The following is a 72,089-nucleotide window of genomic DNA, read 5'->3' on the forward strand; positions in this document are numbered from 1 at the left end:
GTCCTGCCTGGGGGAGGGGGCATGCATTTTTTAAAACATAGGGCCAGAAAGGACAATAATTAAGACAGTGAATTAAATGGCTTCTATTGAAATTTCAAGCATTATAGAGGGGTAAGTATTTTTGGACTGGGAGCCTTTCCCTTACTCCTCAAATCCTTGTAAGACATATTAGGCAAATAGACACCCTCTCATATAATTAGAAGTCTCTGAAAGTAGAGAATAGTAAAAAATATATATGAACTTATTCTTTCCTTCTCTCCTGAAACCCAACCAAATGAATTGTTATTGTCTCAGTATACATTTTTCACCAGTTTTTTCCCAGCTCCACCCTCATTTCCCTTTCATGCCTATAACTCACCCAATAATGGAGGAATCATTTTTTATACTGAAATAAAAAATGTTTTAACATGTAAGCAAACCTGCTTACTTGGGAAAAAGAGGCATAAGCATGAAGAAGGAAGCATATAAAATCAAAGGGGTGGGGCGAACTTAGCTCCTAACATTATTTATAAATACTTGTAGAAATAGAAATAAAAGATATATAGAAAAAGTCAGCTTCTCAGGCATTTCCATAGGACCCTCTTATTTTTACCTTTTCCTGGGGTATTCTTGACCTTTCCTGTCAGGGTGATTGGAGTGAGAGAGCATGCTTTTTTCACCTTCTTACCCCTGCAGCAACTAAGTTCATGACTAGAAACTTAATAAATGTTTGATGAATGAACGAAAACAATGAATAGAATGGCAAACAACATGAAAAAAAGATAGAGAGATAGATGAGAAAGAAGTTAGAAGTTCCTATTGTTCTCACCAAGAACAAGACAAGCTTCCAGGAAAACACACCTCTTTTTTTCCTGGAAAAAGCAACTTTTCATGACACCTGCCCATAATACAGAGTTTCTATAGACAAAAAGATCAACCCTGCTTCCCTCTCTTCTCTACTCCTCCCGCCCTGCCCTTCTTTCCATACTAGGAAAGTTTGTAGAAGTATATTACTTCACAGACCACTGGGCAAATGGCCAGCTGTCCTCTGGGGAGAGGCCAACCTGATTCTCATTTTAAATGGGTATTTATTTTATGGCTGTAGGTTATTGTAATCAGAGAATATACATCGAACTTGAACTCTCTCAGACATGTCAACAATTTCTGCACTATAGACTGTGGATCTTTTCAACTAGAAATTTTCAAGTCAATATAATTAAACAAATCCTATTGTCAAAATGTTAAGATTGCAGAGACTGGTACAGTGGTGCCCTCTTCTGCAAAGCCTTCTCTGACTTCCCTCAGTGAGATTATAATCTCTCCCTCTGAACTCCAGTAGCACTTTATCTACATTCTCTTATAGCCTTCCCACTTTCTACTTGGTATTTTGTTAGATGTATGACTCATCTTTCCAACTAAAGTAAAAGAGCAGGGCACTTCCCCTGCAAATTCTTCAGAGCCCTTTATTCTCTTCCTCTTGCCTATGGAAAGTCTTTATAATTTTGGGGGACTAAAACAAGAGAGCAACACTTTTCTGATTGTAGTTCAGTTCAACTATTGGTCAAAAGAGCCCCTCAAAATATTTTACAGCCCAAGATGTTTAGAGTGAACCAGAAACTTAACTTTCATTGAGTCCTCATTTTGTGCCATGAAATATTCTTTGCATTTTCCCATTTTAACCCCCAATATAACCCTATCAGATAGTAGTATCCTCTTAACAATTGAGCAAACTGAGGTTTAGAGACATGAAGTAACTTGCCTAAATCCACCCTGCTAGGGAATTGACCCAAACTGAGTTTGAGCCTGGGTTATCTGATTCCACACTCCAAGTTGGTAGCCATTGTATAATCTCCCTTCTAGCAGAGCAAGGTCCTTATTCCAAGAATCTGTTCTTAGAAAGAACCCAGGCAGAATTTGTACATAAGAAGTCTGACTACAGTCTGAAAAAGAAAGATAATTCCTCACAAAAAAAGAAACAAGTTCTTTAAAGGTTCTCAAAATTCCCTCCACCCCCTAACCACAGAAGTGCCAGGACCATGGAAGGAGAGTGACAGTAAGTCAGGTTTGAACCCAGGGTGACCTGGAAGTGCACAGACTTCAGGCTCCTGTGATACCTGAAAGCCTATTGTATTATAAATTTATCATCTGGGAAGTTGCATTTTTGTTTTTGAATAGGAAGAGGACTTCAAAGCTTCTGCTCCTACTGGAATAAAGCTTTCCATAACTCAATTTACCCAGATTAACTTTTCATGAGATACATACTTTTTTTTTCCAGGGAGATTATTTTTCAACATTTCCTTATAAGTAATTTTCTTAAGGAAAAAATGCAATTAAATATTCTAGGCCTTGAGCTATTGCATAAAAGGAATTCATGCTTATGTGAGGATAGACTACATTTAGGTTCATGGTTAACACTGAAACACAACAGGTATGAATTATTACCCAATCTTTCATGCTCTAACATGTCTTCTTGCTTAATTGGAGCATTAAGTCCTAGGATTCGCTGGGGTTTTTTCCTGACTGATGTCACCCTTCATTTTGAAGCAAGATACTTATAAAGAAATCCTCAAAACAACAATGGAATATTCATTCATGTGCACCAATTTATCCCCCAGTGTTCTTAAGGAAATTTGCAACTTGGGGACTCTTCAGGACTTTACTGAAAATGCTCTGTTGGCTGCCATCTCTTTCTTGTTCTTTATTCAAAGCTTTGGGTGAATGGAATAACCAAAGCACAGGACGCTGGTAAAATTTTGAGGAAGTTCGAATTTGTTTCGGTAGCATAAGATGTGGTGTTTTTGCCTCTTCCCTCTCTAATTTCTTTCTTTTCTCTCACTCCCAGAAAATGCCTACACCCTTTGGCTGTGTAAGTATCAAAAATTTCTCTTTTCTTAAGTTCTTTTTGGCCTCTGTGAAAGCAATCTCACACTGGAAAATGCCGGGGTTGTCTCTTAGGCATTTGCAGAGTAAGTGGCGTTGCGTGTTAAAGGACTTCTGGGTATTGATGAGCTCATGGAGTAAGTATTTGGTTTTGGGGTTCCTTGGGAGACTCTATGAAAAAATTACCCAGGCAGCAACACAGTCTGCCGGTGTGTTAAGCAACCCTATCAGGGGTGGCATGGATACCATCAAAGGAAAACATTATCTCATAATAAATTGAATAATAGCTAATAATTTTTGAGAGTTCACTATGTGCCAGTCATCATTCCAAGGGTCTTACTTACATTACCTTGTTTAATCCCAGCAATAAAAGCTTGAAGGAAGGACTCCCATTATTCCCGTCTAGCGAACGGTTAAGTAATCTGCTAAGGCTGTCCAAGTAATAAATGGCAGATCTAGGAGTCAAAATTAAAAAGAAACTATGTTAGGGAAATCACAGACACCTGTTAAGCAGCCAGCTCCCAGACTTCCCCTACCCTGCCTCCTCCTCTAGGTAAGTCCCAAACACAAGCTAAGCTAAGCTAAGCACATTCTCAACCTTCTACTACCACCCACCTCCTTTTCTATCGTGTGCCATTCCACAACCTGGGGGACTTGTTAAGTCTGATAAAAAGGCCCTGCTACCAGACCTTCAACCAGGAAACCAGCAACAGACAGCCCCCAGATCCTAATCAGAACAGGCATTCTCAGTGGCAGGCCCCCCTCCCTGCCCAAGGTGAATAGAAACCACACCCAGACAGTGTAGACTGGTCTCTCTTCTCCTGTACGGAAGCGGGGTGTGGAGCTGCCATCTAGAGACCCTGACAGGAGCAGTTTTCAGCCACCAAAGAAGAGGGACCTTGATGGGACTTCTTCCCCTGCCCTTTTGGACTCTTTATGCTGTGTAAGTGACAAGGAGAATCTTTGTACTTTCTGGACTCTTTAATCTGTGCAAGCAATAAAGGGAGTATTTGCTGAAAGTTTCTACTGTGCCCTGAACCTGTGCTCCCAGGTCCCGCCATCGTAGCAACTCATTCCAAAAAATAGATGTTGTATAAGAAATATCTCTTTTAACCCTTTCATTCCCTGTTAAACTGACTCACTGAAGTAGGAAGGAACTATATGAAGTGTAACATGAAGCTTTCTCAGTTATTTATCTACTATCCTCCTTCCTTCCTTCCTTCCTTCCTCTCGTTCTCTTTCTTTCTGTCTTCTTAAATTTAGAAGCAGACTTTACCCCTCCCAAACAATGGTCTAAATGTGTGGGTTAACTTTTTGTTAAAGTGATCTTCATTTTGTTTTTATGAAGACTAGAAGTTGTTCAATAGCCAAGAAACAATAATACGTTACTTGTGCCTAGGACCTCACTTGATGAGGTGCAAAGTAATTGTCGGACAATATATAATGATTCTTCATAACATCAATAAGAGAACAGAAGTACTAGACAAGATTGTTCAGCACATCTTGCTAGGGAGGAAAATAAAAATTTCTTGAAAGGTTGGTCAGTTATTTAGCCACTTTCTTTGAAAAGCAAAGACTTAATCAATTAGCAAATATTTAGTGGAATGCTAGGGAGTTCAAACTACAGTGATAGACTTTAGGAGAAAAAGAAAAAAAATACACAAAGAATGAAAGAAAGAAAGAGAGGGAGGGGGAAGAGAAGAGGGAAAAGAAGGAAGAAAAGAAATAAGGAAGGAAGGAAAAAAAGAAAGAGTCCATTAGTAGCATCCATAGACAGTTGAAATCTACTTTTGAGTTCATTACTCCTCCCTCACTGAAAACAATTCTAAAGAATCCCTTTGTTATCTTTATAAACTCTGTTGTGATACTATAGATTTCATGTATTTCTTTGGCCTGTTAACAATGAAGACAGAGAAAATGGAAGACCACATATGCAGTTAGCCTTTAATATTTAAAGATCGCTGTGGGTTCTCTGTTGATTAAATAATTACAGTTAGTGGAAATTTTGTTTACTGAGTTTTCATAGTCCTTCACATCTTTTTAGTCCTCTCCTTAACATAAAATGGTTATTTCCTTTTGTGGACATTTTCAGTATTGACCTAAATCATATCCCAGGGAATATGACTGAGAGTAAATGACAAAATGTGACAGGATGAAACTTGGAAATCAAAAACTATTTTGTGCTCTTTTGCCCAATGCCTAAAAGTCAATATTCTTTCTATTTATGTTCCCTTACTGGAAAACTTTTCTCTAGGGCTCAGTTTAAAAATACTATTTATATTATTGAGGATGGTCTAAAAGTGAGACTGATTGGAAATTTCATATAGACCATCCTGTCTGATGAAACTTAAATTACATCAGGAGGACTCATGATACTGTTTGCCCAAGACAGCCCCAGTTAACCCCTGTGTATTCCTGGAGTAATTATTAATATGACCCCCTTTCACTCTTAAAAGTGTCCCAAATCAGATGATTAAATTGTATTGTCATCTAGAATTTATATCTGAATATATATGCACAGAAGAAACCACTTTATATTGTAGTAGAAAATATAGGCACCTGGGACTCAGTACTAGTTAAATGACCTTATGCAAGATATTACCTCTTTAAGATTCAGAGTCTGTGTTATATCTTGGGAATTTTAATTATCCCCTTAACATGTTGTATAAGGAAAAAGAAGACAAAGCCTATGAAAGTGCTTTATAGACCATAAAGCTCTCACAATTTTTGGCAGTCATTATTGTTCTAATTTAGCTTTCCATAAATTATGTGGAAGAAAAGACCAAGAAACTACAAAAACCACAGATCTAGGGAAATATGACTTCATAAGAAATAGATGAATCTGTTTTTAGACTAAAACAAGAACAAAACCCTTCCTGTTCAATTTCCAGGTCACCAACCTGGTCGCTCGGGGCCTAACAAACATGAATAAACACACACACACAAACATTTGTTGGATGTTGAACAGGCTATATATTTTATCTTATATGATTTACAAATCCTTGTTAAAAGAATAATATATTTCTATTTTACAGCTCAGGAAACCAAGTCTGAGGAAACCCAAGAGCTTTTTCTCCAAGATCATATCTCTAGAAAGAAGCAGAGCCATATCTTGGTCCCTTTCTGAATGCATATCTAGAGCTCATTTTTCTAAACAATGTTTCTATGTTATAGTAGAATTTAATTTCCTCATCTTCCCTGTACTCAGGTACATTCCAATTAATCTGAAAGAATAAAGTGAGGGGAAGCCCACTACTACTACCTTTTTGGTGTCTGTGCTAGGTCATGTTTGATAATAGAATTAATCGATTGTATCATTCAGGGTACTTTATGGAAGGATGTAACAACAGATTTTGATTTCTTCTCATCTGTCACAAAGATTTTAATAGTGTGGGGTATTTTTGCCATGTGTCCTAGTTGTTGATTTCACTAGTGCCAGAAAAATAAGACTATTTACTTAATTTAGCATTAGGAAGGCTTAATGTGCTTTAGTGTTTCTTTAGCTCTTCAAAGAGGTTAGCAGCTACTTGGCTTACCAGTTTTCTGAAAGGGTTGCTTATTTGTCACTGTCTAACAGCACAAGTCATCGTTATCCTCTTTTTATCTAATCAGTGCTGTTGGAGGACCGCTCAGCAGCAAATGAACCAAAACTATAAGGGTGCAACTTGTTTTATTTTGGTCAGCAGGCCAAAATCAAGTTAACTACTAAACTTGTTTTTTTAAAAGGCAAACAAATAAAACAAGCCAAAAAGATTTTAAGGTCATGAAAACAGTCTCCTTTCCAAGCTTTTAAAATTATTTATTATGAACTTGAAGGGTTTTTTTTGTGTGTGTGTTATTTTATTTTGATTATGAATTCTTCCTGCTCAAGAATAGGGCAGTAAATTTGGCTCACTATACCAGAAAAGAGAATTTCTGGCATAGAGTCAGTTTAAAAACATAATTTCCCAGCTTATGTCTACCTATTCTCTAGATTAAAGAAGCATTTATTTTTAAAGCAAATCTAGGTTCTTTATAGTAATATGTGGTAATGCTGAACGATAAATAATCAGTTTAAGGATTAACCCAGTAAGCAAGTGGCTTATAGTGAGTAAACCGCCAACTTGGAAACATATGAGAATCTTATCGTTTATGCATAAGTAGTGATTTCTCCTATCTTTGTTGAATGGACAGGAGTCAAAAAGTGGAAAAGTTACACAAATATATGTTCTAGGAACCTAAACCAGCAATGCCACTGGGAGTAATCACAGATACCCTATTTCCTCACTCCCTGCAGCCATTCTACAAATTCTATTATCCTACTTTAGAAATTGTTTTAATTCACCCTGCCTTTGCCAAATCTCCATTCCTTCCGGCATTTTTCACAGAAACTTAGAAATTGCTATTGCAGCTTTCCAAATAGTTTACTCAAGACCAATTTCACCTGTCTCTTGCCCCAAAGTTTCTTAAGCTACTTTCAGCTTTGGAAACCTTTGTGTGGATGATCAATAAGAAAAACTAAAAGGAAATCCTTTGTTTGAAGGAAAGAAGTCCAGGAGAACCTGGACTAGGGAACAGTTTGGAAACCAAAGCTCTACTCCAATTGGTTTTCAAACCTAGTAGGTATCAAAATCATTAGAAAAACGCAAAGTACATATCCCGCCTCACAATGAGTCTGTTCAGTAGGGCCTCGACTCCCAAATCTGCATTTTTAGCAAACATTTTTAACAAACCAGGTGATTCTGATGTATCTGGTTTCAAACCCCAATTTGAGAAATATTCCTAGTCCTATCCAATTTCTACATCTTGATCATGTCACTTCTCTACCTAACTCCACTGGCTCCCCAAATATTAACAAATAGACATGCAAAACTAGACCCATCAAAATCTGACCTTGACTTGCATCTTAAATTTTCTTTCTCTAAACACATCTACAGATTTTTCATTCTTCTTTGAGCATACCTTCGTTCCTTCATACGTTCACCTTTCATTACCTAGAAACATTTGTTACCTAAGATATTGCCACAGTTTCTTTAAGGTCCAGTGCCAATACTGACATCTCTGTAAAGTCTCCTCTGACCCTTCCTCTTCCAGAGTTAAATCACAGCCTCTTCAATAATATTCATTGTAGCACTTATCAATTTGTATCATGGTAACAGAATCTATTCATATGTCTCTCTCAACTGCTAGACTCTGGGATCTAAATATTACATGAATCATCTGTATTTCTATGTTATAGCAATAGAACAACTGTTTGCCTAATTAAGTAATGATTTGTATCATATGGTAAAATAATAGATAAAACACTGGACATGAAGTCAGAAGAGTTGGGTTGTATTATTACTCTGCCTCTTACCAGCTTTGGACAATTTAGATGAAAGAAATATTCCTTAAAAGTCACAATATTTCAAAACTGATTTAAAAATGAAGAGAAAAGAACTGGGATAGCATTCATTCAGTAAAGAAATTGAATTGGTAATTAAAAGAAAATCCTCACAAAGAAAATTCCAAGTCAGGGTGATTTTCCTAGAGAATTGTATCAAACATCTGAAGAAGAAATAATAACAATCTTACACAAATCTTTCAGAAAATAGAGTTGTTGGAATATTTCCTAGTTTATTTGAATTGACCTGCATTACCAATACCAAAACTTAACTAAAACATTATTTTAAAAAAAACACACACACAAAATTAAAGACCAATGAGACATATCCAATAATCCTTAACAAAATATTAGCAAATCAAACCCAGCAATATATAAAAATGATAATACTGTATGCCTAAATGGGGTTTATTCCAGGAATAGCAAGATAAGTTTAACCCTCAAAAACCAATCAATCTAATACACAATAGTAACAAACTAAAGGAGAAAAAAATTCTGATCACTCAATAGATATACAAAAGCATTTAAAAGAATTCAACACCCATTCATGATTTAAAAACCTCTCAGAAAACTAGGAATACAATGGAACTTTCTTATTCTGAAAAAAGGTATATGCAAATAACAAACAGCCAAAACCATAACTAATGATAAAATTTTGAATAATTTCCTTCTCTGATTGGAAAAAAGGCAAGTATATCTATCCTGACTGCTTCTATTCAACACTGTACTAGAGATCGAGCTAGTGAAATAAGATAAGAAAAAATTAAGAAGCAAAACTGTTTCTATTCCAGTCTGGGCCTTAGTTTCTTCAATTGTAAATTAAGGGGTTGAGTATTGAAGGGATAACATTTCAATATATTTTATACCTCAAAAAATAACACTCAATTCAGTTGTTAAAAGCAGTAATAATCAAAGCTGACATCTTGAAACAAAGCATTTTTCAATGATCTCTGATAAATAATAAGTATCCAATGAGAACCTACTATAATCTTACCTCTGTGCTAGGCATTATACAGGATAAAGAAGACAATCAAGATAACAACTCTATTTTGCTTGAGCTTACAACCAAATTATGGATTAAAAAATAAGACAATAGAGAAGCAGATGTGACTCAAGTGATTGGGCTCCTGTCTACCATATGGAAAGTCCAGGGTTCAATTCCCAGGGCTTCCTGGTGAATACAAGCTGGTCCACATGGCAAGCTGGCCCAAGTGGAGAGCTGACCCACACGGAATGCTGGCCTACACAGATGTGCTGGCTTGCGCAGGAGTGCTGACCCACAGGGTGAGTTGGCCTGAGTGGAGAGCTGGCCCTCACAGAGTACTGGTCTGCATAGAAAGCTGTAGCAGCAAGGTGACACAACAAAAAGAGACACAGAGGAGAGACAATAAGAGACACAGCAGACCAGGGAGCTGAGGTGGTACAAGTGATTGAGCACCTCTCTCCCACTCTGGAAGGTCCCAGGGTCTGTTCCTAGTGCTACCTAAAGAGAATACAAGGAGACACAGAAGAACACACAGTGAATGGACACAGAGAGCAGACAGCAAGTACAAACAACAAGGGGTTTAAGAAATAAATAAATTTTTAAAAAGACCAAAAAAAGGCAATAAAAATAATGGTCAAAATGCAACTATACTTATACACACACACTTAATGCAACACTATATATATAAATATATGTATTTATTTCTATATGTACTTAAGTACCAGATTTCAATCTCCCTTTAATAATTGTATTGGATTACATATCATATTGCACATTTCTTTGCATTAACTTTACCAGGTTGTTTTTATTTTATTTCTTCATTCCTATTTCCCTCTTGGCCCAAACTTAATGGATTGTTTCTCTATCTCCCCTTATGTTTATGTAGTTTTAGAATGTGGCAGCATATAATTTTTTTTTTAATTTTTATAAGAATTTAAAGAAGGGTTGTAAAACTTGAAATAATCCTACTTACCAGGTAGTAGAATCTTTTATGTGTATTATTTCATCTATGCCCCTTAGGAACACTACAAGTTATTTTTAACATTATTATTAGTATGATTACCATCACTGCCATTTTACAGAAGAGAAATATAGATTCAGAAAGATTCCTAAAAATTTCATCAAAGTCACACAGCTAATAAATGACAAAGTCAATTACAATTTCAGTGTACAATCCTTATCTTAAGAATATACAATAAAGCCATGGCTTGCTTTCAAATACCCCACTGGCAGGGTGAAAGGGAGAGTGGTGGTAGGAGCAAATAGATGAATCGAGATTTGCAAAATGTTTATAATTGCTAAAGCTAGATTGTAATTGTTGATGACAGTTCATTATATTATTCACTATACTTTTGTGCATTTGGAATTTTCCATAATTAAAAAGATATTTCACTACTGAGAAAATCACTTTTCCCTGTTCTTTTTTCTACTCCACATTGCCTTCATGAGTGATTGAGTTGAGCTTTGACAATGGGGGAGATTTGAATAGGAAGAAAGAAAGGGAGGATAAGAAGATCTAGGAGTAGAATAAAAATGAAAAATAGATTTTCTACAAGGTAAAGGTAGATGCCATTTTGAAGAAAAGGTCATGAGCTGTGGAAAAGAGGAGAAGTTGCAAAGTAGGTTTGGAAGTTGGGTTGAATCTGATTATTACCAACCCTGAAAGCCAAGCAAAAAATCAGAATAAAAATACCCATATCTCTTCCCCAAAAGAGAACAGAGTGTGGGGGGAAATTATTATCTCATTTGCCACAAATAATTCTTAAAATTTGACAATATTTTGGCATAATCAAAATGTGGCCTTCCTTTGGAGTTTTTTGTTTTGTTTTTTTTTTTTTGTAGAAGATCTAATAATGACAAATCCTTATAGTTTCTGAAATTACAAGAGTGCAATAGGAGAAAACATTTGGTGTCATGGAAAGAAGCATTGGGTCAAACAGAGTAGAGTATGAATTTCATGACTTACCTGCCATAAACCTGAACAGGTGTAAAATGGAATCCCCTCCTCAATGTTTGGTGCAGCTAGATTAAGTAGCATGTGGAAAGTTAATATAAGGGATTGAGCATAGTGCCTGGCACATAGAAATGTTTCCTTTCACTTCAATCCAGGGTCAAACATTCTGATCCGTTGTCATACTTGGGAAACTGCCTGATATGAGGCCATCCCCCACGAGGGCATTCCTATGACCCCCATTTGTTCAGGAAGTGGCTGCGCCCCAAAACTAAGCATCTTTTGAAATGTCCCCAAACTGCTCACTTGTCCCCTTGCAGCCAATCAAATGTGCCCAAAAAACAGTTAGGAAGTCCCCCAAACTTCCCAAAGCCCGTGTTAATGGTGGCAGTTTCAGCATTCCCACTTTTTACTCTGTAAAATTTACTCTTCTTTCTAATACATCTGAACCACTGCTGAAACAAAAGGCCCTCAGATGTGTTCTCTCGACACACGTTTAGGTATAAACAGCCTTCATTAATTTTGACTGGAACTTAGTTATGTTTTTGACACACTGTACGGCAGGCCAGTTTTCTGCTGGCTCTGAAAATACGGCCATCACACTAAGCTCTGTATCATAAAATGAGTTCTCAATGACATTGTCATTTCTACCAAAAGATGTTCTGAAGTCAAAAAAGTTTCCAACATTGTAAAATTGACTGAGATGATAACAGCACAATTCTGTGATGAAAACGAGAGCCACTGAGTGTACAACTTCGAACAGATTGTACAAAGCATGGGACTCTATAACACAGTAAACCCTGTGGTGGATGATGGACTATGGTTAACAGAACAAATATGAGAATGTTCCCTCATGAACTATAACAAATATATAATACTAATTCAAGGTGTTAATAATCAGATGGGCTGGGCAGAAAATACACTAAATGTCAGATATGGGCTATATTAGTAGTAATATTTTGACAATGCTTTTCCATAGTTTGTAACAAAATTTTCACAACTTTATGAAAGGTGTTGGTGATGGGGTGATGTATGGGAAGCCTGTATGATGATATGCATGTTTGTTTTGTAAGTTCATTATTTTTACTATACACTTATTGCTTTTGTATGTCCATGTATGAATGATGTATTTCAATAACATTTTATTATTTTTTTTTAATTTCCAAAGTTTGTTTGACCCTATCCACTATATGTGTACCCTGCTCCTTAAATAACCATAGTGATCATTAGTATATTGAAGTCCTCTGGTTTGAAAACCTTTTGTTTAACCCCACATATTCCAAACTCCTTCACCATGTCATCCTTTTGGTCTGCCACATAATGCTCTAATAGACTAATCACCAGCCTCTTCATTCCCAGGTCATTCTGACATGGTTATGTAAAGTGCCCAAAGACTACTGACTAGCTAGATGCAATAACACAATGCAGACAAAGGAAAGGAGAAGCTAATAGGGAAGGAGACAAAAAAGAAACGGGAGAAAAAACAAGACAACTGGAAGAATCAAACAGCTAGGACATACATATGAAACAATATTGAAAATAATTGCATAAATCTTGTAATTCAAAATCCTATTAGGTCAAGGAAGAGTGCATTGGAACCATTGAAAGATCAATTATTTTAGTCCAGCAAAAGTTGGGTCCCCTCCCGTAATCTTTCTTCTGAATTAGTTTTTGGTCAGCCTTTAGGCCTATGTGAAGGTAAATTTCAAATTAGGGCTTTAAAGTTGTCTGGCTTTGAAGAGCACTTAAGCTTACAGAGGAAATAAATTGGTGCACTGCTGTGTCAAGCTAAATAGATGATTTATTGACACTTTTTCATAACTACTCTAGGTTATTTTTTGTGGCACGTATCCAAATGGAATGGCACCAAAATATTTATATAGGCTCCAATTTCTATACTACTCCTGGCATGAAGTATTTTTATGGCATATAACCTTTTACTCTATACTAGCATTTGGTCATCCTTTAAGTTGAAAATTGGTAAATGGCTGAATATTTGAAGAAGGATACTTACAGCAAGCAATTTACAGGACTAGAGGCAAACCAGTCTGTCAATGACCTTGCACTGTTCTACTCTGGAAAATTCAGCAGGTTGAATGGATACCATGCAGAGTGTTGAGTTGCAAGTGAGAATGTTGCTAAGTTGCATGTGTGCGCAAAGTCTTGCCCAAGAAAACTGCTCACATTACTCCATTGAAGGTCACTGCATAATGATGAGCAAGTTGTGCCCTGCACAAGGGTGCCAGGCTAGGGGGCAAGAGGATGGTGAAATCCAGATCATCCTCTTCTTGCCAAGGCATTTTCCTATGGGACTGCATATGTCCAAATCAGTCATCTTTTCCAAATTTGCACAAATGTGACATGCAAATGAGCAGCAGTACAGATTCCTTTCATTTGTCCATTCATTTAAATCAATAAGTAATTTCCTTTTTTTTAACTAAAAAAAGTTTTTAAAGATACTTAGATTACATAAATGTTAGATAAAAAATATGGGGATTCCCATATGCCCTGCTCCCTATACCTCCCACACTTCCCCACATTAGCAACATCCTTCACTACTGTGGTACATTCATTGCAATTGATAAACACATTTTGGAATAAATAATTTCTGGGTACTCATTGCATGCAAGGAAATGTCCTAGATATTGTAGAAGATTAAAGAAAAAGGAACAATACAGTCTAGGAAGATTAAATATGCACACAAACATAATGTCAAAAGAGTAAAAGAAGCACAAATAAAGTATTAAGAATGGACTCTAGGTTCTGGGTCCCATCTCTGTATTCCTCCTGGTAAGTTGCTTTTTTTTCACTCTGTCTTGATCTCTTTTCCTTTCCTGGGTTGGATCTAACTATGATCATCTCCTTTTTTTCTTTGTCTCATTGTCATTATTGTCAGGGATCAAGAGGTTAGTTTCAACTTATCCCTTCTCTTCTACACTTTCACTTATTTGCAGCACAATTAAAGCTTGTTTTTCATATCTTACCATACTTATGTCCCACAACAGAGACTCCACCACTGTCTTGAGACCTAGAGCAGGGTGGTAAACTTTTCCTGTAAAGGGTCAAAGAGTAAATATTTCAGTGTTTATGGGTCATATGGTCTCTAACTCAAATACTCAACTCTGCCCATATAAGTGGAAGCAGCCATAGACAATACATAAACAAAGAATAATGGCTGTATTCCAATAAAACTGTTTTTACAGACACTGAAATTTGAATTCAACATAATTTTAATGTGTCATGATATCTTATTGCTTCTTTGATTTTTTTCCCCCAACCATTTAAAATAGAAAAAAACATTCTTAGCAGCAGGTCAGATTTGACCTATGGGTCCATAGTTTGCTAACCCCTAGCCAGAGGATACATAGGGTAGAGAGCGCCTAAAGCCACAGGGATGCAGGCAAGGTGGGAAAAAAAGGGAGAAAGATCAAAAGGAAGAGTGATGGATGGGTAGGTATATTTAAATCTGCTGGGAAGGTAAATCTTAAGAATGCCTTTGCACAGGGTTTACGGAATTTTCAGTGCAGAAAGCGTATGGTATAAGAGGCAAACTTTGAACGTCTAGGGGAAAGCATGTTTCCATTATCAATAATACATAGTTTTTTACATAATTGAGGAATTAATCCCCTAGTCTTCTCTTCATCAGGCTAAGTGACCCCAATTCCTATAGGAATTTGTTGCAAATATGTTTTAGTCCATTAATCTTCTTCATTTTCCCTCTAGTTGCTCATTCTTTCATAGGTTACTAGGTCCAAAAAGGGACATGAGATCTAAATAAAGACAACACCAAGGCCAACCAGGCAGGCCTATGTATAGACAGAGTTGAAACACCAGCCTGGTTTGATTTGAGATGCAGAAAGTGCCCTATTCTCCTTTTCTCCATCCCCACTCACCCCGCCAAAAATAGCTCCCCTATCTTGCCTGCCAAAGCTGATTTTCCCATCATTGGAGTGCCTTGAGGGAAGGGAACAGAGGAAAGGCAACTATTTCTTAAGAAAATGTGCTTGGTTCTATGATAGATACATTATTACGGTTGCATTTTACAAGTGTCGTAACAAGTTACTAGGGCATATAACATAAAAGGGGCAATAATTATTAAGTCGGAGATAAGAACCTCTAATGAGCTCTCTAGTCAGACAGACCTAGGTTTAAATTCCAACATGCACTGACTGTGTGGCATAACTAATTTGTTTATGCTCTCAAAGGCTCAGGTTCTTGACCTATACAGTTATTATAATTATACCTACATGATAGGATATTGTGATGATCAAATGAGATAATCCATGTGTCAAATCCAGTTCCTGCCTCATGACAGATATTCAATACTGGTGAACAACTATTATTATTATCCCCATTTTGCAGACAAGGAAATTTAGAGTGATGGCAGTGAAATGATCTGCCTCAGGGCACAGAGCTAGGAAGTTATAGAGACATCATCTGAACCTAACTCTGCCCCCAAAGCGTGTGTTCTTTCCACTATTGTTTTCAAAAGACTTCTCTAGCTATTTGATTTTGAGCAAATTGCTGTACTCTCTGTGTTCCAGTTTCCTTATTCATAAAATAGAGGTGATAATAGTATCCCCCTTATGGTTGAGACAGGATGCAATGAGTTAAAACATATAAGTAGTAAGCACTCAACAGATATTAGCTGTTATTATTCTCATTTAATCACCACAACCAGTCACAATCAGAGGAAGAAACAGACCATAGTTCAGTGATTTGTTCAAATTTTCCCCAGCTAATAATTAGAGGGATCCAAACCAAGAGGTCTTATGGCTCCAAAACAAGTCTTCTTCCACCTCACTGTACTGTTTTGGCTACCTGAATAGATGTGATGTATAAGGAAATCTCAGTAACTTATCAAATGGTGTGTAGCAGTTTGATACTAGTTATGAATTCCAAAAAAAATATATCAGATTATGTTTGTCAGCTGGTCTGTTCCTCTGGGTGTATTAGATTGTATTAGATTCAGAGTTTTCACTTTTACTTGATTGAATTAAGATTGGGGTTTTTATTCTGCCATGTCAGTAGGTCGTTGAGTCCCCTGCCACTTTGGTGAGTGGGAACTCACAAAGAAAACAACAGGGCAGAGGAGAGAGTTTGAGTTTTGTTTTGTTTTTTAAATATATATATATATATATATATATATATATATATAAAAGATATTTAGCTTGCATAAATGTTATATAAAAATATAGGGGATTCCCATATGCCCCTCTCCCTATACCTCCCATGTTTTCCCACCTTAACAACATCCTTCATTAGTGAGATACATTTGTTGCAATTGATGAAAACATTTTGGAGCAATGTCACTAAGCAGGGATTATAGTTCACATTGTAGTTTACACTCTCCCACACAATGTTGTAGGTTATGGCAAGATATGTAATGGCTTATATCTGTCATTATAATGTCATTCAGGACAATTCTCAAGTCCCGAAAATGCCCTGACATTTCACCTGTTTCTCCCCCTCCCTGAGTTTTGAGCCTGGAATCCCAGGACATAAATATGCAGGAGAACACAGAGGAATAGAGATGGTTTCCTAGACACGACAGAGGCCCTGGGAAGAGAAAGAGCTTGAGAGTCTATAGCTGACCTTGTGGAGAGAACAGAGCAGCTGAGCCTGGAAAGAAATGAGCCCCCTGGGAGAGAGACAAGCCTTATATCAACCTTCAGCTGAGACCAGAGGAAGCTGGGACCATGGAGCCTGAGACCAAGGCTTAACCCCCTAGAGATGAGCAGCTTGCTCCAAAACATGGCAACAGACTTTGGTGAGGGAAGTAATTTACTCTTTATGGCCTTGTGACTAGAAGCATCTATCCCAAATAAGTACCCTTTATAAAAACCAACCAGTTTCTGGTATTTTGTATCGGCACCCCATTGGCTGACTAATACATGGTGCTTTCCAAATAATTCGAGATTTCCTTATATTGCTTTATACTGAAGTCTGGGACTCGGCAACTTGTCAACTTGTCATCACCCAACCACAGAATGGTCATCTGCAAGTGGCCAAATGCTGTCATTAGTAACAAAAAGTCAAAACATCAACCCACTTCCTCAGAAGAGAGAAAGAACAGATAAAATAAATGGGGATGGGAAACACGCATCCCCCTAACTTTTTTCCTAGGCTGCACTTTACAAAATAATTTTTGCACTGCAACTGTCAAAAGCAGTTACCCATACTGAATTAATTAAGGCAGTTTTGCTCTGTCCTCATCCCCACAATCAAACAGGAATTAGGGTGCTGCATGGGCCCCTTCTGAAACAGCAATTGCTCCCCTTCAGATGTGCCAATTTCAAAACTTTGGTGGGCTCATCGTATAGCTACGGCAATGACTATGAAAGCTAGGAAATGAATGAACGTGACTAGCATAGCTCTACATAAAAATGTTAGGCTCTAATTTTATTGTGAAAGAAGTTGATTTTCCAATTACGGAGCATTTAGAAAAATGTTTTTCTTGCTCCCTATTGATAACTGAATTAACATTTGCCTTCAAAATGTGTTTGTGGGGTAGGGGTAATCCCAAAGCTATTGACTAGAGATAGATGATATATATAGGTATAAATAGTTGATAGGTAGGTAGACATTAAACTAGATAAGGTTAGATTAGATTAGATTTAGATAGAGAGGTAGATAGGTGGATGGGTGGGTGGATGGATGAATAAGCATGTCTAAAACTCACACTGCGCTCGGACACCCAAAGGTGGGCAGCGGGCGATGGGGGTGGACTCCGGACAGCTTGGCTGGCAGACCGGTCCCGTCCGCCTTCATGTTGCTCAGCAACTCTTCCAACTGGTACAGAACCTTGCGTAGGTCAGCGCTGGCAGGCTTGTTCTCGGCCAGCAACTCCTTGGAGAGTTGCTGGAGGCACTCCGTCTCAGCGAAGCAGGAGTGGAGGGCCACGGCAGGGTGCAGGGTGCGCCGCCGGTTCCTATAGCAGGTTCAGGTAGGCGGCCGGCTGCAGTTGCTTCTCAGTCACCAGCGCCTACTTCAGGAGCTTGAACCTCCCGGCCAGGAACTAATTCTTCATCTCCAGAAAGTTCTCCTTATTGGCTTCAGTTTTAAATGACTGGTTGATAATGGCAAACTGAGCGCTGTTCTGAATGTCCTGCCATCGTGCATAGCCATGGAGGAAAATCCAAACAAAAGCCAATAGTCATGTCTTAGGTGCCAGATCTCATTGAATTTCCCTGAGGAACTAGCTGGTCATTCCTCCTTCTGCCACAGTGTGTGAAGCTCTCCACTGTCAACGATACTGAACATGAATGGCGGCTTTTCCACCTTCTCCTGACATAGCCCGTTGGACTCGTCTCATGGCAGTCCTGGTCGAAGCTCCCAGTGCTCTTTCACATCTTCTCTCTTGTCCAAATCCTGTTTTCCCCTCTGGCCTCTCCCTGTGTTTCTGTCCATCAATGGCTCTTCCTTCCCCTTGTCTCCTGACATTGGCTCTGTGGCTGACTTCCCCCAGTACTCAGGTTCAGTGTTCATCTCTCCAGGTACTTCTGGCACCTCATCCTCTAGAGGCACTCCCCAAGCCAAGGGGCTGGGCTGGATGCATCAGTTCTATCTCCATCTTCTCCCCAATTTTGCTTTCCTTCCCAGGCTTCTTCTGGTTTTCAGCTTCATCCTATTCAGGAGTTGTCCTTATTCCATCCCCTTTCTCACTGCAAGCTGGAGTGGTAGGTTTGAAGGTGCAGGGACTATTTGCAGCAGAACTCTCAGGAGTGGTGGGCGACATTTTGGTAGGAAGGGAGGTTCTGGATGAGCACTTAGAGTCAGCCCTGGGGTCGGGCATCAGCTCAGGCATGGATCAGCACCCCCTGATGTGCTCAAATGCTGTATCTGCTTCTTGACAAGAGAGACAATTCCAATGTGGGTCAACACTTGCTGGCAACTCAATCCCTCCCAAGGGAACCCATTGGCAAATGTTTCAGAGCCATCTATCCCAGGCTCACAAAGATGGCACATGAATAAAGACACATAGGTCTTAAACTCCTCTTCAGTCTTGCCCCGCAGGTCCCTCACTGGCCACTGAGTGGTGAAGGCATCCTTAGGCAACATCCCCAGGTGCAGCACAGCACTGAGGAACACCGGCACTGAGGAACACTGCGGGGTGGTGAGTCCCAGCACCTCGATGTTGGCCCCAACTTGAGCCAGCAGAGGAGGCAGTGAGTTACCCATTTGTTTCTGGAGCTGCCTCTTGGACTGATCATATTCTTCAGGACATTCATCAAAGTCTTCATCTTCCTCTTCTGACCCCACTGAATAGTCTGACTGGTTTTCTTGATTCTCCTGAGCAGCATCATTGTAGTTGACTTCCTTTCAAACATTCTTGCCCTTGCCTGGATTCCAGGCCAGGTCCTCCCGCTGTTGCTTCTGGTGATACCCAAGGCCCCAGCTCAGGTGGAGAGGAGGAAGAAAAATCTTTGGGCCACAGGAGCATTGAACTAGTGGATGGCCTTCCTACCTCAGCGCACTGGTGATGTCCCTGTTGATGCTTTCATACTTGTAGCCTTTGTAGAAAAGAAGTCTTCTAGCAAGTCTAACATTTTGGTCATCTGCAAAAAGATAAGTACTCTGGAGAAGCAGCTGTGGCTCAATCAGCTGGGTTCCCGTCTACCATATGGGAGGCCCTGGGTTCATGTCCTGGGGCCTCCTTGTGAAAGCAGGCTTGCCCACATGCTGTGGAGAGCCACTGGCCTGGGCACCATAGAGTGCTGCCAGCCTGCAAGCGCCACAGGGTGCCGACTCAGCAAGGTGATGCAACAAAAAGGGAGAAGAATGTTCAGCGAATGGACACAGAGCAGACAGCAAGCAAGCCATCGGTGGGGGGGGGGGGGGTTGGAGGATAAATTAATAAAAATACAGATACAGAAGAACAAACAGTGAATGGACACAGAAAGCAGACAGAAAGCAAAAAAGCCAAAAGGGGTGAAGATTAAAAAAAAAATGATAAGTACTCTGTGTCCTTGCTCCTGCAGCTTCTGCAGCATTTTCTGCAGCAGCATAAGCTTCCCAGATGCCTTAAGATGTGCCCCACCCTCATAAGTCCCACTGGGGAGTTTTGGGGATTTCATAGCCACCAAAGGAAAGAAGTATGGATGGTTGCAGCACTTGTTAAAATCTATCATGATGGATTTGGTGACACATGGTTCCCACCACCTCATGAATTCAAGGCCTCAACATTCTGAGTCAAGATGTACTTGTAGAATTTCTTCTGCATAGGGCTCAACTCTGCTCAAGCAATGAGCTCTGTCTTGGCTGGCAAGATCTTGAAGACATTGGTCTTGAGCCTCCACAACATATGTGGCCCAGCAAATCCTGCAGTTTCTTAATCGATTCCTCTTCGGATATGTCAGTAAACTTCTCCAGGAAACTCTCTAGGTTGTTAAGCCTCTCTGGAGTAAGGAAGTTCAGCAGATAGAAGAGTTTCTCCACATTTTTCTCCAGTGGGGTCCCTGTCAGCAGCAACTTATGATCTATCTTGAAGCCACTGAGGGTCCTGAAAAACTTGGACTGGTTGTTCCTGAGCCAATGGGCCTCATCCACCTCAAGGCAGGCCCAGTAGATAGAGTCAAGTATACCTGATTGATGGTGATCAACTCATCTGATGTCAGGAGAACATGGAACTTCACCTGGGCTTCTTCCTAATATATTGAAATTGAATTTGTTTTTCCCAATCATCAAAGCCTTTGTACCCCTCAAAATGTACACCCTTTTCAGTCATTGTGGAAAGGATATGAACAAAAGATCCCTAATTCTTGCAACTATTCTAGACAAATAATTCTTAATGATAAGAGGAAATAAAATCAAATGAGTTAAAGCATATCTCTACTGACCAAAATAAATTATATAAATTATCAAATATCCCCCCTTCCCCCATTTTCCCTAGAACATCAGTGTTCATATAGGATCAGACCACTTAATAATGATACTTTCCTTCACTCTATTTGGCACTGGACCTTACTAAAGAGGGAAGAGGGAGAACCAGCAGAGTTTGTGGTGGAGGTAGAGTTTTATTAGTGGGTCCTCTTTATACAATTTAGAAATCAGATCAAACTTGATTATTCTTATCACTCCAAAAAATGAAGTAACCATTCAGCCTCTTGGATGAAGGAGCCAGCAATGGTGGTTCTAACTGCATGCGGTTAGATGGCTCAATATTTGAAAAACCCCACCATAAGAACTCAGAGAATGCTTATTTTTCTTTGGTACTGCTTTTCCCTGAAACACAAAAGGTTCATTCAACCCATAAGTCTGTGCATCTATAAAATTTCAATCCTTTTCCTAGAGGACCCTCAATATGAAGTTCTTGCTGAGTGAAAGCCAGGGCAGGAAGAGCAAGGATAGCAATCATCTGGCCTGATTGATGAGAAAGAAAAGAGAGTCACAAGCTTGTTAATGGAAGAAACTAGGCATTTGCAGCTACCATAACAGCCTCTGCAATGACCGATCATCCCCTTTGTGATCATCTGAAACCCTGAAATAAGGCTAACCCAACTGGGGTTTGCCTAAGGGCCACAGACCCATAATTCCAGCCAGGGTCAACAGAAGGCTGGTAAATGTGATTGCCACAGGCATGAGCAGGAATTAAAACATCCGCTGTCCAACACACACCCAATACCACAGACCTAATGCCCAAACCCCCTAATCTGTCTGGCTTTAGCTGAGGCATGAAAGAGTGGATTTAAAAGCTCATAAATCATCGTCCATGGATTGGAGTATGCACAGGGCAATTCCTAGATGAAACTATGAGTTGAGAATATTCCAGAAGTTTTCTAAAGAGTATGTGGGCAGGAATATGCTCCATAACAATTTACCACCCATGAATAAAGAATTCCATCTCATCTTGCTATAATAAACATTTCAGCTGCCCCAAAATGTGCTCCTGTATGGCTTCCCTTTTGAGGAAGAATGTAATAATTGATAGGAGGATAAGCAAGATCCTCAAAGAATCTAAAACTGCTCTCAGTAATACAAGATTTAACAGTCTTGAGAAGCTTCCTGACAGAGAAACAATAGATTCTCTCCTACTTTCCACACAACTCAATTCATTTTAGGGAGTCACTACTTTCTGAATATAATGAACACTTATGCCAAAGGAAAGAGAAAGCATTCAGGATAAACAAGCATCAGGAGTTCGGAGTCTATAATATATACAAATATGACAAGGACACCATGTGTATTAGTCAGCCAAAGGGGTGCTGATGCAATGTACCAGAAATCTGTTGGCTTTTATAAAGGGTATTTATTTGGGGTAGAAGCTTACAGTTACAAAGCCCTAAAGAGTCCAACTCAAGATGCCAGAATAGATACTCTCTCACCCAAAGTCTGTTGCCATGTTTTGATGCAAGATAGCAGGTGATATATACAAGGGGTCAGCCTTCCTCTTTCCTCTTAAAGGCTCCGTGGCCCCAGCTTCTTCCAGTCTCAGCTGTAGGCTAGCATAGGGCTCATCTCTCTTCCCTGGGGCTCATTTCTTTCTGAGCTCAGCTGCTCTGGTCTCTTCACAAGGTCAGCCCTAGACTCTCAGGATCATCTCTCTTCCCAGGGCCACAGGATCCTGTGTGTATCTTCTCTGTGTGAGAGTCTGTTTTATCAGCCCTCCATGGGGCCTGGGACTCAACCCTGAGTTGCACTCTAATGACATGGTTGAATCAAAACCCTAATCTAAACATAATCTAATCAGATGTCTCAGCTGAATTCTAATACAATAAAAAATCCTGCCCAGAGGAAAAAATAGTTTACAAACATAATCAATATCTCTTTCTGGAATTCATAAATAATATCAAATTGCTACACCAAGGAATAAGGCATATGGGACAATAGGGGTAAAAACCCACAGAAAATTATATGATAGAAAGAATGTTGTTTTCAGTTCAGAGCAGGTAAAATAGACAGAGTAAAAGTATAACACCAACATTGGTAATAAGAAATTCAGAAGAATGAATAAGCAGTTTGGAGATTCAGATTTGCTATTGAGAAAAGTTCAGAAATGCTAGCCAAGTAAAGATAAGAGACTGCCAAGGAAAAATAATACGCGGTAAAAGAAAGATGAAAAAGAAATATGGATTTTACTTTGCATCCTCTGATTGAGATTTTTGTAGAACCTTAAAAAGCAGATCAGAGGAAAATATTTTTTTTCTTAATTTACAACTTCAGAAAAAGAAATGTTTAGAGTAGAAAATTTGAAAGAAAGTTTTAAAAATGAGCTATGGATACAGAAATAACCAGTCATTTCAGCCCCCAATCTGAAGCATTCATTGAATGACAATGATATGGTCTGTGTTATCACTATAGTGTAAGTCAAATGTAGGAGTGATGTTTACATTTATTTGCTTGGTAAACTTTTCTAAGTATTTTGAAAAAAATACTGTAAGGATACTTCTTGATTTCTCCAATTCCTTCCTTAAAATATAATGGATTCGGGGTGCCAGTGTAGCTCAGTGATTGAGCTCCTGCTTCCCATGTACGAGGTCTAGAGGTCCAGGGTTCAATCCCTGGTACCTCCTAAAAAAAAAATGTAATGGATTCAATCAAATCATCTCCACTTCCTGCCTTCTCAAGTATGTAATTATCTATTTCTATGTGAACATGAAGTAGAGATTGATTGCTTTATTGTTTATAGCAACAATGCTAACCAAACGTTTCAAATGGTGGCCCTAATCTAAACACAAATTTCAACACATCCATATTAATCAAAGGCTGACTAAATGAATTATGTAAAATATAAAACTGAAATATGCTTTTAAATTAAAAAACTGAGGTTCACAGCCTGGCTTTTCTCAATGGTATCAGCTGAGTAATCTAAACAATAATCAGAGATATTTGGCTTGGTTTAAATCCTGGGAGAACCGAGAGAAATTTGCAATATGGCTATCATAAAATAAATTGCAACAATGTTAGGGCAACAAGAGACTAAGCCCATGTTATCTGCAATCCTCTTTGTTATAAGCAAGAATTAACCTGGGCTAATCTCTTGGGCTAGTGATAGTAAGAGCTGGTAAAAGCATGAGTGCAGAAAAGAAGAAAAATAGAAAAGTAGAAGAATGTAAATAAGAACAAATCAAGAGAGTCCCTGCAGAGAATGTGACTTAGAAGACTGATACTTTCTCAACAGCAAAAAAAGTTTAGAACATTGACTAATTGTTTCATTATATTTTTTTAGCCTCTTTGATGAGAAAACAATGTGGGAAATATTACCACTCCTCTTTCATAAAAGAAAAAATCTTATATATCAAGATTTCTAGGACCATCATCTAAATTTAACAAAAATGGTCACAGTCTTACTTAACCAAATTATTTTTTATTAAATGATTACATCAACATGTTTGATTTACTTTTTTATTGATAGCATCAAGGTAATGCCCTGCACATCTACTTTTAAAAATACCCTGTGATCTAAGAACAAATCTAGATAGTATTTGAAGCTAGTCTTATTTGAAATATCAGACATTCTTTTTTAGTTTCTGTGATTCTTCTTCATATACTGAACACACATTAGTAATGTCTCTGTCTTCAGGAGGCTGAATTTGAATGGAAAATTACTAGCTTTATTACCATCACTTACAGACTTTTAAATTAAGCTGTCAATATTTTCAATAATGTATTTCACTCTTCTTTTAAAATTTTAGTTAGATAAGCATTTCCTTTCTCCACTTGCTCCAGCTATTGCTAATTCAATATACTCATTGAATAGAGGATCATGCTTTCCCCAAATAAGCAAGAATGGAAGACACAATCCATAGGCAAAGTTTCATTATTGTTGGCTTGTTTAACCCTTGGAACTGATTATATTAATGCAGTAATTTCATATGATAACCCTCAACAATCTCATTGCCTCAATCATTCATTCTAAAACTATTCTTACCCACACACCACTCCAAATTTCTTAAAGAATTCAGAAATCTGACCCTATGATCCAAGTTCTGTCCTTGGGCTGCCACCCACTGCTCTTCCCATGCAAAGAAAAGTCCAAAGAATCATTATCCCAAAATGTGTACCTAGAGGGTTCCAGGATAAAAGCATCCTATGCCTGATACACATTAATACTGATGTCCTTTTCAAGGAAATTATGTATATTTTTCAAGTGTTAGTATAAGCTATAGTTTTCCACTTTGAATTCTCCATTCACGCATTTTTAAAAAATGGATTACGCTGGAGTTTCCATTGGTTATGGATCAAATTATGTCCCTCAGAAAGATCTGCTATATTCCTAACCCCCAGTACCGTGACTATGACCCTATTTGTGGCTAATGACTTTGAGGATGTTATTAGTTAAGGTGAGGGCAAACTGAACGAGGTGGGCCCTCATCCAATATGACTGGTGTCCTTATAAGAAGAGGAAATGTGGGCACAGGCAGACAGGCCAAGAAGTCAGCCTTGTGACAGAGACAGAGATTGCTTTAAGCCATAGGCCAAAGAGCAGTGGCTGCCAGCAAGCCACAACCAGAACCCTACAGACTTAAGGGAAAGTAGGACCCTGCTGACACCATGACTTTGGACTTGTAGACTCAAAAACCGTGAGAATAAAATTCTGCTGCTTGAAGCCACCCAGTTTGTACTGCTTTGTTACCCCAACCCTGGCAAATTAAGACACTACTGAACTGTACATTTCAGGCAACACATGTTGATATTATTAAGAAAAGTATAATTACTGCTAGAATTCTTATTATTTCAACTTATATGCTTTGGCAGAGAACACACTGGAACACTGGACTTAGGGCTGAGAGTCTTAAGTCTGAGTTCTTGGACACTAACAAAGGCCCATTCTGGGCCTCAATTTTTACATTTTAAAAATAAGTGTGCTGAACTAAATGGCCCTGAATTTCCCTCCATGCTCAATAGTCTATTATCATTGGAGACTCATGATAAGAGGGACTAATTGTTTTAGATGTAGATGATCATCAAGGTCTCCCTTCCTACACCTGCTTGTAGAAAGCTTGCTTGATTTATATAATTAAATCCCATCATTTGTTGGGAGAAAAGAGAGAAAGCATATATATAAAATAATTGATATCTAAAATATACAGGTACCTGATTTTGAAAAGCAGTTGGAGATATAACTCTCACTTAAAGATCTAGTTTGTAAAAAAAATCTACCTTGCAGCCTTATTAACATCATTTACAACTGTTGTTCACCTCTCAGACTGCACTATTCACAGCAAGGTGAACTCTAGCTAAGTACATGAGCACATGAGAATAAATAGCACAGGTAAATTAATTCCACTGCTTTTTAAAATCCGGTGTTCACCTACCTTCCTGGTCATCTTTATAAATACTTTGTAGTGGAATTCAGTGATAGATTAATTAAATTCCTGAAGTAACATTTAGTAAGAAAGTAAAGGGAGGTAAGGAGAGAAGGGAGGGAGGGAGAGTGGGAGGGAGGGAGGGGGGGAGACGAGAATTATTCACAGCAGTATCAAAGTTTTCTTAATATTCATTTTTATCCCTCTTATCTGAGAAAGTTGAACGCATGCTCTATTTCATCATTGCCCTATGCCAGGAATTGCTGGGAAATAAATATGTTCCAAGCAATTCCCCACGGTTCTAAAAAGAGATGAAGGAAAAGAAGCAGCTGGTTTAAAAACAGTCAAAGAATCCTCCACATGAGACCCCATGAACTGACACAGATAGTACACACATCAAGATGCAATAAAACCAAATACTAGAACCAAGCCAATGCTCATAGTAGAATGGGGGCATTCATTTTTAAGATTGTCAATTCCATGTGAATTCATGAGTTCAATATACTTGTTAGATTCAAAAAGAAAGAAAATCTCAGACCAGGATTAGAGTTGAAGGAGTGGAATGACAATGAGATAATGTGGAAATTGAAATGTGAAATTCTGATGAAAAATGGTCTTGTAAAGAATTTAAGCAATTATCCAGCTAAGCCAAAAGGAAAAAGAAAAAATTTCCACCATGCTATTAAGAATAAAGGCAATATTGAGATAAATTATAAAGATTGACTTTCATATTGACTAAATTGTCTTATCTAGTAAAATTTTGCTTAGTTTGGTCACAGCTAAAGACTAATAAAATCATAGGATATCAGATGAGAAGAAACTATACAGATCATCTTATTTCATCACCCTATTTTGGAGATAAGAGAACCAATGGTCAAAGAGTTTAAAGGATTTGCTTAAAGGTGCAGAGCAGAGTCCAAGTAAAACTTAAGCTAGTTCATTCTATATTTCACTACATTAATTAACTCTTTGCTCAGAAAGAGGAAAGACTATTATTGGAAGAATTAAAATCATGTAGAAAAGTGAAAAATGGAGAATGTGGTTGTTTCATTTCAGTTAGTTAGGTATCATCTCGAAACCCTATGTTAAGTATATTTAATGCAAAGTAGATAGTATTAAAATTATTATAATGCCACAAGAAGAAACTTCATAATGTTTTGTGTGCTCTATAAATGATGATCTCTAAATGTGGAATGTTTGAGGAGCAATTGTTTTTCTATGTTGATTGATATTTTAGATCCTTTGTTTCATTTTCAGGACTTGGAGTTGTCCTGAATGATACTGCAGGAACAGATGCAGGACATTATATATCCTGCCATAACCCACTGAATGGACTAGGGGAGAGTGTAAACTACAATGTAAACTATAATCCATGCAGTGCAGCAGTGCTCCAAAATGTATTCATCAAATGCAATGAATGTGCTACACTGATGAAAGAGGTGGTTAATGTGGAAGGAGTGGGGTATATGGGAACCTCTTATATTTTTTTAATGTAACATTTTGTGTGATCTATGTATCTTTTTTAAAAAGGCAGTAAAAATAAATAAGTTAAAAAATCAATTGGAAAGAAAAAACAAATTCTTTAATGTCTGAGATTCAGATGTTAAATTTTAATAACATTTACTGTAAATTTTAAAATACCTGCTTTAAAACAGCATATTTAGAATAGCTGTAAATTGGTAGGCAAATCAAGGTTCCTATTTCTAACTCATTCTTATTGAATTTCCCCATTTCTCTAACAAACTATGGGGAATGGATATGATTAAACAAATAAGTACGTGTGCATGTTACTGCTAAACTCTGGACAATGTATTTTGATGGTGCCTGTTAGTCATAAATTTACTTGAAAAGGAAACCAAGGCTCTAACCAGAAAATAATTGTTTTGCCCAAAATACTGGTTAAAAAAAAATAGAATTTCCAAGTTGCCCAGGATGTATCAAAGAGAACAGCATTCTAGCTGCCTTATTCCCAATATTGGTGTGATGGTTAACTTTATGTGTCAACTTGGCTAGGCTATGGGGTGCAGTTGTTTGGATGACACTAGCTAGGTGTTGCTGGAAAGGTACTTTTTAGATGTGATTAGCACTTACAAGATTGACCTCCACAATGTGAGTGGGCCTCCTTCAATCAGTTCAAGGTCTTCAGAGCAAAGAACTGAGGTTTCCAGAAGGAAATTCTGCCTCAAGACTAAAACTCCTCTCTGAGATTCCAGTCAGCTGGCCTCCCCTATGGATTTTAGACTCAAGACTGCAATGTCAACTTTTACCAGAATTTCCAGTCTGCCAGCCTGTTCTGCATATTACAGACAGGCCAACCCCTATGATTGCATGAGGCAATTCCATAAAAATACATCTCTTTACACACACATACACACACGTCCTGTTCATTCTGTTTCTCTGGACTAAAACAAATGATATGATTGTCAAATTTATCTATGGGTGCTCAGTGAGAGAGAGCACACACAATGATCCTTCACTCTCAAATCTGGAAGAGCCTTCAACGTCATAGCCATCACCCTTATTTTACAGAGGCGAGAACATTCACACTTGTCTAGTTAATTAGTAACAGCCCAAGAATGAGAATCTAGACCGTCTGACTCCCAAACCAGATTCAGATAATTTTCCAATACACCTCATTCATTCATTAAAAAATAATTAAAACAAAGTCTCACAAGTTGAGCAATATTTTTCTCTGTAAGAAAATCCTTTTTTTTTGTTTCATTTCATATAAAATCTAACAAAATCTGACGCAAAAATGTTATCTCTAAACTATATCTCCATGTCATAGAAAAGTTTAACATAAATCTAATCTAATGCTTGCTTTCTGGCACTATTTGTCATGTTGAAACTGAAGACTTTCACCTTACTTAGAAAAGCATGTTGTGAATGTGGATTTTTTTTTTGTACTGCTTCTTACCCTCAAATATCTTCTCTTAAGTAGAATTCAACCAAGGAAAAGCTTGAGTAGTTAAATTGGAATGTACTTATTTCCAGCATTAAAGCTCTCTTTTCTGAGAAGCTTCCATCTCTGTGTTCCTTTCCTTTGTTTCTATTCTATAGGTTATTGTACCCAATAACTCCCACCCACAGTTCTAAGACTTTTCCCTCTATCTACCACTACCTTTCTACCTCCATTTTTTCCCATTCTGCTGTTACTAACAAGATTACAAATGGACCCCTTAATCTCCCAAAGACATTTCTAAAGTTTAAATATCCCTCCTTTGTGGCACTGTCACCAAACCACTACCCAGTCTTACATGCTGCCCTTCAAGGTCCAGCTAAGGCCACTGCTCTTCATTCATAGGGTCACATTTTCTTCCCCAGGGCTATTCTTCCCACAAATCAGTGCTTCCCATCCAAGCTTCCTTCAGACTGAACAAGCAATGACTGGATTGACATACCAACCCAAACTTGTATCTATTGGTAGAGCTAAGATATCAGCCATGTCAGGAAATGCAGTAAGTCAGAAAATGGTCTGGATTATTGACCTACAGAGTGTGGTTGAGAATTGAGGGCCTAATAGGTACCAGGTACATTGTCCTGACAACACTCCCATAAATAGGTATGCTTTTCTCCATTTTACAGGTGAGGGTACTAAGGGTCAGAGGTCCTACGTGTCTGATTTTGGCCAATCTCTTCAAATGGAGCTAGCCCACCCTTGAAAATTACAAAAAGGTTGCTTAGCATTTCAGTTGAGGGGTAAGGGCCCCACAAGCAGCTATTCACAAGGACACCCTCTCTTTTTCCTTCACCTCTCCTGATTATCTGATCCCTCTTTTCCCTCATTCTTCTGCTCATGATATTCACTACAAGTCCACATGTCTGTTTGCCTGTTTTAGGCTCATTTTTCTGGCTAGATCATTGTAGATTATTCATATCCCACCTGTCAAAGACATGTTAGCTAAGAAATCATGAAACTAGCTTGTCAGCGAATAAGTGTTGGAAGCAGAATTAAAACCCATTAGGACCAATGGAAACAATTCAATCTAATACCAACCTCCATATACATTCAACAACTCCATGAACAGCTCTAAGTATCAGTCCCTTTTTATATAATTACATAAATAAGCATTTTAGTTTTTTTAATGAAATTGGCAACTGAAACAATTACTACATTAAAAATGAGAGTAATGGTAAATGTACCATTTTTTTCTGTACTTTCTGAGTAGCAACCACTGTGCTATATGCTTTACCAATATCTCATTTAAACCTTATAAAAATTGAGGTATGTACTATTCTTATAATTCACAATTCTTACTATTTTAGATAAGTATTTTTCCTTGAACTTTGTCTTTCTACTTTATATAACTCTCACTGTCAAAGAGATGAAACTTTAAGGAGATATCTTAAAAGACCTCATGCAGAAGCTGAAAAGGCCACAGGCAGAACCTTCAAAAAGTGCTTTATGAACGCTGAACCTTTAAATAACAGGAGAAAAAGATAAATAAAATTTAAACAAATCCATCCAATTTGAGGACAATCCTTCTGAACAATTATGCATAACACAATTTTTCTACTGTTATAAAAATAGAAAACGATTTTCATAAATGTACAGGTCAATTGACTAAAGGGGAAGAAGTTTGTATTCTGCATTTTTTCCAGATGATTTCAAATTATCTCTAACCTTCCTAAAATCTGTTATTGAATTTAAGCTTTAAAACTCTCTATGAAAAGAATATTTTTGAATGAGTAGTAAAAGCATTGCTCATATTTACCATCCACACTCACACCATCTTTTTTTTTTTTTTTTTTATTTTTTTTTTTTAATTAATTTTTTTTATTGACTTTGTAATAATGTTACATTAAAAATATATATGTGAGGTCCCATTCATCCCCACCCCCCCCACCCCCCCTCTCCCCCCCCAACAACACTCGTTTCCATCATCATGACACATCCATTGGATTTGGTAAGTACATCTTTGGGCACCTCTGCACCTTATAGACAATGGTCCACATCATGGCCCCCACTCTCCTCCATTCCATCCAGTGGGCCCTATGAGGATTTACAATGTCCGGTGATTACCTCTGAGGCACCATCCAGGGCAGCTCCATGTCCCAAAGACGCCTCCATCTCTCATCTCCTCCTGCCCTTCCCCATACCCATCGTCCACCATGTCCACTTTTCCCAATTCCATGCCACCTCTTCTATGTGGACATTGGATTGGTTGTGTCCATTGCACCTCTATGTCAAGAGGAGGCTCAGATTCCACATGGATGCTGGATGCAGTCCTCCCATTTTCAGTTGTAATCACTCTAGGCTCCACGGTGTGGTGATTGTCCTTCTTCAACTCCATCTTAGCTGAGTGTGGTAAGTCCAATAAATCAGATTGTAGGTGCTGGAGTCTGTTGAGGCTCAGGACCTGGCTATCACATTGTCGGTCCAGAGATTCAAATCCCCTAAATATATCTTAAACCCCAATGTTAACTGCACCTCCGGCACATTAGCATGAAAGACTTATGGAGGGAGATCCCATCTGAGTCCAGATTCATCACACATACACACCATTTCCAAAGAGGGGCCATCTGCCCTGATAGTTAACCCCATCGGCCATGACCATAACTCTCATGGGTCTCTTTAGCCTTCAAAGGAACCATTATCTGGGGGTTGTATCTGCTTTATCTGTCTCTCTGACTCTGCTCAGTTGTGCATGAGGGCAATCCTTCTGCCAGCCTCCAGACTCTTTTTTAGAAACTCGTAGCCATATAAACTCATTTCTCCTTTCCATTTCCCCCTTACTTTAGGTCAAACAGCATTTTAAAGTCATGGTATTTTATGTAGACATGGATATTCTGCTGATCCGCATTGAACCTTCCATATAAGGTCCTTTTCCAGTTGCATCATCAGTTGGTATTTGATAGTGGTCCCTCGTTGCCAGGGAGGCTCATCCCCGGGTGTCATGTCCCACGCTGGAGGGAAGGCATTGCATTTACATGCTGAGTTTGGCTTCGATCCTGGCCACATTTGAGTAACATGAAGGCTGACAGGAGGAAATTCCCAGGCACAATGTTGCTCTAGGCCTTGTTCTTATTTTAGGTTTATCAGCTCACAAGCATAGTCATTAGCATCAGGGGCTCACCGTTGAACCCTCACTCCCTCCTGGTCCCCGCCGCTGTACCTGGGAGACTGTCGCTGCTCCCCTAGGGACCACGACAGAGCACCACTGGCCAGGAACCCAGTACCCCCCCTGCTGTGGTTTCCAATTGTTGCCACCATGAGTATATCCAATCATTACCATGCACCCTGGACATATGTTCTGTATAGCTCCCTGTCAGCCATATATCACCTGTCATTGGTATCCCATACCAGTATTCCTCCTTTGCCATTGTTGAAACACTCTGTGATCCAGAACTCCCCGAAATTTGAGGCCCAATATAATGTCATGGTCCCTTACTAGGGAATGGCATATAGCGATGGGTTTAAAGGATAGATAAAGAACTTGGATAAAGTTAAATAAAGAACTTAGATAAAGAATGTTGACTTGAAAAAATTTCCACATCCTATCCTTTTTTTTTTTCCCCCCCCCCTAATTATTCAGCATTTCTTTATAGGAGTCCTAGACCACAGCAATGCATATATACAATATACAGCACTCCCATACATCCATCACAAAACCTTTTCCCTTCCACAGCGATACTCTTACACCCTATTCACATCATATTTACTTAAAGTGATGTACAGAGTCTGAGACATTAGCTTTCTAACAAGGTAATATCTGTGCTTACATTATGGTGCATACTTTAGGATACACAGTTCTTTACATTTTTAGTTATCCTATGTTTTACATTATGGTTTACATTATCAGTCTATCATCTCCTATATGTTATGGTGTAATATTACATGTTTTATATCCATCCTTGTGTACTCTCAAGAAACTCCTCTCTTGCCCCCCATTTACTTTGGTTCCACACATTTAGCGTCCATTTTCCCTTCCACCTTGGTGCCCACAGTGACAGCCAACCTCCGTTTCCTGAGGAGCCACTTCCAGAGATAGATGGAATAGTGTTCAAGGCCTAACCTGCTCAACTGCCCCAATGCCCTGGGGGCCACCCTTTCTCTCGAGGGATAGAGTTCCCTCTATTTGGTGGCATCAGTCCTCCCCAGGATGTGGGTCCACCCCCACTCTCACTACTTGGGATTCTACCCCATGGTGTCACCCACTCTGGCAGAATGAGCATTTAGACATTCCCCAGGAGCCCGTCCTGCTTCAGACCCTCCCCTCCGAGCATTCTAAACAGGTAACCCTCTTTATTATATTTTGTTATGATTTTCTCGGCATTTTACTCTCCACCACCTCCTGTCCCTCTCCTGTGTTTGTATGCTACCCCTCCCTCCCCCCACTTTTGGGCACCGTTACCCAACCGTCCCTCCCCAGCCACCCTCAAACCCGTAAAGCCCCAACAAAAGGTAACCCCTTGCCCCCATTTTATCTCTTCTTTGTGTTCATACTTACCACCCTCTCGTCTTAAATTGCACCCCTGCAGACATCGGCTCATATCCTTCCTCCACCCTCCGATTTCCTGTAAGCCTATCGTTCAGTCTCTTGCTATCTAGGGCAGCTTGGTTATTTCATATCATTGAGGTCATGTAGTATTTGTCCTTCAATGTCTGGGTTGCTTCACTCAACATAAGGTTCTCAAGATTCATCCACTCACACCATCTTCAGCAGAAAGACAAACTCATATTGAGAGCCATTCTATAAAACAACTGACCTGAACTATTAAAAAATGACAAAGTCAAGAGAGACAAAGAAACACTGAGCAACCATTTCAGATTAAAGGAGACTGAAGAGCCATAGATCTATAGAGTATGGTCCTCCAAGATTGGATCCTGAACTAGGAAAAATAATTTGTTATAAAGCATACTATTGACAACTGACAATTGACAACATATGAATTTGGACTGTAGATTAAATAATGTAACAATGTTAAATTTTCTGATTTTAATAACTGTGCTGTGGTTATGTAAGACAATGTGAGTTTCTTAGGAAATATACACTACAGTATTTAGAGGTAAAGGGCACCATACCCCCAACTTACTCTCTAAAGTTAAGAAAAATATGCAAATATATGAAAATATAAAGGGAAAATAATAAAGCAAATGGAGGAAAATATAATCAAACTATGATTACATATTAAAAATAAGTTACTAAGAAGTTTTTAAAAGTTTAACTATTCACAACATCATATGGTTCAGTCTAATAACTATATGTTTAATCAACTAGAAACCACAAATTAGAAACTAGAAACACCTTAGTGAAATAATACAATTAAAAGTATTCGAGGAGTGGATGTGACTCAAGCAGTTGAGCACCTGCTTCCTACATGGGAGGTTCTGGGTTCTGTTCCCAGTGCCTCTTAAAGAAAAGACAAACAGACAATGAGCAAAAACAATGAGCAGACAATGAGTAAAAACAACGAGCAGACAATGAGAAAAAAACAACAAGCAGACAATGAGCAAAACAATGGGCAAACAGACAAGGAAGCCAAAAAAGAAAAAAAGAAAAAAAAGTATCAAGATCTAAGTATCTATATATGGATGAAAATCAATTAATGTGTCAGATTCTGATGATGTGGTACATAGTTGATCTTCTCACTGTAGATATTGCATTTTAGAAAGTATATCCTTTCAATAGTTCTTTTGCTCTAAGATCCAACGTAGGAAATTATCTGAGGCAGTCAAGTGGGACATCTCAAAACGAGCAGTCACATAATTGCTTATATTGTATCTCACTTTTCACTAGGGTTCATAGCATGGAAAAGCAATTTATCTCTATAACTATGCTTCATAAGAAAAACAGAACTCTCATCATTCTTTGCCAAGTAGTCCTGGAGCATAAGTAAACTGCTGTATCCAAAATGTGAAAGAAACTTTTTAAAGCTTGAAATCCCACTGTCAAAATTATACCATGTGAATTCTTTTCATACAACTAAATGTAAAATGAATAATGTCAAAGACTTCAATTCTGGGTACATTCCTACACTAGTCAAGCAGCACCAGAATACTAAGCATTGTACCTATGGGTCTTCCTAATAAACTGATTCCCCGCGGAACCATGTGACATTTAAGATTAAGGATGGATAAACTGCAACTTCACTAAGGACTATCCAAAGTAATAACTCATCTCAAGGATGGATTTAATGCCTAAATACATTCATGAAAAAAAAAAATGGTAGTAGCAACACATTCTATTTCAATAAACCTAAAAAATTAAAAGGCTAAAAAGAAAAAGGCAAAATTAAAACCATCCATACCTTAATATGCAAAGATAATGTCACTTAAATTTTGTGTATATTTCGTACCAGTATAAATCCATATATCTGTCTATCCATCCATTTATTTATTTTTAAAATAAGTTATTCTAATGAAATTTTATTTGAAATTTTTTAAATATATAATTTAGAGTGTTTCATTGTATCTCTACTAATGCATTTCTTTCAAGCTGGTGTAATACGTTGTGTTCTTATGTTTGTTTGTTTTTTAATGTTACATTCTCCATAGAGTAGCAACTACTTGAAGGTATGGGCTGTGTTTTAGTCATTGCTATTTCTGTGGAATGTTAAAATAATATCCTGATAATATTAGGTCTTAATTATTCAATTAAAGGAACTAATGAACTGAAATAGAAAGCCATTAAAAGATATTGGGCCAGGTAAACAAAGCAAAATATGGAAAATCTCACGTGATGTAGACTAACTTAATTATTAGACCACCAAAAACAGCTGAGATAATTGCGCTACTTCAAGTTTTAATGGAACGACAAAGTCTCTGCATATATTCATTTCATTCAAAATTACAACTATTTCCAGAAATGATATTGGCCCAGGAAAAGTCACCTTCTTCCAAGGTTTGCATTGGTTCTGGCTTTTACATTTTATTTTGCAATGCCCATTGACAGGAATGGTTACATAACTTGCAAAATGAAATTATTAAGAGCTTCAGCTTATTCTAATGCTCTAGTGGCAGGGGAGCATTAGAACAAGCTTGGGGCTCTTCTAAGCATGAGGCCTTTTGCAATTGCACAGATTGCATGTCCACGAGCCAGCATTGCAGGTTTAAAATATTCAACCATAGTTCTCCATTCTCTTCATTAAGCTAAAGACCAAAGAGTCTCACACAAAGTCAAGATTGCTTTCCTAAAACACTTGCACAAGAAGTGGAACAGAAAGGGGAGCTGGAATATTAAAATTCTTTTCAGGCCTATTATCCAAATTCCTTTCATGGTCCATGCACAGATTTCTCAGGATTATATTTATTTTTTGGGTCTACTTGAAATAAAAATTTTTTCCAGGTTCCTAGTTATGCAACAAAATGCTTGCAAACTTTTTCCAAAAGGAGAGGGATGTGTTGGGGGGGTGGGGGGGCTGCTCTAGCATATTCCTGTCCCCTTTGACCAATGTTTTACTTTTTTCTTATGTGCTCTGTTCGTCTAAGTTTTAGCTGCATTAAAAAATAAGGTGAGGAGTTTCTCAAACTATCTCAATCTCCAATGCAAGAAAATCCCTTTTGTAAAAATGTCAATTGCACAGAATTCACTCTGGCTTTCTAAGACCCATTATTTTAAAAAGCATTTCATCTCAGAGTGCAGCCTGAAACATGAGCCTTGCAGTGGGGTGGGGAGGGAGGAGGGAAGCAGGCGAGGAGGGAGGAAGAGGGAGACCAAGGCCAATAGGAGAACCCGCCAGAGGTATGCTGGGCTATAATTAATGGCATGAGGTTACAACTTGCAGCTGACATCGGTTACAGTAAAAGGTCAGCCTCCTGCTGCAATTTGCATTTACTGATTTGGAAAGGCGTCTGCTGCAGTCTTCTCCTTCCCCCACTGCCTCAGTAGGCTCTCTGATCCCTGTTTGTTTCAGCAAAGATTCTTTTTCACCAAGATCCTGTTCTCTACACAAACGCCTATACCCACACCCTCACCAACACGCCCTCGCTCCCACACACTCCCACAGATGTACACAGCCTCAAAGACAGACAACACTCCCAGGGCTTTCACAAGCAGGGAATCCTCGGCTTTTGTATGCTGTTGCCAAAACCAAACACATTCTTCTGCCAAGTCCCCTCCCTCTTCCAGTGACATTTGGAAGGACAAAGGGGGCAAGTGAGAATGGGCCTTATTTCCAGCAGATATGATATTCACTTGCTGCGCATAGAGCAATTTTGGTGTCAAACTCACTTTATCTGAAGTACCCAAGGCCTTGAGGAATCTCTACCTCTGGTGGAAACAATAAAAGGAAAATGGCGATGGAGTGGAGGAGAGGGTGGGGAAACAGCCAGCTGGAAAAATCTTGAGGCCCTCTCCTGTCAGGGCTGGTGCAAACACATTATCCTATTATCCATGGAGGTGGGTTCCTGGAATGGTACAATTTCTCTCATCATCGTGCTGTATTCCCCTCTGAAACCAATTCTTCTCCCCCAGCTGGGGAACATGCTTGCAAACATCAGTCTCCTGTGAACTCCCTCCGGCTGGCAGGTGTGGACATCTGCCTGCTGCTCCTTCTCCAGTCCACACCCTCCATCCTCCACCCTACCACACCACTTGCCGCCCCCCAGGGCTTCCTCTTTAGTAGCCTGTATTCAGTCTCCCCACATTCCATCCCAATCATTCCCCAGATCAATCATTTATGAATCAACCTACATGACTTTCGACATTTCCAGTTACTACTATTATTAATACCCTGCATTAGTATGGTCCATCTGTTAAAATGGATGAAAGAACATTTTTATAATTGTGCCATTAACTCTAGCCCATGGTTTACATTAGGGTTCACTGTGTTGTACGGTCCATGTATTTTTAAAGGAAACGTTCCATCATTACTGAATGGAAACCAGTATCGCTTGCAAATGATAGAAGAAAATATTTAAAATAAATACTTAATAAGAACAATACTAAAGCATTCATTCAGGAACTTCTAAAAGTCATCTTGCTTACAATCTATGATACCCTTCTCCCTCGTTGAGCCTGCTCTTAAAAGGGCCTACCTGAGCCAACTAGCTGATCTAATCATTTTATTTATTTGAGATAAGGTGTATCAATTAATTATTTCTTCAGCTAATATCCTTCCCAGATAACATCTGTCTACTCCTGGATGCCTTCATGGTCAATCCCAGAGGGGGAAAAAAGTCAAAATTCTTAGCCTTTGAGCTCCTTTGCCTAGAAATCCTCCACCTCCCTTCACCAAACTTCACTCTTTTTAAAAATATATATATATTTTTTACCTTTATTTTTAATGAAGCTTTAGATTACATAAATGTTACGTCAAAAATAGAGGGGATTCCCCATTAACAACATCTTTCATTAGTGTGGTACATTTGTTACAATTCATGAATATATATCGAAGAATTGCTACTAACCATGGACTACAATTTACATTATAGTTTACACTTTATACCACACAATTTTATAGGTTTTGACAAAATGTATAATGGCCTGTATCCATCACTGCAGTTTCATGCAGGATAAGTTCAATGTCCCAAAAATGCTCCATGTTATACCTATTCTTCCCTCTCCTTCCCCTCAGAACCTCTGATGACCCCTGCCTTTATATCAATGATACAAGTTCTTCCATTGCTAGAATAATAATAATTTTACTTTAGTCCATAGTTGCAGCCCCCCTTACATTTGTTCATTCCTCAGTCTTGAGGATTTGGAGATGGAGATGCCCACTGTGTTTCTGATTGAGAGGGGACTTAGATCCCTTGGGGCAGATGACTGGAACAGTCTTGCTTGCAGTTGTAGATAGTCTCTTATTTGGGGGATGGTTGTTGTCCATCATCATCCTTCTGTTAGTTGTCTTGGGCAAATCCAATGAACTATAGAGCAGGTGTTGGTTGCAACCCTGCTGAAATTCAGGCCTCAACCAGCACATGAGTAGACTAAAGATTTATGTCTCTGGGACATATATATAATGACCATAGTGCTAATTAAAGGTTCAAATAGAAGCCTTACTTGTAAAGACTGAGGAATGAATGAATGAGGATACCTCAGTTGCTGAGCAGGACAAGTAGGAGATATGATTTGGGTTTTGTAGGTTTCTGCCTTACTCACAAGTACAGGTCCTGACTATGCAACTGCCCTTAAGTTTTAGGCTTTTCATTTATTACAATATAAATGTGTAATTTCAGACAAGGTCCACTGCCTGGAACTGAGCACTTAAGACTCAGAATTCATAGCTGAGGAATTGGGCTTTTAGGGCATCCCAAAGTTTTCAGCTTCACAGGTGAAAAAAAGCAACAACACTCTTTCAATGTTCGACTCATACACGACTTGGGATTTGAAATTCAAATCTCAAGCAGAGCTCCAGACTTTGTGGTGACGTGGTAATCTTCACAATGATACCAAGAATAGCCTGGCCCTCTCTGAGCACCCAGAGCCTGTCAGGGGCTGGGATACCCAGCTGATGGATTGCTCATGGTCAGGAAAGGTGGCTGCACACATGGATGGGATACACAAGGCAGCTCGTAAAACTTATGAGCCATATTCTGTGGTGTGACCTGGGTGAGGGATGGTTCAGCTTCAGTGGAGGGATAATTAAAAACAATTAAGTGTTGCAGGAGAGACAGCAGAATTCAGCTCAGACTTTAGGGGTATGCAAACCTGGTCTGGGAGAGAGCCAGGAGTCCAAGGCCTAACCTTATTTACCCAAGAGAGATTAAAAACAAAACAAAACAAAACCAACAGCATTGATGGTTTATCTTGGCCATTTGGTGCTACCAACAGGGTGTCATCTAATAGGGTCTGAGAAACAACTTTGCACTCCTGTACGTCTCAGGCAGGGTACTATACTTTCTCCCTATTTGAGGAAATCTGTGTTATTTCTTCCCTAAGTTCCCCAGGAAATGAAAAAAAACTATTCACACCTTCCCTGATTCCTGGATGTGACCTCTAAGGAGAACAGCCTGAAGGAATGAGATAAAGAGCAAAAGAAATTGATATGGAGAAGAAGGTGTGGGAAACAAACAGTATTAAGGACAGGCTGTTCTGGGTAAAACCCCAAGAGTCACCAGGTTTTGAAAAACTGGATGGGACAGAGCCAGGAAAATCTTGCAAAGGCAAGGGGTGGGCGCTACTTTAGGATTATGGCCAACATAAACCTAATATATTGCTTTTGTTTCTTAGGAAAACCAGGAATAATAATGTACAGAAGGTGGTTGCAGGCACCTAGTAGATGATTAATCAATGGTATCTGTAATTATTATTGTATTACTATTAATATTATAACCTATGTGATAACTGTATGGACCCCTCTTTAACTGTGACTATAGCTTTTTTTTCTTTTGGGAGAAATATCAATTGTTTTCATGTCATACCCTCTAGAATGCATTAAAGAAAAAGGAATCTTGGTTCAAGATAAAATATGCCAAAAATCTTTGTGGAAGGGAAGAAACAAGAAATTCTGAAAGCAAGCAAGAGCAAAGATTTTACATGTCTGCTGTTAATTACGTCACCACCTGCTTAATGTTTAAGGAATAAAGAAAACAACAACAACAACAAATAACAGGACATTTGTATATCACAGCTATCCAAATATGTTGATTATAGTATTTCTTCTGACCAAGGAAAGCCAAGGTAAGAGTTTATCCAGCCCCACCCCAGATACCTCTAAGAACTTCAAAAGCTATTAACAACTGTCAACAGAGAAAAACAATGCTCTTTGTTTTGTAAGAGTAAATGAATTTCCTTCTGAAATAAACAAGAGCAGGCTTACAAGGTTGATTGTATGTGGGTCTATGCGAGTACCTAGGGGCATGTGTTTGACTGAGGAAATCATTTGAGGGTAGATAAGACAGTGTCTATTGATTGAAGGAAAAATCTAGAAATAAAGTCACTTGAATTTCTCTTATGGCCTTGGAAGGGGGCAAAGCACAATACACTTCATAGAGTTGGCAGGAACACATTTGGTGAGCTTTCCATTAACCTATCTATTAATCTAGTTATGTTAACTTGACTGATATTCAAGTTATTCTCACTGGAAAATGGTCTACAAATTCTAGCCTCTGATAAATAAAATTTATGAGGAATATTTTATACCATGAAAATCATTTTTGGAAAAGCAAAAGCTGGTCAACATTTCACCAGACACTTTGCCCACGTTGACCTCAATTTTATAGGACAAAATAGGATTTTTCCAAGCCGAGGCCCTGCCAGGGTATTTTAATAGTACAATGTTAATATGGTTATGGATATTTCCAGCCACACCCAAAATGTTCACTTCCTGGGTTGATGCTTTATGCACACATGTTCAGTCCTCAACTTTAATATTTGTTCATCTATTGTAACGTGTACTCATGTAAGATGCTATTAATAGGGGAAAATGGGGGGGGGGCATAATGAGAATCACCTATATTTTAAATGTAACATTTCTGTAACCTAAAACTTCTTTGGAAATACACCAGGGAAACATAGAGAAGAAATTGTAAACATATATAAAACCATAATAGGTCTTATGGTAATGAAAGGCACAATCCAAGAAATTCTTTTTTGGCTTTGTTTTTGGGGAGGTTTTGGGTTACAGAAAAGTTACAACTATGACAGGGGAAGATCACTGGTGCAGAGATAGTGGTGAGGGGATGTGTGAGGAAGGGTACACCAGGCGCATGCCTCTATGGAATATGAATATGTTCATGTGGTCATGGGGCATTATGTCCATGGGTGGAGACCCACACAATAAACAACAAAATATTAACTCCCCATCCTGGGGACTCCTGCTACATTCTCTAATAGAGTGGTAAGAATCTCTAGAGTACATAGGCAGTGCCTAATAAAAAAAACAAAAAACACCAATATGCCTAGCCCTCAATATTAATGCTTGTGCTTATGAACCTTCTTCTTGTAAAATTGAAACTTAGCCTAATAATATCTATTGCATAAGAGTTACCTCCTGAAAACCTCTTTGTTACTCTAATATGGCCTCTCTATAAGTCAAACTCAGCATATAAATTCACTGCCATCCTCCCAGCATGGGATATAACTCCCAGGCATGAGCCTCTCCGGCAACAAAGGATTATTACCAAACACCGACTAGTGATGAATTTGGAAAAAGACCTTGACCAAAAGGGGGAAATATCAAATACCAAAGAGTTTTTATGGCTAAGAGATTTCAAAGTGAGTTGTGACATCATTCCAGAGGTTACACTTTGCAAGTCTCAGGAGGATCTTATTAACTGCCACAGTAAGCAAAGCCTCAAGCATGTGTGCTTCCGAGGGCCTTAGAGATATCTATAAGGCAAGGCATACAACTCAAAAAAATCAGCACCCCACTGATGGGCCTTACCTTGCAAGATATGTTAACCTATTTCTCCAATGTAACAAAGTTAGACTCATTTATAATTTCCCTATACATGATTCTTCTACCCCTTTCATTTGAACCTCTAATTAGCACTATACCCATTAACTATATGTCCCAGAGACTTAAATCTTTGGTCTGTTCATGTGCCAGTTGAGTCCTGAATCTCAGCAGAGTTGCAGCCAACACCTACTCTCCAGTTCATCAGACTCACTCAGGACAACTAACAAAATGATGCCCATCAAAAAAAAAAAAAAAAAAAAAAAAAAAAAATCCAGAGTGTGTCTACAATTCCAAGCAAGACAGCTCCTGCCATCTGTTCCATAAGATCTAAGCCCCCTCTCAATCTGAAGCAGGGTGGACACCACAATCCCAAATTCATAAAGATTGAAGAATTAACAAACATTATGGGGAAATGCAACCAAGGACTAAAGTAGACTTATTATTGTAGTAACAGAAGAACTAGTAGCACTGATTTAAAGATAGTGGGTACCAGAAGGTCTGATAGGAGGGGGAGGAAAGAATAAGTGGAACATTGGGCATTTTCAGGACACTGGAATTGTTCTGCCTGATTTTGCAATGACAGATAAAGGCCATTATACATTTTGTCAAGACATAAAATTGTACAGTGCAGAGTGTAAACTATAATATAAACTATAGAACATGGCTAGTAGCAATGCTTCAATATGTATTCATCGATTGTAACATATGTATCACACTAATATAAGATGTCATTAATAAAGGTAAATGTGAGAGGGGAAAGGAGTGGTATATATGGGATTGCCCAATATTTTCAATATAACTTTTCTGTAATCTAAAACTTCTTTAAAAATTAAGTTTAAAAATATAAAGTAGTTCTTAATTCTTATAGGTCTCAACATTTTTTAAAAGCTAAAAAATCATGAACTCTCATCACTGAAAAGTGGATCTAAGTGTGCAAACACAAACACTCTCATACAGATTTATTTTTGCATTCAGTTGCAGTGAGTTTGTGACTCTGTCGCTGATCTAGAGGAATACGCAATTACCCTGTCCCCCTAGACCAGTACTTCATAAAATTTATTAGGCATATGAGTCACTAGAGCATCTTGTTAAAAATGCAGATTCTGATTCAATAGGTCTGGGGTGGGAGCCCGAGATTCAGCATTGATAACAAGCTCCCAGGCTATGTCAATGCTGCCGGTCTGTAGATCACACTTTGAATAGCAAGGCCTGATCTCTCAGATGTCTTAACTAGGCTTTCCATAAGGTTAGTAAGTTTTCCATTTGGAATTGTGCTCTCTGGTACCCACCAGAGTCTAAATTCTGTGTACCACTCATTGAAAAGTGATCCATTTGCTTTAGACACTAGGCTTGCTAGGCAAACGAAAACAAATGACTTGATGTCTTGGTCTCTCAGAAGACTTCAGCACCTTTGAGCAGAGGCGGATTTCAGGAGAATCTGCACCCCTGGTCAGCATTGTCTACAGGAAGAATTTTGATTTGTAAACCTACTGAGCACTCAGTACAGGCCCCAGAGTTTTCAGCCATAAGATAGGGTTTTCAGAGTATTTTTTGGCAGTTAAAACTGTTTTTATCACAAACATTCTGTGGCCACAAAAGCAGTAAAATAAATTGAAAATAACCGCAGAGTCTTATCTTTTTGGAAAGGCCTCCCAAACATATCGGTACCTCCGGGATGCCTCTCAGGAAACTCTCTCAAGCTCATTGGGAACAGGCTTGAAAAACACTGCAAAATGACATGGAGTGAATGATTTTGGTCTGCTTACCAGCAAGTAACCTCAATAGTGAAAGTCTGTTGGTTTCCGAAGCATTGGTTTAGGGCACCAATACATTCACGTCAGGGATTTAAGAGTTAACACTGTATCTGAAAGCTCCTTTCCACTCCAAGATTTACATCTGCTTCTCTAAAAATCTGTGATTCCATTCTTTTCTGACTTAATTAGGACCGGGAGTTTAAATACAGTGTCAAAAATGTTGATATTTGTCCACCCTTATATTTCCCAGGGTAAAGCTAACTGTTTTGTTAGAGGACCCTCATGTGCCAGAAGTCATTGGTAATGGGTCTGATAATTATACTCCTGCTGCTGAGAACCTAGACCTGCTCATTCTTTCCCCATTTTCAATTCCGGTGGGTTTTGCTTCTTTTCTCTTTTTTTTTTTCAAACAATATTAACTTTTCTCTTAACTGCTAAAAATTGCAGAGAGCAGACAACTGCAGCTCAGAGTGGTGAAACAAAGGAAGGGAGGGAAAAAGAGGAGGTAAAAGCTTGTATGCTGAGATTCCCTTTTTTAGGGAGGGAGGAAAAGATTTTGTATTTCCTAACAGGAGAGCATTAAAAAAATGTAGGCTCACACAATGAAAACCTTGTGTTTTATTAAAATGAAAAGCTTGCTCAAGGCCTCCATTACTCATTTCCGGATGGAATGGCAAAACTTCAAGTTTGAAAAGACTCAAGTAGCTACAATCAAACTTTCCCTGTTAGCAGCTGATAACGCAGCACTTTCCAGAAATCCATTTTGTAGATTGTGCAGATCAGCTATTCTCAGGACTCTTCGGCGGCTGAACTCTGCACAAAGAAGGTGGCAGCTCAGAAAGCCTGGAGATACTCATGCTGAGAGGGTTTTTTCCATTCTTTTAGGGTGGGCACTGGTGGAGTGTTCAGTGGGTAGGTGAAAAGGTAAGCCCCACAATGCCCAGGTCATGGCTTCGGGATCCCCATGCCCCCACTGAGAAGGACCAGGGCAAGCGCTCACTAACCCCTTCAGCTTTCCCTTCATCCAGAGGGAACAAGTTTAGAGATGCAGAGGTAGCCGGCAGGTAGCAAGCAGCAAACCTCATGCCAGTTCCTCGTTTAGGTTGGAGAACAGGCACCTGGTCTTCATTAACATTGCTGCTGTAGTTAATGTGTTGCAGGTGTGAAAGCGTGTGGCTGAAATCTGACAAAACACCTGTCTTTTGTGGCACCATTAGATCTGCCTAGTGTGGGACACGACCCCCTCGGGTGTGCTTTCTCCTGCCTTGAAAGCCACAGTAAGCATTGTCCTGTAATTACAAAATCAGAGTCATCATTGCTGGGAAGAATTCCTTAACAAATTACACCTAATTAGTCTGAAATTACCTTTAATTCATGGTGAAACCATAGGCTTAACTGTGTTCTATAACACCTTCCTTTTTATCTTTATGCAAATATGATTATACACTATCAAACTGGCACAACCAGGCATAAAAAACAGCTGCAGCTAGTTCTTTGGTTACTAAATGGGAACTGGACGGGTGCCATTGATTATGTTTTCCGGAATGTGCCATCAAAAAAATAATAATAATATCAGCCAGTTCCTTCCCTGCAAACTTCAGGTTTCTTCCCTGCCCACAGAATCTAATTGAAAGCTGTGAGATTTATCTCCCTTGCCCACCCCCCACCTCCTCACCACATTTTCTGCAGACACATGTTCATCTTGTTGCCACTCAATCTTATAGGATGGCACAAAGTTTCGAAACATGTCCCATTTTATTTCCGATCACAGTATCTTATGCTGATTGCATCTTTGAGCCCTAATCCCACCTCAGATCTTCTGACATCATTGATTTAATTTACTTAGATTCATACACCTTGGGTTCAAGGTTACTTGTATAGGAGATATTGATCTAACAGCTTTACATACATACCCTTTTTTAATCTTTATTTAATCCAGATTCTATTGTTATTATTGCCATTTTGCTATGAAGAAACTGAGTCATAGAAAGGGTATGCATTTTGCATAAGATCACACGACTATCAAGAGAAAGAGCCAGGATTTTCACCCATGCCATGATATCCAGTATGCTCTTAACCTCTACAATATACACTCTCAGTGATGCCCCAGCTCATTTCCAACTCTTCTATCACACTTCTAAATATGCCATAGTAAGGAATATTTGCAGTTAATTGGCACGCAAAGATGAAAAGTATAATTGTGAGAGGAAGAAATCATGGCTAGCTCCTCCCTCGGATCCATCAATTTGTGTAATTATTATATTTCCCCGTCTACTCCCTATGAAAGTTTTTTTTTTTTTCCAGAACTGAAGTTGTTTTCTGTTTCTATTAAAACCAAAACAGGACTGGGTATATTATTTGTTTTTAAAAATATGTCTTTGAATTGGTTGATACTTTGGTAACTTTTATTCTAGTATAAGTAATTTTTGAGGTGCTTCCTCAAATTAAACCAAATTTTAATTCTTCAAAAAAAATTAAAAACATTCAGTGCTTCTTTAGATTTCAAAGTCTGATTGCTTTCTCTTTTTCCATTCTCTGGATAAATACCATGCAAAGTCAACATTGGCTTTGAAACAGTCATTCCCATCCTACAACCAGTGACCACCTATATTATTCCTAAACTCAACCCAAACCCAAGTTCTCTTAAGATTGTTTTTAAAAAAAAATCCCAGAGCACATCTAGGTTACTCTCCAATGAGCTATGCTTTTGCAAGTAAGAAGGAGATTAATTTCGTGAACAATTTAAGGCTTGGTTTGCAAAGCCAAATACATATCAGGTGCAGACATTGTACCAGGCAGCTCTGTAGGAGGTCTCGACTCTCAGCCGGAATGTAGTGGTGAACTGGTTACAAAAATAATTACAACAGGACTAGCAATATGGTTTTGGCTGAATACTACTTTTGTTTCAGTATCAATCCATTTCAATAAAAGCATTTTCTTGATGGTTGTTCATAACAGATATCCAGATCCATCTGTGGCTATTTTATTTACAGTGTTGCTTTTCTTCGCCAACAACAAGTTGGCTAAAAATCAGATTTTAGGACCTTAATCAGAATCAAAACATTGTCTTCTCATTTAACACCTCCATTCAAGCTCATATTACCACCCTGTAGAAAACAGAGGCTGCTAATGGGAGGCCAACCCTGACTCCTGCACTGTGGCAATCCACACAGCAGCCTCCAGCTGAAGAATGGGTGGTATTTGTTTTTTTCAGTATTTTTATTAGACTGATTCCCACAAGTTTAAGAACATTGTAATTGGAAACACTGCAGGATTACATTAGATTGAGCCCAATAAAATAAAAGGAGGAGACAGAACTCTTCTCAACCCCTTTTCATGAAGTTTAGAATTTTCAGCCCATTTTAGAGCAGAGGATGTTCCTTTCCACATCTTTCAAGTTTTATAAACACTGGAAGCTCCACTGGCTTCCTTCTCATCACTAAGGGCTACCAGCTCATGTTTAGTATTTCTAATTATTAGACCCTCAGTAATTACACAGTCTGATTGGTTGGTCAATGGGGAAGCTCCTCCCATTTTCCCCACTATTAATGTTTATGATCATCTATAAGCTTCACACTTCGGTGTGCCATGTTGCCCCTCCCACCCCCAAACAACTTTCTGTGTTAACAAATTGTAATTACTAAGTGGGGGAACATGGCTAGGTCTACTTGATGCCAAAATATTCAGTTAAAAAGAGGGGGAAATTTGGTCAAACACCTGGATGTTTGAGCTGCAGAAGGCCAAACAACTGTGTAAGCCAAAATATTTTTCCAAATATTTGGAAACAACCACAGATGTTTCCCTCATGTAGATAAAACACCTAGGTTATTAACTGAATGCTTCCCCTTTCATCTCAAAAGTTGGCCTCTGAATTTGCTTTTGGTCCCCTAGGTAAGAATATCCACCTAGCCGTTTTACATAGCCAAATAAGAAATACCAAAATGAGAAACAGAGGAGAAAATACATCCTATAGTCCAGTGCAATTCTTCCTAGCTTTTCAAAAATTGTGTTAAACATACCCCCCTACCCCTACCCACTAAACACAAATTACCTCTGGGGGAATCTTCCTTTTTTACATATATACTCTTTGTATCCCAATATATCCTATAAGCTAAGAAGAAAAGAATTTAAGTGTTGAATATCAGAGAAGGAAAGTTTTTTTATACCTTAAATAAATAATTTGTTGCCACTAAAAGTCATTTTCTGAGGCTCTGGTTTCTGTATTCCTTTCTAAGGAATGCCTTCTTGACACCTCCAATTGTCTTTCATCTATAGACTGACAAAGCCATTCTAGGAGCATATAAAACATTCAGGGAAGCGGATGTGGCTCAGGCAACTGGGCTCCCACCTACTACATAGGAGGTCACTGGTTCGGATCCTGATGCCTCCTAAAGAAGACAGTGGACTGGCATGAAGAGCTGGCATGGCAAGCTGACACAACAAAAGACACAAGAAGAGGGAACATAATGAAAGACACAACAAAGCAGGGAGCAGGGGTTCCCAGTGTCTCCTAAAGAAGACAGAAAGCTGACGCAATGGGCAGGTGCAACAAGCTGACACAAGATGACACAACAAGAGACAAGGGGAAGAAAAACAATGAGATACATAACAAAGCAGGGAACGGAGATGGCTCAGTCATTTAGGCTTCTCCCTCCCACATCAGAGGTCCTGGGTTCGGCTCTCCATGCCTCCTTAAAAAGAAACAAGGAAGATAGACACAGCAATTGCAAACAACAAGGGGAGATGGGGATAAATAAATAAATTAATCTTTAAGAAAAAAACATTCAACACTCTTGTTAGATGAAATTAACTCTGAACTATACCAATGTGTAAATTAAGAGGAAAAATACATTATCTTTTTGTTTTGTTTTATTTTTTTATTTTTTTAAAGGTACTTTACATAAACATTACATAAAAAATATGGGGGATTCCCATATGCCCCACTTCCTACCCTTCCTATTTTTCCCACATCAACAACATCTTTCACTACTGTGGTACATTTGTTAAAACTGATGAAGATATTTGGAGAATTGCCACTTTTAAACAGCCTCTAACCCTGAGGTTTGTAGCCACACTAAAATATATGAACTCCCAAATACTATAAACATTTACATAAATATGCATCATAAGGGGGAGTAGGAGACCACCTAGAAGTTTTCTCCACCCCTCAAGGTCTGTTTTTTTCTTAATGAGAACCTTCTATATGATGGGTATATTTATAAATGATTTTCCAAAATTTTTTATAAATTGGGAGAATTGATGCCACTTATTGTACAGAGTTGTTTATAAGGAGTCTCAGGATTACTGTATTCCCTCCATTGGACTGGATTTTAAAATAATGTAAAAAGAATTCAAAGACATCAAAGATACATATATAGTCATCTATAACCTGTACTACCTCTTAGCTGATGGTCTTTAGACTGCAAGAAACCATTATCCACTCAAGCTTGTAAAGGACAAGGAGTTTAGCTTAAAATATGAGAAATAGCTGGAAATTGAACCAGTCCTTTCAAGGAACTAGAACCAGGACCCTAAAGCCTTCCAGACTAAATGAGCCACCCTCTCCCATCTGTCTCTATCTTTCTGAGACTACATGGTTTCTCACCTCTGCATTCTACACTGTTCTCCAGTTTACCTCCAGGAGTTCTTAACAAGGGGTCCCTGAGCTTGAATTGAAATTCAAAAAACATTATTCTTGTGGAGATGTGTTGGTGTGGATGTGACATATTTATTAAATAACACAGAGTAGAGTGTGTACTTAGTAAGGGGTCTGTGGTTTTCACCGAACTGGCAAGGGGTTCCATGGAACAAAAAATGTTAAGAACCTCTGATTCCTACTTGCTCTGTGCATTGGTTAAAATGAGGATAATAGAAGTTTCTACTTTAAAGACTAGATGTGCATATCACTGTGTTAATTGACACAGAGGGCTTAGAAGAATGCTTATCACATAATGAGCATAATAAATAATATGTTTTATTGTTGTTACTATTTTTTATGCTCTTTGTAGACTGACTCTACTGATTGCTCATTGTGCAAATGACTTCTGTTGTCACACTCAAAAGAGAACCCCAGCAAATAGGGGTTTCAGTTTATAGGATCCTGTGACTCTAGTACTCACAATTAACTCACTGGTGATTCTGAATGCTGATTTGAAATTTGCAAGAGAGAATCTAATGAGCCCAGCTTAGGCAGCTGTGTAACCCTGGTCCCATCAGGATCTGCCCTGCCAAGAATGCCATAATACCCACCCACTCCTTCCTGAGTTTCCTGGGCAAACTCCTAGGGAAAGGAGGGTGGGGCAGAGAGAAAACAGAGTACATCCCTAAAGTGGGTATTGAAATTTTGAACTTATTCATTATATGTCTTTATAGTCTAAAATTAGAAAATCTAACTGAGCTTAAAGAAAAAATAAAAGTTATCTACTCATAGGAAAATAGCTTTTTAATATTTTGGCATATATTTTTTCATACATTTTATTCAGGTATTTACATTTTTATAAATATAAAATGATACTATTTATATGGTGTGCAGTCATTTTTCCCTCTTAATAACATACTGTGAACAATTTTCATGTTACTAAATGTTTCTCTAAAACATTATCCTTAGCAGCAAAGCCTTTGATTAGATAAATAGAATACAATAACTTACTCTTGAACATTTAGATTATTTCAGTTTTATAAATTATAACTGGTACCCCAACATGGCTTCTTTTGCATGAATAGCTATACACATAACTTTCTTTATTTTGAATTAAATAAGAAATATATGTATGCATGCTCATTTTATTCTCTATTTTTATCCTTATTGGATCACCTAGAGGGTTGTCTATTTTCTTTGTTTTTCAAAGAACCACCTCTTGGATCAATATGTCAATCACTTTGGCTTCAATGGGAGTCCAAGCTGAATGAGTTAAAGATAAAAGTCAAGGACATTGTAAGATTCAGAGCTGTGATGAAGATGTCTGTTGAATGCATTACTCATTTGTTTATTGTTGTTTTTAAAATGAAATTAATGGCCTGTTGCTCTGATCACTCAAATTTTGGGGGACTACAAAGATATTCTGCAAGAGGGAACCTCCATGGCAATGTTATATTCTTGCTTACAGAGTGCAAAGTTCAATATATGGCCACTGAAGTAATATTGTCAATTATATCACGTGGGCCCTCATTTATTTATTTATTTTGCCTAATTTGTGTGTCAAGACACATGGAGAGTTTCAAGAGAGAGTCTTACTACTATTGGCCCTGTCCATTTCTCCTTTTCTTTCTGACATTTCCTGCATTATCTATTTCCATAATATATTCAGAACCTCATTATTAAAACCATTGTCGATTGAAATTTCAAACACTTAAATTGACCTTCTTTGTCCTGTTTATTATTACTTGACACCAATTCTACTCTGTCAGATACTGATTTTGCCAACCCTGTTTTTGCCTCTGAATTTGCCCAAGATAGTTTTATCCAAACTTTTATTTTTATAATTTCAGAGTTCCTTTAATAAAGCAAAAATTATTATATTCTTTTAATTTTGTCTGTCTTTTTTTCTTCTACTAATTAGAAATTATCAGTGTTGTTAAAAAAAAAATTCCAAAAAAGCAAAATCATTAGTCTCATATAGACTAAAAATAAACAGATATTAAGGATTTTATTTAACTCATGAGTCAACCAGAGAGAGGTTTAAACAGTTTAAAAGACAATCTAAGTGGGAGAGAACGTGGCTCAAGCAGTTGGGCACCCACCTCCCACATGGGACATCCCGGGTTTGGTTCCTGGTGCCTGCCTAAAGAATATGAGCAGGCAAAGAAAGCACACAATGAACAGACATAGAGAGCAGACAGTGGGGAAATAAATAAATAAATCTTTAAAAAAGAGAGAGAAAGCCTGAGAATGAGACACAATATGATATCAGGAATATTGAAATGAATGTTCAAATGGAAGCAGTCTTGTTTTACTCGGGGACTGGGGTGTTAAGCAAGGAAGAAAGTCAGTTGAGCAGGTCAGGACAGAATTTCCATTTTTATAGACAAGAATTACTTTGTATTGCTATCAATTACCTACAACTTATACTTGAAAAATAAATAAAAGGAAAACTAGAATTAGAATACTAAAAAGGGTATGTTGTAGGTAAACAAGGTGTGGTTTTCCATTAACGCACAAATTTTTTCCTACAGTTTTCTTTTGCATTTTTTATGCTTTCTGTTTTTGTTTTCAATCTTTCCTTCATATTTCACTAGTGTTTTATTCAAGTTATATTTTCCCCTTTCTCTCCTCTAGTTATTTGTACCAAATTACCTACTTACTTATCTTCACTTATTTCGATTATGTTTAGAAATTAATTTTTCTCTAATTACCAACTTTAGGTAAAACATTCCTTAGATGTGATAGTTACAACTTTTACTTCTTCCTACCACTTTAAAATATGCATCTCTTTTGAGAATTAATAATACGTTATTGTTTCCTTATATTACAATTATTAATATTTATGATTTTAAGATGACAGCCCTCATATTTCTATATTTCATTACTTCCTTATTCTTGTGTCTGTGTGTGTGAATCCCTGTGTATGCATTTATCTTAGCGGGAAATATTCAAATATATATATTTTTAAAGGAAGTATACTAACGTATGCTTTATATTTGTTTCTTTTGTATGTGAATAAGGTCTAGCTATAGTGTAGAAATCTTGTGTCACAATTTTTTTGCCCTTTAAAACTCTGAGGAAATGATATAATAGTCTGATGTTTCATGTTACAGAAAAAAAATCTGAGAATTGTTTTTTTTTCTCTTGAAGTTTATAACTTTCATCAGGATACAGTTACTCGTCGGGTTATTTTTATTAGTATTCTGTGGTGTTTTGTTTTTTTTTTGCAGTACCAGGGATTGAACCCTGAACCTCGTACATGGGAAGCAGACGCACAACCACTGAGTGACATCTGCTCCCCAATGAAATGGTTTTTTCATTTGTTTGTTTGTTTTTAGGAGGTACCAGGGATTGAACTTGGGACCTTGTACGTGGGAAGCAGGCACTCAACCATTTGAGCTACATGCATTCCCATTCTGAGATTTCTTGAAATCATTCAATTTGCAAAGCCAGAACTTTATTCCCTAGCCCACACAAGTGCCATTTGTTTTATTTTTTTTTTAATATTGCTTCCTTTCTATTTGTTCTGAATCCCCTTTAGGAACACTCAACTCTCTAAATGCAGGATGTCCTCCAACTACTTACCTCAACTTGGATTGTCCTTATTTCTCTGTCATTGACCTCTGCATTCTGGGAGATTTTTATCAAGCATATATTCTGTACCACTAATTTGATTTACTGTGGTGTTATTTCCCCTCCTACGGCCTTTTAAAATTATGTTCTTAAATGTTTACTTTTAAAGCAGTTCTTTTATTCTGTCTTATAATTCTTTTAAAATTCTGCCTGCCTCTCACACCAGTTCCAATTTCTGTTTTTTGTATTGTCAGCTCATCTTTCTGGTTTTATTTCATAGAAATCATGTTTCTCCAATATTTGCAAGTCCATGAAACTGTGTGTAAAATATATTTTTGTTTCCTTCAATAACTTTTTTAAAGATGCTTTTCTCTGAATAGGATGATCCTATGTATAGGTTGGTGTGTGTGTGTGTAGTCAAATAAAACAGAAACCTGAGACTCTAGAAAAAGAACAAAAAGAGCTAGCAGGACAGTTAGTGCCTCCCAACACCAAAGCACAGGAGAAACTGATTTCTCTAAGTATTTCTAAAAGTAGAGTTACAAGATAAGGCTGAAAAACAGGAGAAATTGTTGAAAATCTTTACAAGGATTCTCCCTACCGCTCCATTTATCTGGGCAAAAATACCTTCTCTGGAGAGACAAAACCACTGAGAATCCAGAGCCAGAGGCTGGGGCAGAGAGGAAGGTGAAGGTCAGATATCCTGAAAACGGGATTGGAGATCCAGGCAAACAATCCTTTTTGAGCTATTAGACCCCTATTAACTCATGGACTGGAAGTTTCTTTCTGGGAAAATGGCTCACAAAAAAAGGGACCTTCAGATATTGACACTCAGGGGCCACCAACCGACAGGCCCTACCCGCCCACACACAGGAATTCCAGTCTTCACTTTTACATAGGAACACATGGCCAAAGTTCACCACACATTTCAAAACAGCCTCCACCAGGATAGACAAGCCAAAATAAAATACACTTGGAAGAAACAAAGACAACATAGAAACCAGGAAAAAAAATTTAAATTAAAAAAAAATACATATATATATATATGTATAGTATTAATAGCCTCAAAGTAATCAGAAGAGAGTTTTGAGTCATGAAATAACATGCTATTTTTAAAAGGAACGTTAAGAGACAATTAAATAAAATGTTACAAAAGAAAGGAAGATAATCGAGGAAATCTTCAGAAAGTAAAGCAACCACTTAGGAAAGGTGGGAAAAGAAAGAGAAATAATAATGAAATCAGAGAAGGGGTCCAGGAATTCCAACATCTAAATAATAGGAATTCCAGAAGAAGAAAAACAGAGGGAAAAAATGGAAGAGAAAGAAATTATCAAAGAAATAATACAATGAAATTTGCCATATCTGAAGGAAATGGGTTTCTGCACTGCAGAGGTCCAAGTGCCCCACATACTAAATGTTAGGACTATTCCACAATAAGGAATATCTCTGTAAAATTTCAGAATACAAGGGATAAAGAGAGAGTAATAACAGGCCACTTAGGGAAAGATGGAGAATGATAATGGCATTTGCCTTAGAATATTGGGACGCTAAAAGAAAATGGAACAAGGCCTTCTGAATTCTGTCATCAGTTATTTCCAAGCCACAACCCTGATTCCAGCCAAATTACAAATCAAATGCCAAAGTAGAATAAAGGGAGTTTCAGACTGTCAAGGTCTCAAGCAATTTGCCTCTTCTGCTCCTTTCCACAGGGAGCCACTTACGAATGTGTTCCACAAAGGAGAAACAAAGGAGTAAACCATGGAAAAGGAAGACAGGGAAATCAGGAAACTGGAGGTCCTGTGCAGTTAGAGGCCAAGGGAATTCTAGAACAATGGTGAAGGGAGGTCCCAGAATGACAGCAGGTATAGAGAAACACCAGTCTAGGCAGGAGAAAGAGGGCTCCAGGAGCTAGATCCCAGGCCCACTGGAATAGCATGAAGAGATTTACTTTCCTTTTGGAGAGTTTAGCAATAAATTAATTATAAGTGCGTAGAAACTATGCAAGCAAACCAAAGAGAGGCAATTATTAACTCCATCTAAAACAAAATATGATACATGAAAGGAAATGTAATACCAACACAAACGTGGCTCAATTTGAACAATATTTATATAGTCAAAATAATGTAAATGTGAATTATTAAAACATGTGTAAATGTTATTATTAAATAATGTAATTGCTGATTACTAATGAAATTTAAATGTTGATATGATTATACCTGAGAGATGTGGGGGAAGGAAAGTATTTCCTATAAGGAAATAATATCTAAACCTAAAGCATAGTCAGGACACTGTGTTTGTTAAAAGACATGAGGCCCAAATGATTGCTTCAGAGGAATAAGAATGTAGAAAAGGAGTCTATTAGTTCACTTTTTAAACTAGTACTATCAAATATTACTTTGATAAAAATGAAAACTTAATTTAAAAGTAAAATAAAATGAATGATAAAAGGAACATATGTAAAATATGTCCTTCCTCCGGATTAGCTATATGTTCATTTCTTTTTACTTTGGATTTATTCACAGGGTCTATTTTGTTTTCTAGTGTCTGATAGTGAAATAGTAAAATGCTGATTCAAGGCTGGTATTTCCCTCAGAATTAGGGTGAGAGATTCTTATTGGTTTACTGTTAAAGGACAGCTTTCAGATTGCAAGGTGATAAGCTTGCGGGCAAGATCAATGGCCAGTAGCTTCAAGGACATACGAACAGGGATGGGGCTGGAACTTCCTGGGCAGGAGTGTGTGTGTTGGGGGGAAGCAGAGATTTCAACTCTAAGGATTTCTTCTACTTTTCTGCTAAAGCTGCACTTCCAGGGTTAGAGCAGCAGTTGTGCAGCTCCCCTCCCAGAGTAGCTGTGATCACCTATTTCAAGGAGAGATTCCCTTACCGTCTTTGTTAGCCCTTTGCTACCCAGCTCTCTCTAGCAGCTCCCCAGCTGCTGGTTTGGGTATAAATGCCCATACTGGAGGATCTGCAGGCCAGATTTATCTAGGAAGCTCCCTGCTGCTGCATCAAGGAAAATCATTTCTGCCTTGGGAAATGACTTTTCCAGGGCTGTTGCCCCTACTAATGCCACTGAAGTCTTCTGCTCAGTTCACCCAGCCACCCAACACTGACCATTTCTTCTAGTAGTGAGTTGGAAATGGACTCCAAATACTGCTGTCTCCATCACCCTATGCTCTTATCTGCCCCCAGTCCACCAGGTCCACAATTTCTTCCACTAGCACCTCATACATTTACAAAACTCCCTTGCAGATATTATTAACAGTTCTACCCTGGGGTGTCTTTTATTTTGATCTCCCATTGAATCCAACAGAAATTCCTCGGGGTGTCTGTCATTCGAATAACTTTAATTTCCAGCTGTCAGTACTGAAGAACATTTTTTCATGAATTTTTATATTGTCTAGGTCTTTTCTTCAGAGGCAAAGCTAAGCATTAATTCCATATAAATCTGCCTACAATAAATATCATAATTAGATAGCTGTAATTTGCAGAAAACACAAGCCAAGATTATAAAACAAAATGAAAGTTTATTCCTCCCTCACATAAAGAGGTCAGGAGGTAGACACCCAGAGTTGATACGGGGGCACCTGTCAGCTCCCTGTTCTGCCATCCCTAGGGTGTGGCCTTGTCCAAGACGGCTGCTAGAACCCACCCATCATGTTCCAGACAGGAGAATGGAGGATAAAGCAAGGAACAGTGTGCGTATTCCTTTTAAAGGTCACACCCATATTGCATGCATAATATAGTAATGGATAGTAACATAAAATAATATAAGAAAGTAGAATATATGGGTCATGCTATCTAGAATCTTGAAACCTCATCATCTGCGGAATACTTTGAGAACAATGTTGGGAAGCAAATGTTATCATCAGTCTTATCTTCTACCAACAAATCTCTGAAACAACAGTTAGCCAGGAATTCAATAACATTATATAGCTTAATGGAAACAGAAGGCACAAGAAAATGTAAAGAAATTTTACTGAACTCTGGTCATTTTTGGCCACATAGATTCTGATAATCTATTACCTCTTAGCAATCATCTTTTTGTGCCACACTCAGTTGCACGCACTTCTCCGTGATTACGACTTAGCATCATAAGATGCTTAAAATGGTTCCCAAATGATAGATTTTATGATGTAGCTTAACTTCACCTTTAAATACATTATTCTTTTTCCCTTTCTTTCACTCTTGTGAAAGCTCATCACCAATCCCAACAACAGCCCAGAGGATTAAGGACATGAGCTTCAAGTGTAGATGCCACCACCTCAAGTCCATGATGAACTCTGTAGATTCACAATATTCTTACTGCCAATCTAAAGGAGCTACAGGACAAAGATAGGAACTGAGATGTCAGAACAAGCTATAAATGGAGTCTGAGTCATCACCATTTTCACATGTGGTCCCAATGAGCAGCACCCTCATCTGACCTAGATGACAACCCAAGTGCAACATATGGGTCAACCACAATCTAGAAATGGTTTCTGCAACTCCTGCAGCCTGATACTTTGATTGCTTTGTGGTTGCTCTAAAAGCCCTAATGCAGAGCTCTGTGGATTCTTCGCTTTACTATGTGGTTTCAAGCTGGGCAGAGGGGAGGAGATGTTGGAAAGAAAAATTGCCCAGTGCACCATGACAGATGTGTAATTAGGCAAAGCAGGCCAGTGCTTACGGCGTTTCAGCAATTGTTCACACTCCAGGCTCCATAGCCAGGTGCCTTGAACAATGAGGTGATGATAATGTCTTCATATGACCTGAGCCCAGAGAGCGCTCATGTTTGAATAGGCCAGGCAGAAACCCTGGTGGAGTAAAATGAGGACTGCATTATTTTCTTAGTGTTCACCAGTCTTTTTGGTCTAAAAATTAAATGTGGTTTGTTAGGAAGTCTTTAACGTTACTAAAAAACACACTCAGTAACTGGAGAGTCCTAGGAAGGATTTGAGATTTTCTTCTCCCTGGGCCTCAGCGACTCCATTTGTGAAAAGAGAAATTAAATGCCAACTAATGAAAGTGGGGAAGGGCATTGTTGGTGAATGGAATCTGTATGAGATCATGAAGCATTCTCTGGCTTCCATATGCCTGAGCAAAAGAGAATCACTCCCATTTTTTAAGGGATGAAATGCCATAATTTCTGGCTATTTTGTTAAATTGTTAAATACTATCCAGAAATGTTTCTTTACTCCCAACTAGGGCTTATTTCCTCTTCAGGCTATACACACTTGTAATAGAAAAAGGCTAAAGATCACAAAGCTTCCTTCAGCCTTCTGTTTCTACCTGCCACCTTCCCCATGACTTTTCATGCTTCTGACACTGTCCAATTTCTCCCTGGACCACCATTTCCTAAGGGCACTCGGTAGCCTTGAGAAGGAGGTTATTCCATCAATTTCTCACAGTTAGAGTTTAATTAATCCAAGTCTACATCCGGTTTCCTTTTCCCCCCAGACCACATTACCTTTTGGACTTACTTTCAATTTCTTTCCTTTAGCAACACCCCAACTTTGTATGGCTTACTTGCAGGGATCAAGATTATTTCTCACATCTTGCCTTCTTTTACTTTCAGGATCTCCCATCATGCAGTCACATTCTGAACTTTTACTGGATACCTTGTAGCAATGCCATACCATAATAATAGCTAAAGATCAAACACACTGTAATTATTTAGGATTTTAGCCCATAGTGGACTCCAATTCTGAGAATTCACGCAGTTCACACCCCTCTTCTCTAAGAACTGTCCCTTCTCCACCGTCAGTGGCAGGCCCCCGAGCAGCATGTGTTTTTAGCTATGTGACCTTTTCCCCCCACCCTCAGCTTAGCAGATGGGCATCAGGGCCAAGGTGAGCCAATCAGGTTCTCTCTCCAGGGAATTTGGAAAGGAATAGAGGATACTCAACAATCTGTGATGATGTCTGGAACTGGATTATGTGAATTTAGGAGTTGGAAGGCTGCCATGTGCATAAAGAAGCAGAAATAGCCAGTCTGCTGAAAGAATTGAAGGAGGTGTGAATAGTGAGTATTATATGGCAGTCATGTGGCCTCAGAGAGAGCAAGAAAAGACAGAAAAGGACGGCTGCCTGGCCTCTTGACAGTCTTCCAGCTCCTCATTCCAGGGCTTTAGGGGCCAACCTCTCTTCCGACATTTAGCTTCTGGGTGAGTCCCCTTTGAGCTAAAAATTTCCAAGGTTTTATTATTTTTGCTTATATTGAGTGGGATTCTGATGCTTCTTGTGACATGAAGGTGAAAGTTTTATTATTTGAAACTTTCCAAATGTCTTTGTTTTGAAAAATACCTTGATAAACTGCTTGAATTAAAGGTGAGATCTGAAGACATGGCTGGCATTAAGACAACAGAGAAGACTACTTAACTCCTCTGCAGGAACAGGAAATTTCTTCCTTCTCAAAGAGAGAGAATAAAGGGAAGAAGTGGGAGTAAAGAAGAAAGAGTAAAAGCAGCTTGTAAGATGTCTTGAGGTTGAAAGGGTTCACAGAGTACATTGGGAATTCCCTGGTGGTAGAACAGAAGAGCATTGTCAGGATGGCGATGTCACATACTCCATTTGAAATTACTTGTTGCAGCAATGCAAACACCCCCTTGGTCTATGTGCCACCCTCCCATCATCTGTACCCTGCATGTTTGTATGTTTGTTTCCATGTAAATTTTTATAAAAATTGACAAATGGGCAGAGTTTCACATCTTGTTTGGCATGCTCCAGAATTGAGATTCTAAAAGGGAATAGGAGCCAAGATATAGAGGTAAGCATGATCTCTTGGTCTGACCTTTTAATTTTCACATCATGTAAAATAGAGATTTTAGTTTGCCAAGGGCTGGTGATGCAAAGTACTTGAAAAATGGGTTGGCTTTTATAAAGGGGATTTATTTGGGTAAAAACTTACAGTTCCAAGTCCTTAAAAAGTCCAACTCAAGACACCATGAGAGGTGCTTTCTCACCAGTCAACTGCCATATGGGGAAGCAAGATGGCCACCCATTTCTACTGAGGTTTGAGCTCAGCTGAGGGCAACCAGGCACAGGGTTTATCTCCTTCTGGGCCTCCTCTAACAGTCTTGGATGTTCTGCTTTCTTCCTGAGTTTAGCTGCAACCTCTCAACCATATGGCTCATCTCTCCCTGGGCCTCAGCTCTTTAAGGCTCTAGGGCACTGCTCTCCTTGTAGCTCAGGTGCGGGCAAAAATCTTGTTGTTCCTCTCACATGGCAGGATCAATATAGTGGTTTCCTTTATCCATGTCTATTTCTCTCTATATCTCAATTTTTATCAGACCCAGCAAGAGGGTGTAGAGTCAACCTGCGTCACACCTCACTGATACAGTCCAATTGAAAGGGTCTCACACCCACAGGAATGTGGTTCACAAACATAATCTTTCTCTTTTTGGGGTTCATAAAATTATTTCAAACTGCCAAAACCATGTTTATTAGTACTCCAGGTACCCTGAGTCTTGCTGACCTCTGCATTTACACGTGCAACTCCAAGAATGTCGATGCAGATATAGTTTCTCCCCGTCCTGTAAGTTCATTTGATTTGCAAACTTATCAAGCATTTCTATATGTGATTCAAATCATTGTGGGTATGTAAATATAAGTTGAATCCAAAAAAACCAACCCAAAGACATTTCTTGCACAGCCTTTTAGGATATTCCAATGTAAAACATGGTAGAGAAGTAAACAGGATGAGCACGACTGTTTAAATAAATCTGATGGCTCCATGCACTTGGAGAAAGGAGAAACTAGAATTAAGATTTCATTTTTTTAAGGTCTTTTTATCTTTCCAAAAGGATTCACACTTGCATTCCTTTATATAGCAAAGTCAACTAATGTATTTATAATAGGATGTAGTTTTGTAAAACTGAATTACAAGTAACTTTTCAGGAATCCATCTATTGACCGAAGAGAGGTATGTGTGTTATGCAAAGTACTGCACTTAAGGAACTTAAGGAATAATTCTAGTCCATTATTTCTTAAGCCATCTAGTGGGTATTTGTGCTTGTTTTATAGCTTTTTCCCTTCCTTAATTTACATTTATGAGACAATCGAGGAGAGATGATATGAGATGGTTTTTATTTTTATGAGCAAAAGGAACCACACCAACCTCAATTAGGGAAAACTACCCCAACCAAATTATGTAGCTCACTCCAGGGAACTAAAAATTAGGAGAGCATTTTGTCCCTACTTTTACTTTTTTTGTGAAATTATGCCCTGAGGATGTCTACTGGAGAATTGAATTATAAATACAAAGTTGTGGTTGTACCTACAGTTGCTTAGTTGCTAAAGTCACCAACATAACCAGAAACCAAATGAGATATAGTAAACTTCAGTAAAGCTTTTTGGGGTTCATTTATGGTTATATGCTGGCAACCAATATGACCCTAATTAGTCAGCCAAAATAACCAAGAATGGCTTAATTCATCTCTTTCTTGACTTCATGAGAACATATCATCAAGAGAGTGTTGAGTTGGAATTTAAATGTGCCCACTCTTCCAAAAATAGTGGTGGTCTCAAGACCATGTCATATTTTTTCTGGTTACTTAAAGCTAACCATAAACATATTTAATTGATTCAGTAAATATAACCCCATCGTTATCACTGCCCCATCTTGTTTATGCATGCACACACACACACACAACACCACCATCATAACTACCCTCTGTCTCAGAATGTGCCAATTATCAGCATGCGAGACAAACCCAGCCCGTGGATGAGTTTTATTTGGTTTGATGTTAGAGAGCACATTGTTATAAAAAGCCTTTGAATTTTAAATTTTGGAGATTTCATACAAAAATTTACATTTCTAGCTCTTTTTGAAAAAAAAAAAATCTAGAAACACTGGGCTGGAATTCCACATGGCCACCATTAGCTGGAGCTAAGGTGCAAAGTTCCCTTGGTTGAAGTGTGAGCTCTCGGCTGTGCCACAGTCCCCACACACCATCACATTTTACCCAGCTTATATCCCACCTTTACCTTCCTACCCCAATAAGCATTTGGTTCTGCAACTTCTGTCTGTCTATGTTTCCCTCCTCTGTGCCTTTTGGAGACACTTTCTCTTTGAATTCACTAAAAGTAAATCTGCTTACATCAGAGAACCCCAGGAAATCTGAGCCCTGTTTTTATTTTGTATACACCTAAAATCTCAAGAAAGTAGCCTATGTATAACTGTAACTCTTGAAACAGGTGTTTTGCACTTTAGCATCCCAAATAGATTCTAATTGTAAATAGATATAGGCCTTTTTTCCCTGCAGCTCACGTTTTCATCTCTCTAAATGATTTTAATCCAATTGTTTAAAACAGAGGCATAATTGATAAAAGGAATCTCTTTTGGGAACTAACACTGGATAAGGAAAAAAAAATATTGCATGTGTAGTTTAGCATCTAGTTTGAAGAGCATTGTCCTTCTTTCATAGCAAAAGATTAAAAATCTGATTAAAATATATAAGTGAAAGTCTGTATTAACAATAGCTCTGTCTTTGTTCTAAAAAAAAAAAGCTATTCTATTTAGGAAAACCATAACATATAGCTATACATTTAGAGCTATAAAATATATTTACTATTGAAAGTTCTGGACCCCAAAAATAATAACTGATATGTTAACACAAAGCTAAGCCTTGTACTTTCCTTTTCCATTGAAACGATTTTTCTATGATACATGCTTTCCAGACAGTACTCCTATTGCTCCTTGACAAAAAAAAATACTGTATTGGAGGTTATGGTTTGTATCCAAAAAGGTAATTTTCACTCCAATTAGGGATTGTAGTGTTTACTTTTGAGATTCACCTAGCATATTCAAAGTATGCTTCATTTAGGAAATGTTATGTTTACATAACTCTTCAGGTTGTTGTGTCCTTAGAAACATGTAACTTACTGATACTATGTTATCTATGCAGAGCTCCAACTTCCCTGGAAACCATCTCCTTTGTTCTCACCAGACATGACTGAACATGGAATGCATCATTATTCTACTTCAAATAAGGCCATTAATATTCCAAATCATTTGCTGGGTTCATATAGCAAATTAATGGAGGAAACAGATTCTCTTAATTGCAGGCTAATAATGTATCTAGTTTTTGATCTTGACAACTTCCACATCTAAAACACTTTGTAGACAGTTAAGGGGAAAAAACGTCTGGAGAAGGATTATAGCTGTTGGTCCCGTAAACTAGTGGACAAAAGCATAGACTTTGAAGACAGACTGGCTTGGAATGGAATCCAGTTTGTGTAAATTTAATGTCTGTGAGTCTCAGTATTCTCAGCTGTAAAATGGGTGCAATGATTCTTTTCTCATTAGTTGTTGCAAGGCTTAAATAAGATATTATACTTGTTAAAAGTCTCTGTTATAGCAGATTACTCTTGCCCTAACTCAGTAGTTCTAAAACTTGAGCATATATCAGAATCACCTGGAGCATTTATTAAAGTGCAGATTACTAGGTCCTATCCTCAGAGTTTCTGATTCAGTAGATGTGTGGTGAGGTTGGAGAATTTTAATATCTACCAAGTTCCCATTGCTACTGATCATTCATGGAGCACATTTTGAGAAGTGCTGCCCTAACATTATTACTGAATCACTAACCTTAGCTCCTGGCACACAAGACCCTCAAAAAAGTCATTATTTCATTACTCATTGTAATTATGTGGATAAATGTAGAATTGCTTATGATCTTTTAAAGAAATTCTAATGAAATTAAGGATAAAATGGCAACATTAGATATATTTAAATACCTATTTTATTCAATAAAACATAGATTTGGCAAAATAATGTTACCTGTCCACAGCAATATACTGATTTCACCATTGTTTGCTTTTTCTGTTTCTATAGGTAATTCTGTGATTTTCCCAGTTCTGGTGATTCAATGGAAGCAGTAAAAGTTAGGTCTGCACATTTACTAAATATAGCCCCTTGATATAGATGCTACTTGATTGCCTTTAGATTATATGAGTGCATGAACAATTCAGTCATAGATGATGATGTTTTCCTTTTCTGAGATCAAATCAGAGTCATATGCATTAAAATGGGTTAAAAAAGAAAGGAAAACCTGAAGAAATAAAAGAAACCCTGCATATCTAATGTTAAAGTAAAGCATGACTAATGCTTCAGAGAAATTGTTCAACAACAGTTCATCCTGGTAAAAATATTACTTCTGTAGCTATGCCAAGGTTAGTGTCAGGTTAGGTTATCTGCAGTATAATTGCCAGATGTGTGTGTGTGTTTATGTGTGTGACCCTTCCAGAGATGACTTTACAGAAAGTTTTCCACATAGAGACCTAAGTTCAGTCCTCTCTGGGCAATTTTGTGCCCTCCTCATTCTTTCCCTATCTGCTCTTGACACTCTTTGTTGAGCTAGCTACTGTTCTTTCTCCAACCCACTAGGTTTTTAATAAGTGTCCTGTTGTGCTTTGGGAGAGCAGTGTTCATGGAAAATTGCTTTGCCTAGGTGATCTAAGCCAGCACACATCCCCCCCCCCCATTTTATTATAATTTAGAGACAAGCAATGAAGTGCTTACAGTGCAAGAATTTACTCCAGAAGACTGCAAACCATTCGCTGATATTTTACAGTTTAATCCCAGCTTCAGTTTCATAACCCATGCTCAAAACAGAAGAGATGCACAGAGGCGTACACTTGAAAAGACATTTAGAGCCTTTCATTTAAGATTTCAAAAACATTAACCTCCATACTGAAATCCCCTCAAAATTCATATGGTGAACTCATATGCTATATTTTAAAGAGAACTTGGGGAATTAGAGCTGAGAGCAATTCAATAACCAGTTGCACAGGTAATAAAAACTGAAATCGGAATTTTCACAGGAGCCTAAAATTTGTGAAACAAAACAAAACAAAACCTTGAGAGTTCAACTAGTTCATTCTCCAGTCTTCCCCAGTCAGAGGACTATCAAAAAGTATTAATATTGGAAGATATCTCTTTTGGTTGGCCCCTGGGTCAAATGATCTGATTGTTGGTGCTTACACAAAATGACAACAAAAGTATCTAGTACATATGCACTAGATTGTTTCATTAGGGCCTCATAACAAATCTATGTTTTAAATATTATTGATCATTCCCATTTTCCAGTTGAGGCTCAGAGAGGTTAAGTAACTTCCTCAGAGTCACACAGCATATGAATGGCAGAGCCAAGATTTGAACACAAGCATTGTAGATCAAGAGACTCTCACAGAGGAACTCACTTGGAGCAACAATAAGGAAGTCTTCTGCCACCACCCCAAAAAAAAATCTTCCCCAAATTGCATCATGGATAAAAATAATTGAGGACATTTAAAATAACACCAAAGTTCTAGTCACTTCTTTCTTTAACTTGATTGGTGACCAAATTCCTCTCTAGTCTAGGAGTTTCCTGAGACATCTTCACATGAACACCACCAATTACCCAGAATCCCTTTGTGACTCTTCCAGGTGACCAGTCAGCCTTTTTAACTTTTCATCTTAAGGGCTAAATGAGGGAAAGAAGCAGCCAGAACCACCATGCCTCCCAGCCGCTGCTCACACGCTACCCATCCTCTGGCTCTCACAGCTGTGGTGGTCCAGGAAGAAAGTGATAAAGTCACAAATAAGGGGGAAAATCTCTGAACTTTGTGTTCCTTCAACTAAAACTGCATCTCCCTAATATAACAGCTCCATTACATGACCTGAAAATTCAATTTTGAACTTTTTAAATAGCAGAAAATTCCTTCCTGGGTTTAAAATAATGAAGAAGATGTCATTTCATCAACACAGCCATCCGTGTAAACATATGTGTAGCTTAAAGAACCAAAGAGAGCTAATGTGGCACTCAGGTCCTGCCTTAAACTACACGGAAATCACTTTTACCCATTCACTTATTCAGCACACATTTATTAAGCCCTTAGGCCAAGCTGGGTACTAAGGTGGTCTAACGAGGTACAACATGCAGCTTTGAGGAGCTCTGAGTTGAGACTTCTCCCCGTCTTGTTTGCTTCCAACCAGGAACAAGAGCTATCCCCTAACGCCTTCCTAAATGTGCCGCATGGATTTCTACGATAGGACAAATGTGGGAAGGAAAGTTTCCGCAAAGACCCGATCCTTAGAAAAGCAAACTTCCCTGCCGCAGTGCACAGCGCGCTCCAGCCGCGCTCACCCGCCGAGGGCGCAGCCAAGACAGACGCAGCAGGCGCGCCGGGGTCTCCGACTAATGGCCCGGATTCGTTCCTCTCTTCCCTGAACACTTTTAAACTTTATTTCTGGAGTCAACCCAAGCTCGGCAGAATTTCCAGATCTGTGGAAGTGCAGCATGCAAGCAGCCCATTTCCTGACAATGCTGCAAAGCTTCAGGGAACACGTTCCGTTATTTCCACATTTATGAGTCGAGCGCGGCCCGAGCCTGCGTCCTGACCAGGCTGCCCTCCACCTGGGAGGGCTGCGGGGCCGAGCGGGGGAGGAGAACGGCTCTAAACAAAGGCAGGGCCGTACGCAGGAAAGTTAATAAAAACAAGTGTTCCGATGGCTGCCCGGACAGAACATTAGCATCCTGGGGGTCTCCATAAAGGGACTGAGGTGTGAAGATCATTTTCTGAGCCCTGTTCAAGACTCTTCCCATGATAACGTGCTGGCGTTCCCGCAAAGAAAGTAAAGCTTTGAGAGACGTGGTTCAAACTGAACTGCACATTCTCAAACAAATGCATGCTTTCTTAAAGCAACCTGAAAAATAAAGCAAAGCGATCACGCAGTATCTCATCAATAATAACGATGTTTGAGCACGTAATGTACACACAATACCGTGCTAGGTACTGAGAGCAGTACAAAGAGAAGTATAACCATCGAGCTAACTATTTTTAAACAACCACCATGTGTCAGACATTGTGTTAGCTACCAGAAATGCAAGATAGATAAGACCTGACTCCAGTCCTTTGAGGAATTTTTAATCTAGTAAGAGAAATAAGGGGAAAAAAGAAAGCTGGCCAGGCTAACTCATGGGATTTAGGAATAAGAAAACATTCTTAGATAAGCTATTTTTTTTCCTATTTTTTGAAGAAATATTGTTGATTGGTCGAGGTGGCTTGTCTAAGATAACTAGGAAGCAAAGAACGTTTCCACTAAAAATCTTTAAATGAAAGGGAGCTTTAAATATAAGGGAGGAAAAAAAAAACCTTTGAAAGTGAGTCTAATGCAGAACTGGACACTGACTGGTAGATTGCCAGTTCCTGCCGAACTTCTTCTCTGTGAAAATACAATGGGTCCCACCAGAAGGAGGGAAGCTGGTATTTGTTATCAATCCGTAACTAGATTTCAAGTAAGACTTTCCAGTGGCCCTGGGGTTTCAGCAGAGACCCAGTCTGGGTACCTGACTGTAACTTCTCACGCATTTTAGTTTCTAAGAAGTCTGGATTGCCACTTCCTTAGGACTTACTGAGAGGCCCAGAGCTGTGCTAGCTTTTCTGACAGTTCTGCCTCCCCCACTCCAATCCCTATGAAAAGAAGACTGAGAGGCAAGAGGAACTGGACTTTTATGGGAGTGCAGATAATACCCTGCTCGTTGTAAAGGGGTTATGCAGTGCTTCTCCCTCGTAAAAGGTGGGTGTTTTGCGCTGCATTGCTGGGGGTAAAAGCTGACACGGTGTGGAGGAGGGTAAGCCGAAATCAGAGACCCCGAGTCAGGGGACTCTGGAATAAGAAGTCCCCTGACAGGGTCCTCCAAAGAACCCCACATTTACAGGCATACCTCAGAGATATTGCCCGCTGGGTTCCAGACCTCCGTGATAAAGTGAGTCCCGTGAATTTTTTGGTTTCACAGTGCATATAAAAGTTATGTTTACACTGTACCATGGTCTATTAAGTGTGCGATTATTTGTTGTCCAAACCAGGATTATATGCGAATGAAAGGAGTCACTATTAATAACTACACCTTAGCAACGTAAACTGAATGTTCCTAGAAAATTAAGGTGTATGGTCACCTTGGCAGACAGTGTGTAAAAAACAACAGCCCTGGTCCCCTTCCACCCTTGCCCTCTTCACTGCAGCTTCACCCACTAGACCATAAATAGTCTCCACCTATCCTGGGGGGGAGAAGAAAGGAAGTGCTACAAATCACGTTCGATACTAAAGTTTAAAAATGAACAGAACTGAGCTTCAAGTGTGGAGATGAGATGGCCCTAAGGACCAAAGTGGCTGAAATTGATAGGCTCTGTTCAAGATGGCCTTAGGGGAGCTGCCACCCATGGGAAAAGCGGATTTTCCACACAACACAGCTGCAGAACTGGAAAAAGGAAAACACTTTAGCTTTTTACCAAGAAGTTGAGACTTTGATAAATCAGTTATAAATATATAACAAACACAACCACTGTTATTGGCCACACAGGCCAGTAAACTGAGTGTGAAAGAATATATGTACACTGATAAATAGAAGGACAGTATTTAATGGGAAGTAAACAGCAGTTCATGAAAATGTATTTTCTCAAAATCGAACAAGACATAAACATGCAAAACACACAGTAAAAGGGCACACATCGGCAAATGAGGGTTCATAATCGGATGTTCTCCGCTTCTTACCAGGGAATCTTGAGTGAGCCATTTAACTCCTCTGAGCTTCAGTTTCCACATCTGTAAAACGAGAATCATAGATTCATCTCTGAGAGATGTGAAGTTATATGAAAGCATCTAGAGAGGTGCTTGACCTACAGTAGGTATTGTGTTCACAAAGACTAGTCCTTTGCCTTCCCTCTCTTAACTTTACCATAATAATACCCCAAATTTCTTCTGGAGAATGAACGAGATAATGTGTCTAAAGGTAGCTAGCCCAAGACCTACACACATTAAATATTGGTTCCCTTTCTAATGCCCCAGGCTGCCAAACTACTGTAGAGCTATGCTCTTGAGAATGTCCAAACTCTGAGTCTTTTCATGCCCATACAGTGCTTTCCGGCACAACTTTGAACCAAACTCATTGCGTGAATGGATGTGCATAAGAGCTTGTTTGCGAGGAACTGAGGGAGGAAAAAGGTGCACGTCCAAAGAAATTACTCCTCCCCAATACTTACATCCTTTCCTCCACCAAAACAGAAAACAGGTGAAAAGGATTTAAGATCAGGAATGGTGAAGATTAGCTCTAATGAGGTTCATGGTAAAAGGAAATTAATATACATGTTCTTCCAACAAAATCCCAGAAACAGGCAAAACAGACTTAAAATGAGAATCAAGTTGAATATATATAGGGAAAAATAAGCTTTTAAAAAGGCACAATATTCAACCAGAGAACTAACTATGTGATAAGAGACAAATCTATCTTCTTGGCTTTGGAGATAGGTGTGGGATTTATGGACTAGTGGTACATGCATGATTCTCAAATCTCTTGCTCCCACTTTAGCTTCCCTTATATATTCCCTGATAGAATATATTTGATACTGAATAGTGGCAATTTATCTGGTATTCAATAACATTTACTGAGCAACTACTGTGTGTCAGATACTGTCTCACATATTTTACATACTTTGGCACATTCCAGGAGATATGACACTGTAGGGCACAAGAGATGTGGTTGACTCTATATGGGTGGGACTGGAAATAGAAACAATTCCTAAAAGAAAGTCATAACATTAACAAAGCTTGGACTCCTAAATATTGTTACACATTTTATGAGAAAAATGACACCCCCCAATTCATATATTCATTCTTACTTTAATGGTTTCATGGATATTACATGGTTAAGGATTAATAATAATAATAATAATGTTGTGAACATCCATCTGATGACAAAAATTGGTCAATATCATTTGCTGCTGCATGTGTTTGTGTATCTATGGCAGAAGTGGAGAATTGTAATGGGTCATTGTAAAAAGTTCTAGGAATCCCCAGGTCCTTCAGTAATTCTCACTTGGAAGTGGTATCTCATCCCACTGGTAGGATGAAAAAAAGTGGAAGAGGAGGGTTGGGTCATCAAAACGAAAATTGAGTGATACTAAGGACATTTAGAAGGCTAAAATTAAAATTCATAAAATCACAGACCTGTCCCACACATCAAAAAAAAAGAGGGTCAAGGGAGAAGAAGATGAGTCACGTATTCCTTAAATACCAACAATATTCCAGACACTGCCCTAGCGACTTTACATGTATAATCTAACTTAATCTTTAAAAGAACCTAAGAACTCTCCCATCAAAAATATCAATAGCTCTCCTACTGATATATTTTTCTGAGTCTTAATCAGTGTCAGTGGAGTCATTGGTTCCAAATGGCTGTGGCCTAGGCATATTTCCCAAATTGGTAACTGAAATTGACTGGGAAAGGATTGCACAGACCATTTAAACTTTTAAAAAAGTATTTGAAGAGAATCATCGATTCCCACCATCGTTTCATAAAATGAGAAACAGTGAAACACCAACCAAGCAGGAAGAACATAATCTCAGAATAAAGGACAGTCTGTATTGAATGCATTTAGCTTCACGGCTTTATGAAAACCTTACTCAGTTATTCCAGTTTTTTTCACTCCATAAAGGAGCACTGACAACCTCGTCGTGGTCCACCTATAGTCTGTGGATCAGCACTTGGTGACTACTGACCTAAACATCTTGGACGACTTGATCTTGGCAAGGCTAGTTCTTGAATAATGGGGCAAAAAGCCAAAGACAAGTTATGGCTCAAGGAAAATAGCAAGGCCCAAAACCAGTGACCCTGAGCCAAAGAAAGGAGTTGTGAGAGAATGACAAGAGGCAAAAAGAAAGCAGCCATTCTGTTCAACAAAATTTTAGAACCAGAAACCTATCCTCTGGAAAATTCACACCTTATGAGTGCCATTTTCTTCTTTCTACACCACGTCAAAAGCTTGAAAGCTTTTCTCTGACTCACAGCTTTTTATGATTTCTGGTGGTCTTTCCTTCTTTCTTTCAATCCCTTTGTTCCTCCCTTCTCTCCCCAACGTAATCATAACATTTTCTTGGTCATTTTGTAGTAGTCTTTTGGCTCACCCAGAACCTCCTCACGACTAACTCTACAGTTTAGTCAGAATAGTCAGTCAAGGCTGCTGGCAGAAAAAGTATAATATATTAGCAGCAAAATGGAAAGGCCACACACAGACTTTGAAGTAATTAGGTCAGGCCTGGCTTTGAATCTCAGCTAATATACTTCTTAATGGCATTACTTAACCTCTCTGAACCTAAGATTCCTTTTTCTTCTTCACCTTCTTTATCTTTCTCTTTTAGATTTTTCAAAATTATTCTGCCATTCGCCCATTTTATGAGTCTTTCCTAGTCTTTTGATTTATTTCTCTCCTATCATCTTATGCTTACTGTGACAGAAGATAGGTAGACTACAGTCCAAACATCCAACCAAGACCCACTGGTTTGCATAAATAGTTTTCAAGTACTGCTAACAACTCACAGCCGTCTTCTTCTTACCTCTCAGATATTCTCCCAGATGAAGGGCTCTCAGCTTCAAGGCAAGATCCTAAATGACCAACTGCCAAGGGCTTA

General features: G+C 38.5%; 1 pseudogene; it reads right to left on the minus strand.

The window, feature by feature from the left end:
* Nucleotides 1-17,044: 17,044 nt before the first annotated feature.
* LOC101426999 (chromodomain-helicase-DNA-binding protein 3-like) lies at nucleotides 17,045-45,660 on the minus strand (annotated as a pseudogene).
* Nucleotides 45,661-72,089: the final 26,429 nt, after the last annotated feature.

The sequence above is a fragment of the Dasypus novemcinctus genome, chromosome 8 (genome assembly GCF_030445035.2).
Source record: "Dasypus novemcinctus isolate mDasNov1 chromosome 8, mDasNov1.1.hap2, whole genome shotgun sequence".
In the NCBI taxonomy this organism is placed as follows: Eukaryota; Metazoa; Chordata; class Mammalia; order Cingulata; family Dasypodidae; genus Dasypus; species Dasypus novemcinctus.